Below are 71,455 nucleotides of genomic sequence, written 5' to 3' on the forward strand. Positions count from 1 at the left end.
GTTGGTGGTTCTTCACTCCCCACTCAGGAAGACTCCTAGAATGTTAATAACTATAAAATATTTACCGTACTTGTCAGGGTCCCCTCCACACATTGAACTCTAGGGTACAGATGTGGGGACCCACATGAAAGACTCCCTAAGCTTATATTCTACTAGCTTAGGTTAAAAACTTCCCTAAGGCACAAATTCCTTTTCTTGTCCTTGAACGGTATTGCTGCCATCACCAAGTGACTTACACAAAAATTTAAGGGAGGGTCACTTGGAATCCCTATCCCCCCAAAATATCCCCTAAGCCCCTTCACCCCCTTTCCTGTTTAGGCTTGAGAATAATATACAAACTAATTTCCTTAGCAATGTGAGTAGAGACCAGGCCCTTATCATTAGGACACTAAAATCAAACAGGTTCTTAAAAGAAGAACTTTATTATAAAGAAACAAGTAAAAGAATCACACCTTCAAAATCAGGATGGAAGGTAACTTCACAAGGTAAACAAAAGATTTAAAACACAGAGGACTCCCCTCTAGACTCAGCTTCACAGTTACAAAACCAGAAATCAAACGACCTCTTTAGCATAGGGAAAATTCACAAGTCAAAGCAAAAGATAACCTAATGCATTTCCTTGCCTTACTTACAATTTTTGTAATTTTATATAGGACATTTCAGGTATGTTTTCAGGAGATGTTGTACCTGCCTGGTCTCTCTCTCCATCCAGAGAGGGAACAAACAAAGAGAGCCACAAACAAAACCTCTCCCTCCACAGTCCTGATTTGAAAGTATCTTCTTTCCTCATTGGCCTTTCTGATCAGGTGCCAACTAGGTTATTTGAGCTTCTTAACCCCTTACAGGTTAAGCGATTCAGTACAGCTGCCCAGGAGGAATTTTTTGCTACCCTTATCTCTATGTTTATGATAATACTATTTGTTATAAAGCATGTAAACCCCATCACTATGCTTCTCTCCCTTCACAGGCACCTTGAGCATTTCTGAATCATATCGATACATTGACCACTTCATGGCAGATTTCAACCTCACCTATTCTGACCCTTCAACATTCACCCTAACAGGCATCCCTGGCTTGGAAGCTGCTCATGTCTGGATTTCCATCCCTTTCTCTACATTCTACATTATCGGTCTGTTGGGAAATGTCACGCTTCTGTCTGTTGTAGGTAAGGAGCAGACCCTGCACAAGCCGATGTACCTGCTGCTCTGCATGCTGGCGCTCACAGACATCGCTACACCTACCTTCGTCGTGCCAAAGGCACTGGGCATATTTTGGTTCAATTTGAAAGGCATTACTCTGGCTGGCTGCCTCACCCAGATGTTCTTTCTTCACACGGTTTCTGCTATGCACTCAGCCACCCTCGTGACAATGGCCTTCGATCGCTACGTTGCCATATGTAACCCTCTGAGATATGCCACCATCCTCAGCAATGCACGAATAGCTAAGCTCGGGCTAGTGGGTATGATAAGAGCTGTTCTCTTCATTCTGCCCCTACCCCTGCTCCTGAGCAGGCAGCCATTCTGTGCCAACCGCATTATCCCACACACACAATGTGAGCACATAGCTGTGGCGAAGATGGTGTGTGGAGACATCACAGTCACCAGGATATATGGCTTGGTGCTAATGTTTGTAGTTATGGGGTTTGACCTGGCACTCATTGCCCTGTCCTACATTCTGATCATCAGGGCCATCCTCAAAATCCCCTCTAAGGACGCCCACCAAAAAGCCCTCAACACCTGCACAGCCCACATCTGTGTGATGCTGATATATTATACCCCTAGCCTCTTCTCCAACCTGACACATCGGTTCGGTCAAGGCATTGCTCCCCACGTTCACATCATCTTGGCCGACCTCTATCTCCTCATTCCTCCCATGCTCAACCCAATCATTTATGGGGTCAAAACTAAAGAGCTTCGTGACAAAGTGGGCAAATACACCTGCTGCAGAAGGTGATCGCCTGGGACCACTGACTTGAAACCTGTGTGACAAGAGGGGGAATGAATATCTCCTTGTTAATCAAGGGTGCTCTGTCCCAGTTTGGTTGAGCTTAGCATGGTGGAAGTTCAAAGTCAGAGAAGTTCGTCCTACCCAATATCTGATAATTCCATCACCAAGGACTGCTCTCTACGGTGCTGAGTTTCCTCTTTCTGACCATCACCTGATCTCTTTCATTGTCACCCATCATCCTCCAATCCCCACACACCCTGTTACTCAGCCTTTCTGTGACTCTAAGGCTATGTCTACACTACTGCAGTAAATCAACCTACTCCACGCAACTCCAGTTGCATGAATAAGGTAGCTGGAGTCAATGTACCGTAAGGTCGAGTTACTGCGGGGTCTACACTGGAGGGAGGTCGATGGGAGAAAATCTCCCATCGACTTACCTTACTCTTCTCGTTGTGGGTAGAGTACAAGGGTTAGGCCCACTAAATCGACCACCGGTAGATCGATCTCAGAGCATCAATCCTGGCTGCAGTGTAGATGTACCCTAAGACTACCATAAAATTCTGTACCATTTTCATGGAAATTGGTTTTCCATGAGTCTTTGTGTGGTCAGGGGTCTTGTTCAGTTTTACAGATAGAAGCTACACTTTCAGATAGCCAAAGAGAAAATGAAAGAAACGGCAACAATGAACTTCTTTATCATATGTACAGTGGTCCGGTGAGTAAAATTTACCTGATTTTTCTATGTTGAATCCATCAGGAAACCTGGAGGAAAATCCTAACATTTCATTTGGAAAGTCCTACTACAGGAGAACCGCAGTAGGATTTAAGGATATTCTACTAACACTTGTTTGTGAGTGTTTCCTGTGTGGTTTTATTATGGGGTTAGAGCAGTAAACCTGACATTGTCTAGTTGGCCTCTTGAACCTATTTCATAACAAATGAAAGCTTGGTCAAGTAATTGACTACACAATTGATCAACAACCAGTATGAATCACTCCTTCCTCTCAGATTCAGTATTCAGACACAATGAAGGCACCCACAGAAATAATTCTCCTGAGCTAAAATGCTGATGAAGTGTATGAGACTCCAGCATTAAAGAAATTAATGGAAAATTTTAGTGTTGTGTTTCTCATTGTTCTCCAAAGAAAGATTCCGGAAATAGTAAATGCTGGTTCCAAACCTCTACAATTCAAAGATCTGCAATTATACAAAGCAGTAGGGTTACTGCCCAAATGCACTGAACTTCTAGCAACATTTCAAATAGAGTTAAAAGAAGCCAAACATTCAGCAAGTAAATTATCAGGAAAATGGGGCAGTGGAATCAAGTCTGAAAAGACGTGCTTGAGAAAGGCTAAAAGGCATGGGAGTAGCTCATTTTGTGGCAGACCAGGGAGGAGAGCAGACCTGCTACTAGCAGTTCCAGGGGAGATGATCTGAGGGAAGGTAGAATCTCCCCATGAACAACTGCCCTGAAGTCCCTCCCTGGGGAGGGGAGGGAGGGCCTGCTGCTGGGACAGCCTGAGAGGGAAGCATTAATCTCCCATATCAATGCTGGTCTTGATTTATCCACTTTATTTCCTGTTTGGACTTCTCCAGCAGGGAAGAGCTCTGGGACTGAGCTGGCCCTACCACAGGAAGAGGCAGTTGCTGCCCAAGAAGACAGGGGGGAGTGATAGCTCAGTGGTTTGAGCATTGGCCTGCTAAACCCAGGGTTGTGAGTTCAATCCTTGAGGAGGCCATTTAGGGATCCAGGGCAAAAATCTGTCAGGGGATTAGTCCTGCTTTGAGCAGGGGGTTGGACTAGATGACCTCCTGAGGTCCCTTCCAACCCTTGATATTCTATGAATACAAGAGAAAGACCTTGTGACATGCAACCACTGTTACCTTGGTAACTTGTACTCAATCACCTGAAATTTCCTTGTAGGGAGGGAAATCTCACCCCAGAACGAAATCTGCTTTCTGACAGTTTATCATTGGAAGGTAGCTAATGTGATGCCAATTTTTCAAAATGGCTCCAGAGGTGACCCCGGCACTTACAGGCCAATAAGCCTAACTTCAGTACCGGGCAAACTGGTTGAAACTATAGAAAAGAACAAAATTGTCAGACACCTAGATAAATGCAAGTATTTGGGGAACAGTTAACATGGTTTTTGTAAAGGGAAATCATGCCTCACCAATCTACTAGAATTCTTTGGGTCAGACCTCAAAAAATCATAAGATTGGCTTAAAAGCCTCAAAAATAGGTATGTTGATGTTTATTGTGCCTTCTGGTTTCTAGGCCATTAAATTACACCTGGGTCATGTTTTCAAGGTTTCCTCCATAACCAGAAGGCTGAGAACTGCTGTGTTCTTTACAGCTGAGATTCTCACTTAATCCCAGGACTCCATGAATTGGCGTATTGAGAAAAACATCAAATATCATGAGACTTGAGATCAAATCATGAGAGATAGCAACACTGTTACATCGGCAGAGTTGCTCACTGGCTGTAGTGTAGGTAAACATACACACAGCAATGACTTACTAATCTATTAGAGTTCTTTGAAGAGGTCAACAAACATGTGGACAAGGGGGATCCGGTAGACATAGTGTACTTAGATTTCCAGAAAGCCTTTGACAAGGTCCCTCACCAAAGGCTCTTACGTAAATTAAGCTGTCATGGGATAAAAGGGAAGGTCCTTTCATGGATTGAGAACTGGTTAAAGGACAGGGAACAAAGGGTAGGAATTAATGGTAAATTCTCAGAATGGAGAGGGGTAACTAGTGGTGTTCCCCAAGGGTCAGTCCTAGGACAAATCCTATTCAATTTATTCATAAATGATCTGGAGAAAGGGGTAAACAGTGAGGTGGCAAAGTTTGCAGATGACACTAAACTACTCAAGATAGTTAAGACCCAAGCAGATTGTGAAGAACTTCAAAAAGATCTCACAAAACTAAGTGATTGGGCAACAAAATGGCAAATGAAATTTAATGTGGATAAATGTAAAGTAATGCACATTGGAAAAAATAACCCCAACTATACATACAACATGATGGGGGCTAATTTAGCTACAACGAGTCAGGAAAAAGATCTTGGAGTTATCGTGGATAGTTCTCTGAAGATGTCCATGCAGTGTGCAGAGGCGGTCAAAAAAGCAAACAGGATGTTAGGAATAATTAAAAAGGGGATAGAGAATAAGACTGAGAATATATTATTGCCCTTATATAAATCCATGGTACGCCCACATCTCGAATACTGTGTACAGATGTGGTCTCCTCACCTCAAAAAAGATATTCTAGCACTAGAAAAGGTTCAGAAAAGAGCAACTAAAATGATTAGGGGTTTAGAGAGGGTCCCATATGAGGAAAGATTAAAGAGGCTAGGACTCTTCAGTTTGGAAAAGAGAAGACTAAGGGGGGACATGATAGAGGTATATAAAATCATGAGTGATGTTGAGAAAGTGGATAAGGAAAAGTTATTTACTTATTCCCATAATACAAGAACTAGGGGTCACCAAATGAAATTAATAGGCAGCAGGTTTAAAACAAATAAAAGGAAGTTCTTCTTCACGCAGCGCACAGTCAACTTGTGGAACTCCTTACCTGAGGAGGTTGTGAAGGCTAGGACTATAACAATGTTTAAAAGGGGACTGGATAAATTCATGGTGGCTAAGTCCATAAATGGCTATTAGCCAGGATGGGTAAGAATGGTGTCCCTAGCCTCTGTTCGTCAGAGGATGGAGATGGATAGCAGGAGAGAGATCACTTGATCATTGCCTGTTAGGTTCACTCCCTCAGGGGCACCTGGCGTTGGCCACTGTCGGTAGACAGATACTGGGCTAGATGGACCTTTGGTCTGACCCGGTACGGCCGTTCTTATGTTCTTATGTTCTTATGACTGACAGTCTTAGTTTCCAAAAGGAGATAGAAGCTGCTGTAATATGCAATCTCTGTGTGTCCATTAAGCCTAACCCAGGCTAAGCATCTCGGGATTCCTTGCTTATGCTTAGAAATCTTTGCCCCCTCAGAATCCGAGCAGCACAAAGAAAGACAGTTCCTTCTCAGCAGAGATTTTTAGTCCTTTCCCCCTCAGTTCAAGCTGTTGGGACGAGGCCAACTGCTTGTCTCCTCTTCATGTGCGTGGGGGAAACAATGAACAAAGTTTTTTATCCTCTGATGTTTCACTGGGGCTTGTCTGGTATCTAGAGGCCTTCTCTTGTTGGGCAGGAGATGACACCTCTTGGGGATAGCTAGGATCTCACACTTAGGAAAGCTTCTTCCCTAACTGTGGGGGTTTCCAGTTTCATAGCAAACAATTTTATAGTAAAAGAGCACTTAAATATTATCTTTAACATGGGATACAGATGTCGCCATTAATGCAGGAAGCAACTTAAAAGCATTTCATAAAGTGTGAACACTAAACACATTTTTATAAATCTAATCCCTATTTTAACAATACCAACACACAGGTGAGCCAGACGGGTTTCCAGCTATGTGTTTTTCAGTGCTCAGTGAGGCTAGGGACCCTGGCGTGAGCTGGCACCTGATTTGCCAACGTCACAGCATGCTTGGACTGAATGAGTTTATTGGGGCAGCCATGAGGATACTTCCCCCTGGTGTTTCCATCAGAAGCTGGTTTGCTGAGCTGTTTTTATATGTAAACCATAAGGCAGTATCTCCAAGTCATCTTAGCATATGCAGTGGGGCCCAGAGAGTTGGAGGATTCCAGGCAGGAGAGGAGATAGGTCCACTGTCTGCTTTCGGGTGGCTTGTGTGGAGGATTAAAACCCCTCTGCTGTCCCTACTAAATTGCTTTTATAAACTGAAAAATAAATGAACAGTACATACCTCAGTGGCTATTAGTCATTTTCTGATTTTACATGCAGCGTTAACAGTCAACCCAGTAGATTGATGCGACTGGTGTGTATTTATGCAAGGATGCAATTTCAGCTGCAGGGGGCAGGGCGGTCGCAGGGGATTAGTGGTGTGTTAATAGCACTCTTTGCCCTTTCATTCAGCACAACCGATTACAAAGCACAGAGTGAATGCTGAGCCGGTTACCACTCAAGTAAGCTGATGTAATTCCATTAGTTTCATCTTGAGTACAAAGCTGATTTGACCAGCGTTCTTATTTTTTAATCCCCCCTGTATAAAGTTTAATGTCATGAAACTAGTTTTGGAATGAGCCCTCCCACCCGGATGCTGAACTATCGTGTGGCCATTAATATTGCGGCATTGGTAAAGACAGTGCCTGTCCTTATACCCACACAAAATCCATCCAAAATGTGGCCACATTTTGTCCTGTCCTGTCAATCTGACCCCATCCTTTGTCTTTGAGTTGCTTCACCAGCTCCCCTTCCTCCACATTGCCACATGTAAACCTCTGCTCCCTTGCCTTCAGAGTCCCCACTTATCTCCCATCACATTGCTTTGCCTCCTGGCCCCATCATCTACGTGTTCTGCACCAGAGTTAGCCGCATTCTAGTGGTGAGTGAAATCATATGATTTTAAGTGTTTGTCTAAAGCCCCAGCCCCAGGAGCCAGCTGACTACACCAGAGTCTCAGCTTTCATTAAAAAAAAAGTTCCTTATAATTGCAGAGATGAGCTTCCAACGTGACCCTTAAAGGTGCAAAGCCAGGAGCCAGACAGCGCTCCACATGGCTTCCTTTTTAAAATCTCATGGTTTGGGGGGGCAGCTGACTCATAATCTTTGGTAACCTCGGTTTGACAGTGCTGAACATATTGGGCCCTTCTGCACCCAGGCGCTGTAGCAATCCCAGTTTGGGTTCCATGCAGCTTAGATGCATCCGTTTTGGTTTTTTTTGTCCTAACCTGGCTGCTGACTGTAGTTCCTGAAGGCCCGTCTGCTGCTGACTGTGAACGATGTCAGCATTAACAGCAGTCACATCAACCTCTCCCCATTCATCCTGTTGGGTGGGTCAGGCCTGGAAGCTGCATGTTCCTGGCTCACCATCCCTCTGTCCTCAACATACATTGTGACTCTCTGGGGGCACTGCACCATCCTTATCGCTATCCAGACACAGTCAAACCTCCATCAGCCTCTGGCTATTTTCCTGTGCATGCTGGCTGTGATTAGTCTACCGCTGTGCAGCCCCGGCTTGCCCAAAATGCTGTGCATACTGTGCTTCAGACCTGGGGAAATTAATTCCTATGCCTGCTTGGTCCAGACATTTTTCTTTCACTCTTTCTCCACCATGGACTCAATGACCTTTCAGGGTCCCTTCCAGTTCTAGGAGATTGGTATATCTCCAATATTTTTTTAAATATTGCTTGCTTCTTATTTACAATGTCACCTCAAAATGAGAACAGGGGTTCACATGGCAGTGCTGTGACTGGCATTGCAAGGTATTTATGTGCCAGATATGCTAAATATTTATATGCCCTTTCATGCTTCGGCCACCATTCAGAGGACATAATTCCATGCGGATGATGCTAGTTAAAAAAAACCAATGCACTAATTACATTTGTCACTGAACTCCTTGGGGAAGTATTGTATGGGTATGTCTACACTACGGGATTATTCCGATTTTACAGAAACTGTTTTTTTTAAAACAGATTGTATAAAGTCGAGTGCACGCGGCCACACTAAGCACATTAATTTGGCGGTGTGCGTCCATGTACGGAGGCTAGTGTCGATTTGCGGAGCATTGCACTGTGGGTAGCTATCCCATAGCTATCCCATAGTTCCCGCAGTCTCCCCAGCCCATTGGAATTCTGGGTTGAGATCCCAGTGCCTGATGGAGCAAAAAACATTGTCACGGATGGTTCTGGGTACAGCCTCACCTCTCCCTCCGTGAAAGCAGCAGACAACCGTTTCGCACCTTTTTTCCTGAGTGAACTGTGCAGACGCCATAGCACTGCGAGCATGGACCCTGCTGAGCTCAAGACAGCAATCATGGACGTTGTAAACACCTCGCGCATTCTCGTGCAGTCTATGCTGAACCAGGACTTGCAAAACCAGGCGAGGAGGAGGCAGCTATGGCAGCGCAGCGACGAGAGTGAGGAGGACATGGACACAGAATTCTCTCAAACCGCGGGCCCCTGCGCTTTGGAGATCCTGCTGGTAATGGGGCAGGTTCTAGCCATAGAACGCCAATTTTGGGCCCGTGAAACAAGCACAGACTGGTGGGACCGCATAGTGTTGCAGGTGTGGGACGATTCCCAGTGGCTGCGAAACTTTCGCATGCGTAAGGGCACTTTCATGGAACTTTGTGACTTGCTTTCCCCTGCCCTGAAACACCAGAATACCAAGATAAGAGCAGCCCTCACAGTTGAGAAGCGAGTGGCAATAGCCCTCTGGAAGCTTGCAACGCCAGACAGCTACCGGTCAGTCGGGAATCAATTTGGAGTGGGCAAATCTACCGTGGGGGCTGCTGTGATGCAAGTAGCCAAAGCAATCACTAAGCTGCTGCTACAAAAGGATGTGACTCTGGGAAATGTGCAGGTCATAGTGGATGGCTTTGCTGCAATGGGATTCCCTAACTGTGGTGGAGTGATAGATGGAACCCATATCCCTATCTTGGCACCGGAGCACCAGGGCACCCAGTACATAAACCGCAAGGGGTACTTTTCAATGGTGCTGCAAGCACTGGTGGATCACAAGAGACGTTTCACCAACATCCACGTGGGATGGCCGGGAAGAGTTCATGATGCTTGCGTCTTTAGGAACACTACTCTGTTTAAATGGCTGCAGCAAGGGAATTACTTCCCAGACCAGAAAATAACAGTTGGGGATATTGAAATGCCTATAGTTATCCTGGGGAACCCAGCCTACCCCTTGATGCCATGGCTCATGAAGCCATACACAGGCAGCCTGGACAGTAGTCAGGAATTGTTCAACTACAGGCTGAGCAAGTGCAGAATGGTGGTAGAATGTGCATTTGGCCGTTTAAAGGCGCGCTGGCGCACATTACTGACTCGCTCAGACCTTAGCCAAACCAATGTCCCCTTTGTTATTGCAGCTTGCTGTGTGCTCCACAATCTCTGTGAGAGTAAGGGGGAGACCTTTATGGCGGGGTGGGAGGCTGAGGCAAATCACCTGGCTGCTGATTACGCACAGCCAGACACCAGGGCGATTAGAAGAGCAGACCAGGAAGCGGTGCACATCAGAGAAGCTTTGAAAACCAGTTTCATCACGGGCCAGGGTACCGTGTGACTATTGTGTTTGTTTCTCCTTGATGACCCCCACCCCCGATTGACTCATTCCCTGTAAGCCACCCACCTTCCCCCTTCAATTACCGCTTGCTTCCTAAAGAAATAAAGTCACTCTTGTTTAAAAATCATGTATTGTTTATTAATTAATTATAAAAAGAGGAAGAGACCTGACAAGGTAGCCCGGGTGGGGTTTGGGAGGAGGATAGGAAGGAAGGAAAAGGCCACTTAAAAAATTTCAAAATAATGACAGCCTTTTGGTTGGGCTGTCCACTGGGGTGGAATGGGCGGGTGCACGGAGCCTCCCCCCATGCGTTCTTAGTCGTCTGGTGGGTGAGGAGGCTAAGGAACATGGTGAGGGGGGAGGGTGGTTATACAGGGGCTGCAGCGGCACTCTGTGATCCTGCTGCCATTCCTGAAGCTCCACCAGATGCCAGAGCATGTCAGTTTGATCACGCAGCAGACCCAGAGATGCATCCCGACACCTCAGATCTTCCTGCCTCCTCCTCTCATCTCGAGCATCTCTCCTCTCCTCATGTTCGTCCCTCCTGTCCTCACGTTGGTCCCTCCTGTCCTCACGGTCACTGGTATCTTTCCTGTACTTTGATACTACGTCCTTCCACTCATTCAGATGAGCTCTTTCATTGCGGGTCACTTCCATGATTTCCGAGAACATTTTGTCTCGCGTCTTTTTTTTCACCGCCTTATCTGAGATAGCCTTCGGGAAGGAGGAGGGAGACTTGAAAAATTTGCAGCTTCAGAAGGGAGGGAAAAAAGGGAGAGAAGTATTTAAAAAGATACATTTTACAGAACAATGGTTATACTCTTTCACGGTGAACAACACTATTCACCTTACATAGCACATGTGATTTCACTACAAGATCGCATTTTGCATCTTAATATTGAGTGCCTGCAGCTTTGGTGTTAGAGATCTCACAGACACAGGTCCAGGCAGCAGAATTCAGCTTGCATGCGGCCATGGTTAGCCATTGTCTTTCGGCTTCTGCAGCCTTCATATATCCAGCGCCCTCCTTTCCCAAATAGCAAGCAAAGCCCGTTGAGTGCTGCTTCTTTCCTGATAACATGCAGCAGCAGAAACCACCCCCCCATCCAATTCTCTGGGATGATCGCTTTACCCCTCCCGCCACCGCGTGGCTGGTATCATGGAAGATCACTTCTATCCAAACGCGAAAAAGCTCAGCGCCAATCACCCCCCTCCTCTTCCCCCCGCTTGGCTACCTGCAAGGAAGGATTTCTTTTAAGCCACAGGCAAACAGCCCAGTAGGAATGGCCATCTCTGTCCCCTTAATTAAATTCCGGAATTTCAACCAGGTTACCATGAACGATATCACTCTCCTGAGGATAACCCAGCGAGATAAAGAACAGATGTTGCTTGAATGCCAGCAATCACCGGGACCATACGCAGCTAGGCTTTGTCATGCAATGATACCAGATTACTTGCTACATGCATGGCGTGGTCAAGTGTCCTACCATGGAGGACGGAATAAGGCTGCACTGCCCAGAAACCTTCTGCAAAGGCTTTTGGAGTACCTCCAGGAGAGCTTCATGGAGATGTCCCTGGAGGATTTCCGCTCCATCCCCAGATATGTTAACAAACATTTCCAGTAACTGTACTGGCCGCGAATGCATCCCAAGTCTTCAGGGCAAATTACTCATTAAAAAACACTTACTTTTAAACCATGTCTTATATTTACAAAGGTACACTCACCAGAGGTCCCTTCCATGGCTTCATTGTCTGGGATAGTGGCTTGGGAGGGCTGGGAGGGTAATTCCGTGAGGGTGAGAAAAAGCTCCTGGCTGTTGGGGAGAACGGAGTGCTGTGTGCTCTCTGCAAGCTCGTCCTCCTCTTCCTCCTCCTCCTCATCTTCCCCCTCCGCAGAATCCTCAGCAATGGCTGAGATTACCACCCCCACCTCGGAATCCACAGACAGGGGTGGGATAGTGGTGGCGGACCCCCCTAGAATTGCCTGCAGCTCAGCATAGAAGCGGCATATTTCGGTCCTGCCCCGGACCTTCCGTTCGCTTCTTTGGTTTTCTGGTAGGCTTGTCTGAGCTCCTTAACGTTCACACAGCACTGTAATGAGTCCCTGGTGTGGCCTCTCACCATCATGGCCTTGGAAAATTTTTCAAATTTTTTTTTCATTTCGTCTTTTGGAACAAAGTTCTGTTAGCACAGAATCGTCTCCCCACACAGCGATCAGATCCAGTACCTGTCGTGCGGTCCATGCTGGAGCTCTTTTTCAATTCTCAGGGGACTGCATAGTTACCTGTGCTGATGAGCTCTGCGTGGTCACCTGTGTTGGTGAGCTCTCCGTGCTGGGCAAACAGGAAATGAAATTCAAAAGTTTGCGGGGCTTTTCCTGTCTACCTGGCCAGTGCATCCAAGTTCAGATTGCTGTCCAGAGCGGTCACAATGGTGCACTGTGGGATAGCTCCTGGAGGCCAATACCGTCAAATTGCAGCCACATTAACCCTAATCCGAAATGGCAATACTGATGTCAGCGCTACTCCCCTCGTCGGGGAGGAGTACAGAAATCGGTATTAAGAGCCCTTTATATCGAAATAAAGGTCTTCATTGTGTGGACGGGTGCAGGGTTAATTCGGTTTAATGCTGCTAAATTTGGTATAAACTCGTAGTGTAGACCAGGCCTATGTCTCCTGCTCCATGGTTTTACCACATAATGCCATATATTTCATGTTATGGTAGTCTCAGATGATGTACCGCAATATATTGTTCGATTTAAGAACACTTTTATAGCAGATTTGACAAAACACAAAGAAGATACCTATATGAGATTTCTAAAGTTAGCTGAAGCACTCGACACAAGGTTTAAGAGTCTGAAGTGCCTTCCAAAATCTGAGAGGGACAAGGTGAGGAACAGCACTGAAAGAGCAAACAAATCAAGTTCACTAAAGTCTTTGTCCCCAGCGGCAGCCATGTGTTTGAGATCTTCAACCCAAAACTGCCCTACTTGATTGTTCGTAGTATCAGGCCACTGAACCATAGGCAAAACTGTCCAGTGCTGCTCCAACTGTCCAAGGTCTCCACAAAACAATGGCAAGAATGAGATATCACCCAATCTGGGTCGTGAAGCACTTAGTACTGCAAGCAATTCAATCACCTGGACCTTTAGTGGCACTCTGTTTCCTCTGTTTCACAAACTCCAAGATGAAATCTCAACACCTAAATTTAATGTCTTGGACAAGAGGAATGGCTAGTGCAGGGGTAGACAACCTATGGCATGAGTGCCGAAGGCGGCGCACATGTTAATTTTCAGTGGCACTCACACTGCCTGGGTCCTGGCCACCAGTCAGGGGGCTCTGCATTTTAATTTAATTTTAAATGAAGCTTCTTACACATTTTAAAAACCTTATTTACTTTAAATACAACAATAGTTTAGTTTTATATTATAGACTTATGGAAAGAGACCTACAAATGTTAACATGTATTACCGGCACGCGAAACCTTAAATTAGAGTGAATAAATGAAGACTCGGCACAGCACTTCTGAAAGGTTGCTGACCCCTGGGCTAGTGTGTATTTTGAAATTTCCATCTGTAAGTGACTCCAAAATCAATTGCACAAAACCATAAATTGTTGGACTCCATGATGGTGTCGTAGTTTAACACAGCAGTCCATTACCTGGGGTTTTCAGAACCAACAGCAGGGGCAACTTCACTATTTCACTCCAGGTATTGTCAGGAATAAATCAATGGGAAGACTGAAATTCTGTCTGATCAAGGATTAAATGCAAGTCAGCATGGTCTTGTCTAACACTGCAGTTTATTAGATTTAAGCAAACACAGACATAAGTAATAGGTTTAAAACATCCCAGATATTTACCTAAGAGCTGGAATGGTATTGAGTATTTAACAGCAGTTTCACTGTGTCCAGTTCCTCACCTGCTGGGGAGAAAGGGTGTCAGGAAAAAGGTCTCTCAAGATGGATTCAGACTCTTCCAAACTACACAGTATGAGCTAATCTTTCATCATTTCTACAACACACATAGGTCATAGTGACCCCTACTGGATCATCACTTTTCCTAGCTTACAATAAACTTCTAATATCGGAGGCATCTAGACTCAAGGTTTTCATCCATTTATGTTCTTTCATTCTCACTTGTTTACTTGTCTGTCTGTCCACTCCTCCCATTCTGATTAGCATAGACTGCCAGTTAGATTTTGACTTTGCACCTAAAAGCCTGCTCTCCAATTAACTTGAAACTCTATTTTATTAATTCGTAGTGGCTGAATTAACATCATATGGTTGCAATTGGCTTGATCCCACTCTGTGGTACACTCCCTTGAATCCAGGTTAACCCCGTCCATTTCTCAAAAACACACAGTTCCACAACTCTCACCAATAAAGTTTAGTAGAATGATCTCAGTTTCTGCAGCAGCTTTCCAGAATTAGCACTTTCCAACTGAAACATTTAGTTTATCTGTCAGGCTTCCTGAACGATTGGATGTAAAAAAATCAGGTACATTTTGCTCACAGAATCACTGTACTTAAGATAAAGAAATCCGCAGTCTTGTTACTTTCTATATTTTTTGGCTATCAGAAATTGTGGCTTCAGTTTGTCAAACTGATCAATAACGGTGTTCACATAGGCTCTAATGGAAAGCCACCTTGCTTCAGAAAGCTGCAGTATCTTCTGTGTTCTGTAAATCATGGAACGGCTGAGTGACAGAGTGTGTGGATCTGGGCGCCGATGGGTGATGCTGAAAGAGATTAGGTGATGGTCAGAGAGAAGGACCTTAGCAACAGAAAGAGCAGTGCTTGGTGATGGAGTGATAAGATCTTAGGTATGAGGAGCTTTTAAGACTGTGAACTTCCACAATGCTGAGCTCAGCCGAACTGGAACAGAGCACCCTGGATTAATGTGGAGATCTCCTTGCCACCTCTTTTCACACAGGGTTAAAGTCAGTGGCCCCAGGTGATCACCTTCTGCAGGTGTACTTGCCGACTTTGTCACGAAGCTCTTTGGTTTTGACACCATAAATGACAGGGTCAAGCACAGGGGGAAGAAGCAAATAGAGGTTGGCCAAGATGATGTGAATGTGGGGAGCGATGCCCTGACCAAACCGGTATGTCAGAGTGGAGAAGAAGAAGGAAGGATATGACATCAGCATCACACCGATGTGGGCAGTGCAGGTGTTCAGGGCTTTCTGGTGGGCTTCCTTGGAGTTGATTCTGAGGACGGCCCTGATGATCAGACCATAGGACAGGGCAACCAGCATCAGATCTAACCCAATGACTATAAATGCCATCACCAAGCCATATGTCCTGTTGACTGTGATGTCCCCACACGACATCTTTGCCACAGCCATGTGGTCGCAGTACGTGTGGGGGATATTGCGGTTGGCACAGAATGGCTGCCTGCTCGGGAGAAGGGGAAGAGGCAGAATGAAGAGAATGGTTCTTATCAAACCCACTAGCCCTAGTTTAGCTATTCGTGCGTTGGTGAGGATGGTGTCATATCTCAGAAGGGTACATATGGCAACATAGTGATCGAAGGCCATTGTCACAAGGACAGCTGAGTGCATCATAGAACCCGTGTGAAGGAAGAACATCTGAGTGAGGCAGCCAGCCACAGTAATTCCTTTCAAATTGAACCAAAATATAAACAGTGCCTTCGGCACAACGGAGGTAGATGTAGTGATTTCTGTGAACGCTAACATGCAGAGAAGGAGGTACATCGGCTTGTGTAGGGTCTTCTCTTTCCCTACAACAAACAGAACTGTGAAATTTCCCAACAGGCCAATAATGTAGAACATAGAGAAAGGGGTGGAGATCCAGATATGGGCAGCTTCCAGGCCAGGAATGCCCATTAGGATGAATGTTGAAGAGTCAGAGGGGGTGAGGTTGAAAACTAACATGAGGTTGTTGATGCATCGATTGAGCTCAGAAATCTCAAGCTCCCTGTGAAGGGAAAGAAGCACCGTGAGGGGGGTAACACTCTTTATAAGAAATAGTACGGTAAATATTTTATACTTATTAACAATCTAGAAAGGGGGGGTGAGGAGTGAGGTGGCAATATTTGCTGATTGCACCTGTTTATTTTAGTCGTAGTCAAGTCCAGAGAAGTCCTTAGAGGGAGCTCAGCAGGACAGGTGAATGGGCTGCATGATGGCAGATGCATTTTGATGGTAATAACTGCAAGATGAATGCCCATTGGAGGGAAAATTTGAAGTCCTCAAACACCTAACAAGCTTCTAATTCAACTGTATGAACTCAGGAAAGAGACCTGTGCATCTTGGTACACAGCTCTGTGTAATCCTGCTCAAAGTGCAAGCACAGACAGAAATTAAGCAAAACATTAGGATCCAGGAGTACTGCGTTGGGAAATCATACAGAAAATGAAATGCCATGAGATCACTCAGGCAATGTTTCACCCTCCTCTGTACACCTCTGTGTAGTACTGCGCTCCCTTCTCACACAGGATGTTGCAGAACTAGAGGAGCTCATGAAAGGGGAAAGATCAATGATCTGGGAAAATTCTTATACGGAGAGAGATTGAAAAGACTGGGATTGTTCCCTTACAAAAGAAAAGAATTAGAGAGGATATGAGAAAAGTCTATAAAACACTGACTGGTAGAGGGTAGCACAGATTGAGAATGTGGTCTCTCTGACTGATAACACACGATCAAGAAGACATTCAATTAAACTGCAATGTGGCAAATTCAAAAAAGATAAAAAAGGAATGCTTTCTTCACTGAATGCCTAATTAGATTGAGGAACTCGTTGCCACAAGCGGTAGTTGAGACCATGAACTATTTAAGAATCAGGAATTGTTTGGATATTTACATGGACAGTAAGACTATCCAGTTACAATAGTTACAGTGAAACAAATATTTGGGAAAGCCGATATGCCCACATGTTTTAGGGAAAAGGCCAATCTCTAGCTGTAAGGCATTAGGGTGATGCCCTCAGGATGGTAGGGTCATCCTTCCATCCACTTACAGGTAGGTTTCTAACACCTTCTTCTGGAGCACCTGGGACTGTCACTGTCAGAGAGAGGACACTGGACAAGATGGACCATAGCTGGTCTACGGTGCAATTCCTATGTTGGAAAGGAGCCAAGTTTCCCCCATGAAAACAGACTTTATTATGCTGGGCTGTGGAAGGGCACAAGGGTCTTGATATCTGGGGCTACGGGACTGCACTTCTGTTACTTCCCCTGTTTCTTTTAGTGAGACAATTCTTGCAGGTAACCAGTTTTGTTTGAGACATAAGATATAGTCGTTCACTGACAAGTATAAGCAGATACATGTGTCAGCAACTCAGCTACTACCACTTCTTACACCTGAAATTTGCAGATGACATAACATTTGTGGATTGTAAATAACGAAGTGGACAGGTCACTAATTCAGAGCCACCTGGATTGGTTGATAAACTGGGTCGAAGCAAACGATATGTCTTCTAATATAGCTATGTAGATATCTACACCTAGGAACAAAGAATTAAGGTGATGCTTGCACGATGGGAGGCTATTGTGGGAAGCACAATGACTCTGTACAAAAATTGGGGGCATGAAGGGATAATTAGATTAACGAGCTCCCAGCATAACCATGTGTCCAAAAGAGCAAATATGATCCTGGGATGATAACCAGGGGAATGTCAAGGGGATTTAGAGACGTTATTTTACCTTTATATTTGGCAATTATTAACCTAATTAAAAGGTTATTTTACCTTTATATTTGGCAATCGTTCAACTGCTGCTGGAATCCTTTGTCCAATTTTGGTGTCCATGATTAGAGATGAAGAGTGTTCAGAGAAGAATCACAAGAATTATTATAAGATTAGAAAACTTGCCATATAGTGATACACTCAAAGATCTCAGATTATTTAGTTTAATAAAGATGGTTAAGGAGTGACTTAATAAGAGTCTGTAAGTACCTACATAGGCAACAAATATTAAATAATAGGCTTTTCAGCCTAGCATACAGGTGTGTAACAGTATCCAATGGCTGGAAGTTGAAGTTAAAGAAATTCTGACTGGAGATGTGGCAAACATTTTTTAAATGGTGAGAGTATTTAACCATTGGAACAATTTGCCAAGAGACATGGCAGATTCTTCCTCACTGATATTTTTTAGATCAGGGTTGGTTGTTTCTCTAAAAGATCTGCTCTAGGAATAATTTTGGGGAAATTCTCAGGCCTCTGTTATACAGACTAGATTATCACAATGGTCTCTTCCAGCATTGGAATCTGCAAACATGTCCCCAGGAGTCATCTGGAGACATTTTGCCTGTAAGCTCGTGCCTGAGCTTACTGAAGGCATTTTTTATATTCGTGACCATGTTGAATTAGCAGTTTCTCACCATGACTGATTATAAAAGCAACCGGGAAGATTTTCAAGGCACAACCTGCACCTCTTTTGCAGTTTGGGTTTCTGAGGTTTCCATACACAAGCCAGAAAACCCTTTAGCCTGGGTCCAGCACTTTCCCCAATTCAGTCTTTTTTCCCCAGGTGTTTCCACAAGTCCTGTTGGGTGGGGAGTGAAGAACCATGGATGATGTCACTTCCCGTCTTACATAGTGTTAGCATGTGGTGGGAACCATTTATTTAAAAACTTGGTTCCCAGACTAATTTGTGGGAAAAGTAAAGACATCCCAAGACAGAGTCTAGAGTTATGTGGCCTGGTCACATGCCCTGGTAGAGTCATAGCGTACATTATTTATAGGCTGTCTGGAGCGCTCTCATTAAGGCTCACCAGGTGGAAGATAAGTTTCTCCTAAGGTCTATTGTTTCCCCTAGTGGCTCATTGCTCAGAATAGGACCTTCCCAACCAGCTATCTAAACTGAAAGTATCTTGTCTAGTGAGCTTTATCTAGGTCTAACTACATTTGAATTACAGATATGTAGTCAATATTCATAACTTCAGATACAAAAATGATACTTGCCTATATGTTTCTTCTTTCTCATTGGGAATTTCAATCACCCTGGCATCTGCTGGGAGAGCAATACAGTAGAGAGTGTTGGTTACAACTTCCTGGTGCAAGTACTGGAGGAACCAACTAAGGGTTGTGCTCCTCTTGACCTCACAAACAGGGAAGAATTGGTATGGGAAGTAGAATTGGGTGGCAACCTGGGAGGCAATGACCATGAGATGGTTGAGTTCAGGATCCTGACAGGAAGAAAGGAAAGCAGAAGAATATGGAACCTGGACTTCAGAATAGCAGACTTTGGCTCCCTCATGGAATTGATGGGCAGGATCCCTTGGGAGGGTAATATGAGGGGGAAAGGAGTCAAGGAGAGCTGGCTGTATTTTAAAGAAGCCTTATTGTGGGCATAGGAAAAAACCATCCTGATGTGCAGAAAGAATAGCTTGGCTTAACAGAGAAATCTTCGGTGACCTTAAACCATGCACTGCTACAGGCTGGGGACTGATTGGCTATGCAGCAGTTCTCCAGAAAAGGACCTGGGGATTACAGTGGACAAGAAGCTGGATATGATGTTTGTACACCAATGCGAGGAGCCTAGGTAAGAAAATGGAGAAACTAGAGTTACTGGTGCAGGAAGTGAGACCAGATATTATAGGAATAACAGAAACACGGTGGAATAGTAGTCATGACTGGAGTATGGGAATTGAAGGGTACGTGCTGTTTAGGAAAGACAGGAATAAAGGCAAAGGTGGTGGAGTAGCATTGTATATCAATTATGAGGTAGACTGTAAAGAAATAAGAAGTGATGGAATGGATAACACAGAGTCTGTCTGGGCAAAAATCACATTGGGGAAGAAAGCTACTAGAGCCTCCCCTGGGATAGTGCTTGGGGTGTGCTATAGACCACCGGGATCTGATTTGGATATGGATAGATAATTCTTTAATGTTTTCAATGAAGTAAATATCAATGGGAATTGTGTGATCATGGGAGACTTCAGCTTCCCAGATATAGACTGGAGGACAAGTGCTAGTAATAATAATAGGGCTCAGATTTTTCTGGATGCGATAGCTGATGGATTCCTTCACCAAATAGTTGCCTAACCAACAAGAGGGGATCCCATTTTAGATTTGGTTTTGGTGAGTAGTGAAGACCTCATAGACAAAATGGTTGTAGGGAAATACCTTGGTTCAAGGGACCATAAGCTAATTCAGTTCAAACAAAATGAAAGGATAGACAAAAATAGATATGTGACTAGGGTTTTTTATTTCAAAAGAGCTAACTTAAAAAAAATTAAGGCAATTAGTTAGGGAAGTGGATTGGACTGAAGAACTTGTGGATCTAAAGGCAGAGGAGGCCTGGAATTACTTCAAGTCAAAGTTGCAGAAATTATCAGAAGCCTGCATCCCAAGAAAGGGGAAAAAAATCATGGGCAGGAGTTGTAGACCAAGCTGGATGAGCAAGCATCTCAGAGAGGTGATTAAGTAAAAGCTGAAAGCCTACAAGGAGTGGAAGATGGGAGGGATCAGCAAGGATGAAGGTTTCTAACCATTAGAGGAGTGAAGTTCTGGAACAGCCATCCAAGGAGAGTAGTGGGGGCAAAAGACATATCTGGCTTCAAGACTAAGCTTGATAAGTTTATGGAGGGGATGGCCTAATTTTGGCAATTAATTTGGCAATTGATCTTTGATTATCAGCAGGTAAGTATGCCCAGCGGTCTGTGATGGGATGTTAGATGGGGTGGGATGTGAGTTACTACAGAAAATTCTTTCCTGGGTGCTGGCTGGTGAGTCTTGCCCACATGCTCAGAGTTTAACTGATCGCCATATTTGGGGTCGTGAAGGAATTTTCCTCCAGGGCAGATTGGCAGAGGCCCTGGAGGTTTTTCATCTTCCTCTGCAACATGGGGCACGGGTCACTTGCTGGAGGATTCTCTGCAGCTTGAGGTCTTCAAACCACAATTTGAGGACTTAAATAACTCAGATATAGGTTAGGGGTTTGTTACAAGAGTGGGTGGGTGAGATTCTGTGGCCTGCATTGTGCAGGAGGTCAGACTAGATGATCATAATGGTCCCTTCTGACCTTAAAGTCTATGAGTTTATGAAAGCTACCTTGTTGAGGTCAGAACATGTAGGGATAAAGTGAGAAAGTTCAAAAGCCATCTAGAGTTGGACCTTGCAAAGGGAATTAAAACCAATAGTAAGAGGTTCTATAGCCATATAAATAAGAAGAAAACAAAGAAAGTAGAAGTAGGAACGCTAAACACTGAGGATGGAGTGGAGGTTAAGGATTATCTAGGCATGGTCCAATATCTAAACAAATACTTTGCCTCAGTCTTTAACTGAGGCTAATGAGGAGCTTAGGGATAATGGGAGAATGATAAATGAGAATATGGAGGTAGATAGTACCACATCTGAAGTAGAAGCCAAACTTGAACAGCTTAATGGGACTAAATTGGGGGACTCAGATAAACTTCATCCAAGAATATTAAAGGAACTGGCACATGAAATTGCAAGCCCATTAGCAAGAATTTTTAATGAATCTGTAAACTCAGTGGTTGTACCGTATGACTGGAGAATTGCTACCATAGTTCCTATTTTTAGTCTTGGGGGAAAATTTGAAGGAGAAAGTAGTTAAGGACATCGAGGACAATGGTAATTGGGACAAAATACAACATGGTATTACAAAAGGTAGATTGTGCCAAATCAACCTGATTTCCTTCTTTGATAAGGTAACAGATTTTTTTAGATAAAGGAAACCCAGCAATTTCAGTAAGTCATTTGATATAGTTCCACATGGGGAATTATTAGTTAAATTGGAAAAGATGGGGATCAATATGAAAATTGAAAGGTGGATAAGGAACTGGTTAAAGGGTGTCAGGGACTCAAACCCCGACAGCAAAGTTCGTTGTCTGACCGCACAGAGACAGGCAACACCAACAAGGTCCGATCAAAAGCTCTTTATTGACAAGTGCATGGATCAATAGAGAGCAGCTCGTCTCCAGAGAGAACCAGCCCCCTCTTTACATCTCAGTATCAGCCTATATAGACAGTTTTATTACGTCATAGATCATTCACTTGAGCAACCCCCCCCCCTTTCTAACAACTAGAAACTAGGCACCTTTAATATACATGCATGCCTAGTTCCCTATGTCTACAGCATTAGATTGTTAATAATATCTTAACAAGCACCAAAAGTTAGGAATGTAAGGGAGTTAAAAACAGAAAGAAAACTGAACCAGGGAGTGAGTAAGGACGCTGGGAGGCTGGGGTTTTTTATCAGTTCTTCAAACGAACTGTTCCTAACACAGCACAGCTGGTACTATGACAGGAATGCAGCCCCTCACTTATCTCACTTTTTCCCAGGGCTTTGTGAAACATGCTGCTTCTCAGTATTTTCCACTCCAGGATTACCCAGAAGCCCTTGTTAGCCTGACTTCGGTCAGGCTGGCATACCTCTTTTGTCTGCTATATCTTTATTCAGGCCTAACAAGGGGAGACTACAAGGGGCATACTGAAAGGTGAACTGTCAGGCTGGAAGGAGGTTACCAGTGGAGTTCCTCAGGGATCGATTTGGGGGGCAATCTTATTTAATCTTTTTATTATTGATCTTGGCACAAAAAGTGGGAGAGTGCTAATAAAGTTTGTGGATGACTGTGGCAAATTGCCGGTACTGTTATGCTGGGTCTCGTGCTTTCTCTTCTTTGGGGAAGGTTCAGGGCGCCATTGCTTGCCTCTGAACCAGTATTTTTAATTACCCCACTAGTGTCCTTGAGGAGTGGAGTGGAGAGGGAGGGACCTGGGCCCGCCCTCTTCTCCAGGTCCCAACCCAGGGGCCCTGAGGTTAGTGGTGAACCACTTGTACTGGTGGTTCCTTCCCCTGGGCTACTTCCCTCTCCTGCCCTTCAGCTTGTGGAGGGGCTTCTTGCCTTCCTTCTACACAAGCCAGGTGCCCCTTACCTAGGGTTTTTGGACTTCTCAGCCCACCGCAGCACTCTTCCAAATTTTCCTTTTGTCTCTATTCAAAACTGTTCTCTGCTTCAACTCCTTCAAACCGCTCTCTGCTCCAACCAAACCTTCCTGCTCCAACCCCCACACTGTCTGACTGAAGCAGGGGGGTTATATCATGTGACTCACTGCTGGTACTCTAATTGGCTTCAGGTGCTCTAGTTAATTTATAGCAAACCTTCCTTCCCTTGCAGGGAATAAGGCTCCCTGCTAACACTCTCCTGCTGCACTCTGGCCATGCTGTATCACATATCCCCGCCCCCTGCTCAACACCATGGGGTTGGGCTACGTGGGACGAGAGGCAGTGTCGTCACGATAGGCCATCAGCGTTGCCATGTTGGCTTCCAGCCCTATGCTGGACCCAGAAATGGAAAGGCTGCAGAGAGAGAGGAACCACCTCGTCACTCTGGCGTTCTTCTCCTTGTTCCTGTGCATCCACTGGAGCGGGGCGCGGTCTGTCATGAGGGTAATTCGCCGCCCCAGGAGATAGTAGCGGGAAGTCTCCATAGCCCATTTTATCGCCAGACATTCCTTTTCAACAACAGCGTACTTTTGTTCCCTGGGGAGGAGCATCCGCCTGAGGTACAAGATGGGGTGCTCCTCCTCCCCTACCATCTGGGAAAGGACTTCTTGGTTTTTATTCTCAGCTCTGCCACAGACTCATTCTGTGGCTTTGAGTAAATCACTTTACCTCTGTGTGGCTCAGCCCATCCATGACACGGAGAGAACCCTGCCTGGCAGCCTAGCTAAAGAACTTCTAGACGCAGTGATCAAAAGCATCATGCAGAGCATATGTTTGACTTAGCTTCACAGTTCAGCTTCAGCCCCTGGGCAGTGGGTGCTCTGTCGTTCCAGATATGGTGCCGTGTAAATTGCCGGCTCATGGAAGCCGTGGCATTTATCTCCCTCTGTATGAGCTACCGCAGCCACCCGGCCACTGCCCAGCATCCTGCCTTCCCAGCAAACACAGGGCTTAGCTTTCCGCCTCTCCAGACTGCTACAGACTAGGGACCGAATGGCTGGGCAGCAGTTGTGCAGAAAAGGACCTAGGGGTTACGGTGGACCAAAAGCTGAATATGAGTCAACAGTGTGCCCTTGTTGCCAAGAAGGCATCCGAAGAAGTGGGTATTCACCCACGAAAGCTCATGCTGCAAAAAGTCTGTTAGTCTATAAGGTGCCACAGGATTCTTTGCTGCTTTTACAGAACCAGACTAACACGGCTACTCCTCTGATAAAAGAAGGCTAATGGCATTTTGGGTTAACATAAGAACATAAGAACATAAGAAAGGCCGTACCGGGTCAGACCAAAGGTCCATCTAGCCCCTAACAGGCGACACTATGTACATCGGCAATTTCCATCACAAGAGTCTATAAGTAGGGGCATTTCCAGCAGATCGAGGGATGTGATCATTCCCCTCTATTCAGCACTGGTGAGGCCTCATTTGGAGTACTGTGTCCAGTTTTGGTCCCCACACTACAAGAAGGATGTGGATCAATTGGAAAGAGTCCAGCGGAGGGCAACAAAAATGATTAGGGGGCTGGAGCACATGACTTATGAGGAGAGGCTGAGGGAACTGGGATTGTTTAGCCTGCAGAAGAGAAGAATGAGGGGGGATTCGATAGCTGCTTTCAACTACCTGAAAGGGGGTTCCAAAGAGGATGGATCTAGACTGTTCTCAGTGGTAGAAGATGACAGAACAAGGAGTAATGGTCTCAAGTTGCAGAGGGGGAGGTTTAGGTTGGACATTAGGAAAAACTTTTTCACTAGTAGGGTGGTGAAGTACTGGAATGGGTTACCTAGGGAGGTAGTGGAATCTCCTTCCTAAGAGGTTTTTAAGGTCAGGCTTGACAAAGCCCTGGCTGGGATGATTTAGTTGGGTTTGGTCCTGCTTTGAGCAGGGGGTTGGACTAGATACCTCCTGAGGTCCCTTCCAACCCTGAGATTTTATGATTCTATGATTCTCTGTGAGCTGTTGTCCACCTAGCTTCAAAGCTGATCCCTTGCCCTGCCCCTGAAGCCTGGATCAGGGCAAAGGGCTCCCAGCCCATCCCCTCTGCAGGGACCCTGCCAGCTACAGGCCCCCCGTTGGGAGGAACAAATCATAGAAGATTAGTGTTGGAAGACACCTCAGAAGGTCATCTAGTCCTATCCCTGATCAAAGCAGGACCAACCCCAACTTGATCATCCAGCCAGGGTTTTGTCAAGCCGGGCCTTAAATACTCCTAAAGATGGAGATTCCACCACCTCCCTAGGAAACCCATTCCAGTGCTTCACCACCCTCCTACTGAAATAGTGTTTCCTAATATCCAACCTAGACCTCTCCCATTGCAACTTGAGACCATCGCTGAAAGCTAAGGAAACAAGCCACACAAGGGTCTCTCCCCTCAGGACTTTGCAGCTGAGCTTTAGGGCCCACAAGTCGTATAATGCACAATCTCAGCTGACTGCATCACTGCCCTGCTCCCAACCCTCAGCTGATTTTATACAGTTTCCTGGCTTCCCTCTCTGCTCCGGACTGACCTGCCAGCCCCAGCTCTGCGGCCTCAATGCAGGTTCCTTGCCAGGCTGCAGCAGATCCCAGCCCAGCCCCAGAGGAGAGGGAGCCCAGATTGTGGGAGAGGAAAGTGCAGATGCTCCAGCAAGCAGATGGGGATGGAGAGGAGGGAAGTGAGTAATGTGTTGGGCTCTGAGGTAAGAGGTGGGGAATGGAGCAGGGCCTTGGGTGAACAGGTGGGACAGTGGAAGCGGCCTTGTGGAAGGAGGTAGGTCAGGGGTCAGGGCCTTGGGGAATAGGCAGGACAGGGCGTGGGGCCTCAGAGGTCTAGTTAAAAGCAATTAGAAAGGTGGCCATCCTATGAGAGAATGAGTTGTACGCAGACAGAGCGCAGCAAGGGCAGGAAAGGATTTAATGTCACTTTGACTGTCCAGTAAGTGATTGTGGGAAGGGGGCCCAGCCAGCCAGCTCTGCACAAAGCTCGATCTAAGAGCCAGAGCAGCAGGAGAAAACTTTATGCCCTTTTATGTGTAAAGAGCCGGAGCAGCCTGTCCCGGATCTGTTTGGTCCTCACCCCGTAGATGACGGGGTTTAGCATGGGGGGCAGTAGGAGGTACACGTTGGCAATGAGAACGTGGAAATGCAGGGGCACATTTTGGGCAAATCTGTTCAAGAGGGAGATGATGATACCTGGGAGGTAAAAGGCTAAAATGACAAAAAGGTGGGAGCCGCAGGTCCCAAAAGTCTTGAGACGCGCGTCTTTTGTGGGGAGGCTGAAGATGGCCCTGAGGATCTGTGTGTAGGACACTCCGATAAAAATCACATCCAGACCCATCAAACAGAATTGCACAAAGAGGCCATAGTAACTACTGACATGGGTGTCAGCGCAGGCCAGGTTCACCACAGCTATGTGCAGGCAGTAAGGCTGGGGGATGACGTTGGTTCTGCAATAAGGCCACTGCCTCGCTAGGAGGGGAAAGGGCAGTATGACTATGCAGCCACGCAGCACCACGGCCAGGCCAATCTTGGCCACCATGGGGTTCGTCAGGGTGGTAGAATGTCTCAGGGGATGGCAGATGGCCACGTAGCGATCTAAAGCCATGGCCACAAGGATTCCAGACTCCATCGCTAAGAAGCAATGAGCGAAGTACATCTGGGTGAGGCAGGCACTGAAATTGATCTCCCTGGAATTGAACCAGAAAATTGCCAGCATGTTGGGCAGGGTGGATGTATATACGACCAGGTCGGTGACAGCCAGCATGCAGAGGAAATAGTACATGGGCTCGTGGAGGCTCAGCTCCATCTTCACAGTGAACAGGATGGTGAAGTTCCCGAAGATGGCTATGACGTACATGATGCAGAAGGGGATAGAGATCCAGACATGGGCCGCCTCCAGGCCAGGAATGCCCAGCAGGATGAAGGTGGAGGGGTTGGTGAAGTCGGTTGTGTTGGAATCTGACATGGAGTAGGGGAGAAGGTGTCCAACTCTGAGGCAGAACCGTGTCTCCTGCATGCACAGTACGTTCCCCTGACTTCCTGAAGTGCCCAGGATCTAGGGTGATGGTTGCAGTACAAATACCTGGATGGAGAGAAAACATGAATATGAGCTAATTACCGTCACCTTCAGCCCCCCACTAAAACCTTTCCAGCACATCATCAAGGATTTACAACCTTTCCTGAAGGACGATCCCTCACTCTCACAGACCTTGGGAGACAGGCCAGTCCTTGCTTACAGGCAGCCCCCCCAACATGAAGCAAATACTCACCAGCAACCACACACCACACAATGAAAACATGAACCCAGGAACCTATCCTTGCAACAAAGTCCATTGCCCACTCTGTCCACATATCTATTCAAGGGACACCATCATAGGACCTAATCACATCAGCCACAGTATCAGATGCTCGTTCACCTGCACATCTACCAATGTGCTATATGCCATCATGTGCCAGCAATGCCCCTCTGCCATGTACATTGGCCAAAATGGACAGTCTCTATGCAAAAGAATAAATTGGCACAAATCAGACGTCAAGAATTATAACATTCAAAAACCAGTCGGAGAACACTTCAACCTCCCTGGCCACTCAATTACAGACCTAAAAGTTGCAATACTCCAACAAAAAACCTTCAAAAACTGACTCCAATGAGAAACTGCAGAATTGGAATTAATTTGTGAAGTGGACACCATTAAATTAGGCTGGAATAAAGACTGGGAGTGGATGGGTCATTACACAAAGTGAAAACTATTTCCCCATGCTATTTTTCCCCTACTGTTACTCACACCTTCCTGTCAACTGTTGGAAATGGGCCATCCTGATTATCACTACAAAAGTTTTTTTTCCCTCCTGCTGATAATAGCCCACCTTAATTGATTAATCTCGTTACAGTTTGTATGGCAACACCCATTTTTCATGTTCTCTGTTTGTATATATATCTTCCTACTGCATTTTCCACTGCATGCATCCGATGAAGTTGGTTTTAGCCCATGAATGCTTATACCCATATAAATGTGTTAGTCTCTAAGATGCCACAAGTACTCTTCATTTTTTTGAGGATACAGACTAACACAGCTACCACTCTGAAATGTGAATATGAGACACTACATGCACTACTGGAGGCTGTTCTCATGGGCGAAGCAGATTGATCGCTCTTTGCACACTGAAAAATGATATTTTCATTATTCAGATAAATAAATTATGAAGAACTGACCCTACTAATGTCAATTCCATATTTTATGGTGCTCCCTTCTCAATAATTCCTGCACATCATGGTATGGGAAACCTTACTAGGCACCAGCAGGAAACACAGTTGTGGACACTGGTTATCCATCATTGTTCCTTAGGCTTTTTCTACATTGCTGTGTTTTTTCACAAATAGGCAGCTTTTGCCAAAGAAACAGCAGCTGTCTACATACTGCAAAGTGACTTTCAATGACAGAACTCCTCAGTTTCAGTGACATCATGTAACCACCTTGACAAGAGTTTTATGCAAAAGTTTTGTTTTCAAAGTGCCAGTGTATACACTTGTGCTTGTTTTTATCACTATAATTGGCCTCTGGAAGGCGTCCCCCATTGCTCAACTCCTCTCCCCTGCATCAAGGTAAATGCTTTCTGTCCCTCCCCCTTTAAAGGCTCTGGAATTTTGAAATTCCTCTTCCTGTTTGCTTGGTGTGGAGTGCTCACATCACACCTCCCCTGGTAGCCATGGCAGCTCTGCGCCTGGGACACTGCTGATCTTCTGGATCCACTCAGTATTTGGGGAGAGGAGGCTGTGGAGTCCCAGCTGCACTCCAGCCATAGGAATGTCAATACCTAGGGGCAAATTTTCTGCAGCATGTGGGAAAAGAGCTACGATTGAGACACACTGCAGTACACAGCAAAGGTGAAGGAACTATGGCACATGTACCAGAAGACAAAGGAGGCAAACAGTGTCTCTGGTGTGGTGCCACAGAACTGCCGTTTTTATATGAAGTTTGATGGTATCCTCAACAGTGACTCCATTTCAACCACCAACAGCCCCGTGGGTACTTTGGTGGGGGTACTCCTGTCAGCGTACGTAATCTACCTCTCTGAGAGGTGGTAGCTAGGTCAATGAAGAATTCTTTGGTAGACCTCATGCTGTATATACCAAGGTTAGGTTGACATAGCTACATCTACATAAGAACATAAGAACGGCTGTACCAGGTCAGAGCAAAGGTCCATCTAGCCCAGTATCTGTCTACTGACAGTGGCGAATGCCAGGTGCCCCAGAGGGATTGAAGGATTGCTAGGCAGAGACGGGCTCCACCTCACGAAGAGAGGGAAGAGCATCTTTGAAAGCAGGCTGGCTAACCTAGTGAGGAGGACTTTAAACTAGGTTCACCGGGGGAAGGAGACCAAAGCCCCGAGGTAAGTGGGGAAGTGGGATACAGGGAGGAAGCACAAGCAGGAGACTGCAAGAGGGGAGGACTCCTGTCTCAGACCAAGAAAGCGGGACAATCAGCGGGTTACCTTAAGTGCCTATACACAAATGCAAGAAGCCTGGGGAACAAGCAGGGAGAACTAGAAGTCCTGGCACAGTCAGGGAATTATGATGTAATTGGAATAACAGAGACTTGGTGGGATAACTCACATGATTGGAGTACTGTCATGGATGGATATAAACTGTTCAGGAAGGACAGGCAGGGCAGAAAAGGTGGGGGAGTTGCGTTGTACGTAAGAGAGCAGTATGACTGCTCAGAGCTTCAGTATGAAACTGCAGAAAAACCTGAGTGTCTCTGGATTAAATTTAGAAGTATGAACAACAAGGGTAATGTTGTGGTGGGAGTCTGCTACAGACCACCGGACCAGGGGGATGAGGTGGACGAGGCTTTCTTCCAGCAACTAACAGAAGTTGCTAGATCACAGGCCCTGGTTCTCATGGGTGACTTTAATCACCCTCATATCTGCTGGGAGAGCAATACAGCAGTGCACAGGCAATCCAGGAAGTTTCTGGAAAGTGTAGGGGACAATTTCCTGGTGCAAGTGCTGGAGGAACCAACTAGGGGAAAAGCTCTTCTTGACCTGCTGCTCACAAGCAGGGAAGAAATAGTAGAGGAAGCAATAGTGGATGGGAACCTGGGAGGCAGTGACCATGAGATGGTCGAGTTCAGGATCCTGACACAAAGAAAAAGGAAAGCAGTAGAACAGAGACCCTGGACTTCAGAAAAGCAGACTTTGACTCCCTCAGTGAACTGATGGGCAAGGTCCCCTGGGAGGATAACATGGCGGGGAAAGGAGTTGAGGAAAGCTGGCTGTATTTTAAAGAAACCTTATTGAGGTTGCAGGAACAAACCATCCCGATGTGTAGGAAGAAAAGTAAATATGGCAGGCGACCAGCTTGGCTTAACAGTGAAATCCTTGCTCGTCTTAAACACAAAAGAACAGCTTACAAGAAGTGGCAGATTGGACAAATAACCAGGGAGGAATATAAAAGTATTGCTCAGGCATGCAGGTGTGAAATCAGGAAGGCCAAATCACACTTGGAGTTGCAGCTAGCCGGAGATGTTAGGAGTAACAAGAAGGGTTTCTTTAGGTATGCTAGCAACAGGAAGAAAGTCAAGGAAAGTGTGGGCCCCTTGCTGAATGAGGGAGGGAAACTAGTGACAGAGGATGTGGAGAAAACTAGTGTACTCAATGCTTTTTTTGCCTCTGTCCTCACAGACAAGGTCAGCTCCCAGACAGCTGCACTCTGCAGCACGGTATGGGGAGGAGGTGACCAGCTCTCTGTGGAGAAAGAAGTAGTTTGGGACTATTTAGGAAAGCTGGACGAGCACAAGTCCATGGGACCAGATACGCTGCATCCGAGGGTGCTAAAGGAGCTGGCCGATGAGATTGCAGAGCCATTGGCCATTATCTTTGAAAAATCATGGCGATCGGGGGAGGTCCCGAATGACTGGAAAAAAGCTAATGTAGTGCCCATCTTTAAAAAAGGGAAGAAGGAAGATCCAGGGAACTACAGGCCAGTAAGTCTCACCTCAGTCCCTGGAAAAATCATGGAACAGGTCCTCAAGGAATCAATCCTGAACCACTTAAAGGAGGGGAAAGTGATCAGGAACAGTCAGCATGGATTCACCAAGGGCAAGTCATGCCTGACTAACCCAATTGCCTTCTATGACGAGATAACTGGCTCTGTAGATGAGGGGAAAGCAGTGGATGTACTATTTCTGGACTTTAGCAAAGCTTTTGATACAGTCTCCCACAGTATTCTTGCCAGCAAGTTAAAGAAGTAAGGGCTGGATGAATGGACGGTAAGGTGGATAGAAAACTGGCTAGATGGTCGGGCTCAACGGGTAGTGATCAATGGTTCCATGTCTAGTTGGCAGCCGGTATCAAGTGCAGTGCCCCAAGGGTCAGTGCTGCGGCCGGTTTTATTCAATATCTTCATTAACGATCTGGAGGATGGTGTGGACTGCACCCTTAGCAAGTTTGCAGATGACACTAAACTGGGAGGAGTGGTTGATACGCTGGAGGGTAGGGCTAGGATACAGAGGGACCTAGACAAATTAGAGAATTGGGCCAAAAGAAATGTGATGAGGTTCAACAAGGACAAGTGCAGAGTCCTGCACTTAGGACGGAAGAATCCCATGCACTGCTACAGACTAGGGACCGAATGGCTGGGCAGCAGTTCTGCAGAAAAGGACCTAGGGGTTACGGTGGACGAAAAGCTGAATATGAGTCAACAGTGTGCCCTTGTTGCCAAGAAGGCTAATGGCATTTTGGGTTGTATAAGTAGGGGCATTTCCAGCAGATCAAGGGATGTGATCATTCCCCTCTACTCAGCACTGGTGAAGCCTCATTTGGAGTACTGAGTCCAGTTTTGGGCTTCACACTACAAGAAGGATTTGGATAAATTGGAGAGAGTCCAGCGGAGGGAAACAAAAATGATTAGGGGGCTGGAGCATATGACTTATGAGGAGAGGCTGAGGGAACTGGGATTGTTTAGTCTGCAGAAGAGAAGGATGAGGGGGGATTTGATAGCTGCTTTCAACTACCTGAAAGGGGGTTCCAAAGAGGATGGATCTAGACTGTTCTCAGTGGTAGCAGATGACAGAACAAGCAGTAATGGTCTCAAGTTGCAGAGGGGGAGGTTTAGGTTGGATATTAGGAAAAACTTTTTCACTAGTAGGGTGGTGAAGAACTGGAATGGGTTACCTAGGGAGGTAGTGTAATCTCATTCCTTAGAGGTTTTTAAGGTCAGACTTGACAAAGCCCTGGCTGGGATGATTTAGTTGGGTTTGGTCCTACTTTGAGCAGGGGGTTGGACTAGATGACCTCCTGAGGTCCCTTCCAACCCTGAGATTCTATGATTCTATGTACCTAACAGGCAATGATCAAGTGATCTCTCTCCTGCCATCCATCTCCATCCTCTGATGAACAGAGGCGAGGAACACCATTCTTACCCATCCTGGCTAATAGCCATTTATGGACTTAGCCACCATGAATTTATCCAGTTCCCTTTTAAACATTGTTATAGTCCTAGCCTTCATAACCTCCTCAGGTAAGGAGTTCCACAAGTTGACTGTGCTCTGCGTGAAGAAGAACTTCCTTTTATTTGTTTTAAACCTGCTGCCTATTAATTTCATTTGGTGACCTCTAGTTCCTGTATTATGGGAACAAGTAAATAACTTTTCCTTATCCACTTTCTCAACATCACTCATGATTTTATATACCTCTATCATATCCCCCCTTAGTCTTCTCTTTTCCAAGCTGAAGAATCCTAGCCTCTCTCATGGGTGTGGGGTTTTTTTACTGTTGAAAAAAAGAGCAAATGTAATTTTCATTTGCATTAGCAGAGGCAGAGCATGCAAGTCACAGGAAGGGATAATAGCACTTTTCTTGGCACTGATTAGACCGCGGTTGGAGTATTGTCTCCAGTTTGGGTCTCCAATATATAGGAAGGATATAATCCAGATGAGAGTGACAAAGACGCTACATGGGATGGAATGCAAGCCATACAAGCAAAGGCTGAAGGAAATGGGTTTGTTTACTTTGGAAAAGGGAAGATTAAGGGGGGACATGACAGCAGTCTTGTGATACTTGAAAGGCTGCCATTAAAACTATGGAGGAGCATTGCCACATAGATCAAGAGGCAATGCGTTCAAACTACAGCACAGCAGATTTAGATTTAATCTCCGATAAACTTCTCAAGTTTAAGAAGAGGAGGACAATGGAACAGATGCCCAGGCAGGTTGTGGAAGTCCTTCATTGGACGTTTCAACAGGAGACTGGATAGTCATCTGTCTTGGATAGTTTAGACACAAAAAGTCCTGCATCTTTGCAGGGGGTTATACTAGCTGATCATTGCAGCCCCCTTCTAACTCTGTCGCTCTTTGATTCCATGGTATAAAATCCTAGTGCAGACCAGGTCTTACCGAAACACAAGTTATGGAGCTCAGTACTGGGGTAAGTGTGTGAAATTTAATGTCCTCTGTTATACAGGAGGTCAGACTGGATGATCTAATGAACCCTATGAATCTATCTATATAGAAAGTAGTTCAGGCATTTAAATTTATTCTGTCCCGTAACACACTGACAAGAGAACATTCATTTACATTGAAAATCTGAACATATAAAATTGATCAAAGAAAAGTGCTTACATAATCGATATTTGGCCTGTGGAACTCCTTGCCACAGATATTATTGGAGCAAAGAGCTTAGCTGAATGGGAGTCACAAATGGATTGGCCATAGTTGGTATTGATGGTGGCACCAACCATAGTTAAGTCTGTCTGACACCTTCAACTACAAAACTTCCTTTTCAGTTGCGTATAAGTTTGCCAAATATTAACCTGAAATTTCCCACTCTGGGTGTCTGCTTCCGGCTGAATTGCATTTTGAAAGTTGTAGGAATAACAGTTCAGCCAATTTCTAGAATGAAGCTAGGGGAGAAGATGTCTTGACCATATTGAAAAAAGCACCTCAATGCTTTTCAGCAGATAAAGTCTGGTAACATCTCCCAACCCAACCCACTAACAGCCAAAGCCCTAAATTGCAAGAGGCGGAGGTGACAATGTCTGTACAGTAACACACAGCTGGCTCCTGAGGCTTAACTCAGTTCTTGCTCCAGACGGGATGTTTTTTTGGACGACCTGCTTGAGGGCCTCTCTACACTTAAAACACGACAGGGGGGCTGCCATAGCACTTCTTGGGGGCCTGAGCAAACTGCGGCCCACAGCCTCTGCTTCTGGCCTTGTCCTGGACGTCTACTAACAACTTTCATCCAGAAGGATCCACTGTGCCACTGAAATGCAGCCACCTTAGGGCTGCAGCCCATCACCAAGGGACACAGCAAAGATACTAGAGCAAATTCAGTATACTAAATCCAGGATACTAGAGCAAATTCAGCACCTGTGGCAAGGGCCCTGGGATGTTTGGTGGCTGTGTGGAGCGGAAATGAAAACAGATCTATTCTCTACCCCATCATGCAAATGTTACACTTGGTTTGTCAAACACAAAAAGGATGGTACCTGTGATTTTTTAGATGGAAGCCTCTTTGCTGGGAATATCCCTCAGGTAGCTGTGTCCCACATCTCTCTCAGCCCAATATCTGCAGCAGCATCCCACGCTGAGAGCTGACACAGGGATGTGCACCATTTATAGTATAGCTCTGTGCAATCCCAGGGGGGTTCGCTCACCCCCTAGGGGAGAAGTGGCATCTGGATGCAGACAGGCTGGAGACCAGACACACCTCTAGCTTGTGTCTCTGTTACCATGGCTGCACTTCTGGGCTTGTTATCCAACTTTAGCAGTAAACAGTCATTATGGGACATTCCCAAAGGGAGATGAGAACTCTTGGGGTCTCCACTGAGTCAGAGAGGAATTGGCTGCTCTGTGTATTTGTGTATATTTAAAAAAATCATAGTTGATTACTAAGAAAACTAGGGATAATGCCTTTGTCTTATAGGGTCGGATGCTGTGTAAATGCCCAGGATGGATGGGCAGATAGTAGACAGACAGATCTAGAGAAAGATGACTGAGGGGACACACGAACACTTTCTGGAGGCACAAGGGATTTTCACTAAGGGATCAGAGATCAGTAATTCTCATCAGAAGCTATTATCATATCACGTAGAACCTTTCACTGAAGGATCTTCAAAAGACCTACCAAAGGAAAGTCACTATGAACATATCCCCATTATATCCATAGGTAAACTGAGGTACAGGGAGACATGACTTGGTCAAAATCAAACAGAGAATGACAGACAGAACCCAGGAGTTCTTAGTTCCCTGCCATAAAAATGGTCTCTCCTTCAGTAACTGAGTGCATGATAAGCAGGAAATGGAGTCATTCTGTTGTAAGGCCTCTTCATTGGGTAGGAGTGACGGATTTCCGCAGGATGCAACCTGAAAGAGGGGTTCCTGTGAGCCCTCTCACATACCAACCTGGGCCCCCTCTAACACTATGAGACTGAAAAGCTGCAAGCCCCTCCAGGTCTTGCACTTACACAGCCATACACAGAGACACACCCACCTGCAGTTACGTGAAAGCTTTCACTAGCCACTCATGAACCAGCAATAGCGAGACTCAAGCCTGTTCCCCCATTGCCCAGCCTAGGACGTCAGAGCTGCACTGTCCTGCCCTTGTCAGAAGACTGACCAGTGTACGTTTATTGTCCTGCCCCCTTCCCTCAATGTGGAGAGGACAATGCACCAGACGTTGTTCCTGAGCAGATTTTCCTTTATACATCAAATAACACATGGTTACATAAATAAATAGAAAGCAGATGTACTAAGTACAGAAAAAATGATTTTGAGCGTTTATAAGTTATAGAAAACAGGTCAAAGTTGGTTACTTAAGGAATAAACAAAATCACAATCTAAGTTCTATACCAGGGGTTGGCAACCTTTCAGAAGTGGTCTTCATTTATTCGCTATAATTTAAGGTTTTGCGTACGAGTAATACATTTTAAAGTTTTTAGATAGTCTCTTTCTATAAGTCTATAATATATTACATACAACAATAGTTTAGTTAAGTAAATAAGGTTTTTAAAATGTTTAAGAAGCTTCATTTAAAATTAAATTAAAATGCAGAGCCCCCCGGACAAGTGGCCAGGACCCAGGCACTGTGAGTGCCACTGAAAACCAGCTCATGTGCCGCCTTCGGCACCCGCGCCAGAGATTGCCTACCCCTGTTCTGTACACTAGACAGGATTTGAATCAAGGAGTGTCTCACCTGATGGGACAAACGGGTCCACCCATCTTTCATACACAGGCTAGAAATCCCTTCAGCTTGGGACAACATCCCTTGTTCAGTCATTATTCTTAAGGTGGTTCTGGGTGTTGAGTTGTGGGGAGAGTGAGGCCAAGTGACAATATCTCTTTCCCCTATTACAGCTTCTGCCATGTGGAAGGAACTTCATTTTTTCCAAGCAAAAGCCCCCAGTGCAGTTAGTGGAAAAGTTCAGGCACAAGATGGAGTCCAGTGTCACATGAGATGGTCACATGCCCTTGCATCAATCAATGAGTCATAGCAGGGGCCATTACCCATACTTTGGCTACAAATTGGGACAAGTTTCTTGCATGGCCCATTGTGTTCATTGATGAACCATCAAGTTGAATATCCATTTGCAATGTGCTGGCTAGACTGGATGTAAACTACATTGTGGGAGTCACCACAGGAGGAAATGCATTTGAAATACAGGTAGATAGTCAATATTTGTTACTTCAAAGGCAAAAGTGATACAGACACACAAATAGGATAATCACATTCAGCAAACCACAGCTTTTCCATAGATACCTCACATGACATAGTTTGTACAAGTTTTGTTGCAACTATATAACAGTGGTGAATGTGGGGTGCCAGGGTTTTGCTTTCGGGCTACAGGGTGTCACGGCAACATAGCTATAGAAATAGAGCTCTCTGGAATCTAATTTTTATTTTATATAAGACATACTTTATTGCCCTGAAAGAGACTGCAAACTATTCTGTACCATAGGAAAAAAGCCTGCCGAGGTACAGAGCAAAGGAAACTATCCTCAGGGCCTTGGTGCTTGGTGTTCAGCTCCCCACTCCCAGAGGGAGGCGCTAGAGTGGAAGCTGCACCCCAAGAATGGGCCTAGAAACCCAGAGATAAAAACCCAAAGCCAGGGACAGGGCCTGAACACTGCTCTGACTCCAAAGCACATGAGTCCAGTGTGTGGAACCCAAACACACCCTTCTGGCGGGCGTTGAGCCACGGGATCTTGAGCAAGGCTGCAACAGCAAACCTGGAGCTGCCACATGGATGCTAGAATACTGTGAGTGGAAAGGGAGTGGGGCTGGGTGATCCCAAACCTGTGTGATGAGATCCTCAAGCTGTTCCCTTCACCCTAACATGGTTCAGCTCCCCCAGACACTCCAATTGGTTCAGCACACCCTTGCCAGAGCTTCCCCTCGGGTGCACTCTGTTTCCACTTTCTCTCTTTCAGAGCACATGATTGTTGCAAAGCAAACAGACCCAGGCCCTGCAAACGGGGTTTCTAAAACCTTTCCTTTACTTTAGACAGCACAAGAGATATTGAATACATACAATACTATACCCACACACCATTCCCTGCCTCAGTGGACATTAGATAATAAGAACAGCCATACTGGGCCAGCCCATGGGTCCATCGAGCCCAGTATCCTGTCTTCCGACAGTGACCAATGCCAAGTGCTCCAGAGGGAATCCATACCCTGTCGACCATTCCTAGCTTTTGGCAACAGAGGCTGGGGGTGGCGGGAGTCGGCGGCAGCCGCGAGTTCGACCGCCCGCCGCGCCCTGGGGAGTAGTTCGACTAGGGTAACTTGAATTCAGCACGCAGCTTTTATTAGCTGAATTTTGCGCGCCCTAATTCGAACCCCCTTCTTAGTGTAGACCAGGCCTGGGACACAATCCTTCCCCATCCTGCTTAACAGTCATTGATGGACCTATCCTCCATGATTTTATCTAGTTCTTTTTTGAATCCTGTTATACTCTTGGCCTTCACAACATCCTCTGGCAAGGAGGTTGCATGTGCATTGTGTGAAAAAATACTTCTTTTTGTTTGTTTTTTAAACCTGCTGCCTATTAATTTTATTTAATAACCCCTAGTTTTTTTGTTTTGAGAAGGAGTAAATAACACACCCTTATTTATTTGTGCCGCACCGGTCATTAATTTATAGACCCCTAACATAGTTCCACTTAGTGGTCTTTTTTCCAAACTGGAAAGTCCCAGTCTTTTAAATTTCTCCTCCTTCAGAAACTGCTCCATACCCCTAATCATTTTTGTTGCCCCTTTCCAAACCCTTTCCAATTTGAATGTATCTTTTTTTTGAGATGGGCTGACCACCGCTTGTTAGAGTGCTTATTCCTTCACTCTCCCACTTCCAGGGTCCTTCTTGCATGAACAGAGAGCAACAATACCTAAATTAATTAATGGAGATATGCTATCTCCTAGAACTGGAAGAGACCTTGAAAGGTCATGGAGTCCAGCCCCCTGCCTTCATTATCAGGACCAAGTACTGATTTTGCCCCAAATCCCTAAGTGGTCCCCTCAAGGATTAAGCTCACAACCCTGGGTTTTTAAGCAGGCCAATGCTCAAACCACTAAGCTATCCCTCCACCTGAAGATACAAACAATTCAATGTTTATTGGGGTGAACTTCCAGCAAGCTGAAATCCAAGTTCCTTGTGCCTTATTTTTGAATCCCAACTTACTTCCTCTTTGCCCCTAATTTATATAGTAATAGTCACAGCTAGACCTTAACCAATCATTCTGCTAAAATTTACCTAACCAATCCTAACATATTGTAACATGATTAGCTAACCAATTATATCCCACCACCTTAATTAGTTTACACTCAGCAACATTAATTATACAGCAGACAGAAAGAATTACAGAACCAGACAGAGACCATGCAAATAAACATACAAAACAATACAGAAGTGAGGATTTCACAACTACATCTATACAGACATAAGGGTTTCCCAGCTGTGTCTATTGAAAAGCGAGTTCTTACCAGACAGAAAACTATCAAACTAAATTACTAAACTAAAACTAAAACTAAACTACATCTATACAGACATAAGGGTTTCCCAGCTGTGTCTATTGAAAAGTGAGTTCTTACCAGACAGAAAACTATCAAACTAAATTTCCTTTTACATCTTCCCTTTCTCTGGAGGTGATAGATCGGATCACCTTCCTAACAGCCCCAGATAGTCTTATTTCAATGTGATTAGTTTGGAATGTGAGGATGTGACCACACGCTTCTCAGTTTATGGCTGCCTCTTAGCCAAAGGCATTGGCCTAAGAACAGGGCCTCAGACTGTCACAGTGAGAGAAGGCCCTTACACAGATTCTTTCTTTTATACCCCCTAGATCATTTCCATATGCAACCTAAATTCTTAAAGTATAGGCCTTTACAGACAGGCTTGAATATCTATATCCTAAGACATCTGCATGCAGTATACAAGGTGTGGGCATACAATGGATTTATAGAGAGGCAATATGATATTTTCCATCACATTGTCTATCCCTTTCTTAATGATTCCCAACACTCTGCTTCTTTATCACTGCCGGTGCACTGTCTGTTCCAACCCTAATCTTCTATGACTCTACAATTCAATTAGTGGTTCTGCAATTTCACATCTGAATTCCTTCAGAACTCTTGGATGAAACCATCTGGTCCTGGTGACTTTTAATACGTTAAACAATAATAACATGCCTGACTAATCTAATTGCCTTCTGGATCTATGGATATGGGGAAAGCAGTGGATGTGTTATTCCTTGACTTTAGCAAAGCCTTTGTTACGATCTCCCACAGTATTCTTGCCAGCAAGTTAAAGAAGTATGGGCTGGATGAATGGACTATAAGGTGGATAGAAAGCTGGATAGATCAGACGGTTTCAAGCGGAGTTCCACAAGGCTTGGTCCTGGGGCCATTTTTGTTCAATATCTTCTTAAATGATCTGGATGATGGGATGGACTGCACCCTCAGCAAGTTTGCAGAGGACACTAAACTACGAGGAGTGGTAGATATGCTGGAGGGTAGGGATAGGATACAGAGGGACCTAGACAAATTAGAGGATTGGGCCAAAAGAAACCTGATGAGGTTCAACAAGGACAAGTGCAGAGTCCTGCACTTAGGACGGAAGAATCCCATTCACTGTTACAGACCAGGGACCGAATGACTAGGCAGTAATTCTGCAGAAAAGGACCTAGGGGTTACAGAGGACGATTAGCTGGATATGAGTCAGCAGTGTGCCCTTGTTGCCAAGAAGGCTAACGGCATTTTGGGCTGTATAAATAGGAGAATTGCTAGCAGATCGAGGGACATGATCATTCCCCTCTATTCGACATTGGTGAGGCCTCATCTGGAATACTGTGTCCAGTTTTGGGCCTCACACTACAAGAAGCATGTGGAAAAATTGGAAAGAGTCTGGCGGAGGGCAACAAAAATGCTTAGGGGGCTGGAGCACATGACTTAGGAGGAGAGGCTGAGGGAACTGGGATTATTTAGTCTGTAGAAGAGAAGAATGAGGGGGAATTTGATAGCTGCTTTCAACTACCTGAAAGGGGGTTCCAAAGAGGATGGATCTAGACTGTTCTCAGTGGTAGCAGATGACAGAACAAGGAGTAATGGTCTCAAGTTGCAGTGCAGGAGGTTTAGGATGGATATTAGGAAAAACTTTTTCACTAGGAGGGTGGAGAAGAACTGGAATGGGTTCCCTAGGGAGGTGGTGGAATCTCCTTCCTTAGAGGTTTTTAAGGTCTGGCTTGACAAAGCCCTGGCTGGGATGATTTAGTTGGGAATTGGTCCTGCTTTGAGCAGGGGGTTAGACTAGATACCTCCTGAGGTCCCTTCCAACCCTGATATTCTATGATTCTATGAAAACCTCCTCTAAAGACATCTCAATCTGGGACAGTTCCTCAGATCTGTCACCGGAAAAGAATGTCTCAACTTTGTGAATCTCCCTCAAATCCTCAGTCATTAAGACTGATGCAAATAATTCATTTAATTTCTCCACAATGGCCATATTGTCCTTGAGTGCTCCTTTAGCATCTAGTTCGTTCAGTGGCCCCACCGGTTGTTTAGCAAGTTTCCTGCTTCTGATGTACTTAAACATTTATGCTTTTACTTTTTGAGTCTGTTCGAAGAAGAAGGAACAGTTTGACCCAGAATTGGATTTGAGTGCGGGCTTCATTATTGCGATACTTGTTCCACTCAAACCAATTGTCAAGTAAGCACTGGATTAGTTACAACAAACTCTTTCTATCTAAGTTAGTATATAAATGCCTACATGCATTACAACACCCCCAAAACCCTTATTAAGAAATAGAAGCACCCATGCAATTAGTATACCCACTCCTATCTATTCTTTTCACAGCATTACACATATTATACAGGCATTTTTACCTTGAACATGCATTTCTTTGCAATAATCTGTTGCTACAAATTTCACTAACCAGCGGTGCTCAGGGGAGGGAGGAAGGGGCCATGAGCCAGGGCTCTCTTGTGTAGCTTGTGTGGAAGCAGGGAAAGAAAGAGAGGGTTTAAGTGCAGCCATTTAAGTGTCAGAGACAGAGCAACTGTTCTGTCAAGTCTTATCCTAATATCGTGAGATCTGTAGAAGCAGGGCTCACGTGAGAAGCGAGTGGAAAACAGCAGAATAGTCAGTGTGACCTAGCCTTGGGATAATGATGTTTTGAGAAGAGAAAGTGAGAAAATACTGAAATAGATAGTAAATAGTCTATATAAAAAGCAGACGTTTTTAATTCATTCATGTCACAATGAGGAATAAATGCTTGTGTGATTTTGCTTGTACTTTGGAGAAACTGAGGCAGAGATGCTCTTTGCCAGCTGTGTTCTGGCAATTGCTTGAATAAAGCTGTCTCTGATTTTGTTGCTTCCAACCTGAGAGTGGAGTTTTGTTTCTTCCACAATATTTGATGCCGTGACTCGGATTAGCTTATTCTGTTACCTTCATGACATATTACTTTGGCTCATTGGCCCAGTCTGAATCCTGCTTTGCTGTTACCAGAGCCCCTTGATGGAGATCCTCATGATTGTGTGTCTGTTACTTCTCTTCTTACCTGCCCAAGGGAAAATCTTACTGATGGGCCTTTGCAGAATCCTGATCTTATTTATTTTGTAGATGGTTCTTGTGTGTGAAACTCGGTGGGAAAATGGGTTGCTGGTTATGCTGGTTGCTGGTTATACTGTCTGTTCTGTTGTTGAAAGTGCTGTCCTTCCCTCTGTCTCTTCAGCTCAGGTTGCTGAGCTCGTGGCTTTGACATGGGCATGTATTCTGGCACAGGATCAAACTGTTACTATTTACACTGAGTCTCACTATGCTTTTGGAGTGGCTCGTGCTCATGGTGTACTTTGGAAACACAGAGGTTTTCTTACTTCCTCCGGTTCCCCCATCAAGAATAGTCAGTATGTATCTGCTCTTTTGGATGCTCTTTGGTTGCCCAAAGCTGTTGCTATTGTAAAATGCATCGCTCATCCAACCCCTCGTGATAAAGTTATTTGTAGAAATGCTTTGGCTGATTCAGCAGCCAAGGATGTGGCCCTTTCAGGCCCTCAGGCTGCTTTTATTTTTGCCTTAGTTGAGCAGCCTCCACTGGCTTCCCTCGATGACCTTGCTAAGATCCAGGAGACGGTGCCAGAGACTGAGGAACATTCTTGGAAGGTTGCTGAGTGCACCTTGTAGCCTGCTCACTTTTGGCGCTGCCAGGACGGCTGCCCGATTGCGCCGAGGGTGCTTCTGCCCTATCTTGCTCATGTGCACCACAGGGTGGCGCATGAGAGCAAAGGGGGGATGCTTGCTGCAGTTGGAGGCGACTGGTATACCACAGGTTTTCCTTGTGTGGCCCAGAACTACCACCAACAATGTTCAATCTGCCAGCAACACAATGTGGTAAAACCGGACAAGCAGCCCATCCCCCTCCGTGGGGACCATTTGTAAATATTGAAATTGATTTTATTCAAATGTCTAAATGTTGTAATTATGAATATGTATTAGTATTAGTTGATGTTTTTTTCAAGATGAGTTGAGGCCTTCCCCTGCAAGATGGCAGATACCAAGTCCATTGTGAAAATTTTGCTCAAAGACATTGTACCAAGATTTGGTATACGTGGCTGTATCAACAGTGACCGTGGCATTCATTTTACTGGACAGATTGTAAGAGAATTATGTACAGCCTTGCAGATACTACACAACCTCCACTGCCCTCACCATCCACAATCTGCTGGGACAGTGGAACATCACAGTGGGATTCTGAAAAAAACAAACTAGCTAAAATTTGTGCAGAAACAAACCTCAGATGGCCAGATGCTTTGCCATTAACATTGATAAGCAGGAGGGACACTCCCAACTGAAAGACTGGACTGAGCTCACGTGAGATTTTGACAGGGCACCTGATGTGACTTCCAGTAGTGCCCCCACTGGCCCTTGCTCAGATGGACATTCATTTGATGGATGATATGATGCTTAATTACTGCCAGGCACTAACGAAATGTGTTAAGTCTTTTTACTCACAGGTGAAAGAAGCATTACTCAAGGACCCTGAACAGCCCTGCCACTCCTTGGAACCAGGAGATTGGGTCTATATAAAGGTCCACCAGCGAGAGACAGCTTTGGCTCCATGCTGGAAAGGCCCTTACCAAGTCCTGCTGACTACCAACACCGCTGTGAAGTGCCAAGGACTGACCACCTTGACCCATGTTTGGCATTGCAAAAAAACACACAATGGTCTCTGCCCTCAGGATTTTGCACCTCACAAGCTGTTTGATGCACAATTTCAGCTTACTACATCAGTCCTACTCCGGACCCTCAGATGATTTTATACAGTTTCCTGGCTTCCCTCCTGGCTCTGGATTGGCCTGTTGGCCCCAGCGCTGTGTCCTCACTGCAGCTTCCTTGCCAGGCTGCAGCAGATACCGTCCCGGCCCAGGAACAGAGGGAGCCCAGGCTGGGTTGAAGGAAGGTGGAGATGAACTTGCAAGTGGCTGGGGTTGGAGAGGAGGGGAGCGGGTAACAGGGGTGAAGCTTTGTGGGAAGATGTTGAGAATGGAGCGGGGCCTTGGGAGAATAGGTGGGATGGGGGAAGGGGCTTTGTGGAAAGAGGTGGGTCAGGGGGCAGGGCCTTGGGGAATAGGCAGGTCAGGGCATGGGGCCTCAGAGACCAAGTTAACAGCAATTAGAGAGGAGGCATCTTAGGGGAGAATGAGTTGTACACCAAAAGACTCCTCAGTTTGTCACGCAGAAAGCACAGCAAGGGCAGCAAGGGCAGGAAAGGATTTAATGTCACTTTGACTGTCCCGTAAGTGTTTCAGGGAAGGGGGCCCAGCACCATGTCACCAGCCAGCTCTGCACGGAGCTCGGTCTGAGAGCCAGAGCACCAGGAGAAAACATTAGTCCCCTGTATGAGTAAAGAGCCGGAGCAGCCTGCCCCGGATCTGTTTGGTCCTCACCCCGTAGATGATGGGGTTTAGCAAGGGGGGCAGCAAGAGATACATGTTGGCAATGAGAACATGGAAATGCAGGGGTATATTTTGGGCAAATCTGTATATGAGGGACATGATGAGACCTGGGATGTAAAAGGCTAAAATGACAAAAAGGTGGGAACCGCAGGTCCCCAAAGTCTTGAGACGGGCATCCTTAGTGGGGAGGCTGAAAATGACCCTGAGAATCTGGATATACGACAGGGCAATAAAAATCCCATCCAGACCCATCACACAGAAAAGCACAAAGAGCCCATAGTAACTACTGACATGGGTGTCGGCGCAGGCCAGGTTCACCATAGCTATGTGTGCACAGTACGGCTGGGGGATGATGTTGGTTCTGCAATAAGGCCACTGCCTCGCTAAGAGGGGAAAAGGCAGCATGACTATGCTGCCACGCAGCACCACGGCCAGGCCGATCTTGGCCACAAAGGAGTCTGTCAGGATAGTGGAATATCTCAGGGGATTGCAAATGGCCACGTAGCGATCAAAAGCCATGGCCACGACGATCCCAGACTCCATCACTGAGAAGATGAGAATGAAGTACATCTGGGTGAGGCAGGCACTGAAATCGATCTCCCTGGCATGGAACCAAAAGATGCTCAGCATTTTGGGCAGGGTGGACATATACAAGATCAGGTCGGTGACAGCCAGCATGCAGAGGAAATAGTACATGGGCTCATGGAGGCTCGGCTCCATCTTCACAATGAACAGGATGGTGAAGTTCCCCAAGATGGCTATAGCGTACATGGTGCAGAAGGGGATGGAGATCCAGACATGGGCTGACTCCAGGCCAGGAATTCCCAGCAGGATGAAGGTGGAGGGGTTGGTAAAGTTGGTTGTGTTGGAACCTGACATGGAGTAGGGGAGAACGTGTCCAACTCTGAAGTAGAACGGTGTGTCTTGCATCTACCATACGTTCCCCTGACTTCCGGTATATGCCAAAGGTGATGGTTGCAGTACAAATGCCTGGATGGAGAGACAATGTAAATAAGAGACACTGCATGCAATACTGGAGGCTGTTCTTATGGGTGAAGCAGATTGGTCGCTCTTCACACACTGAAAATGACATTTTCATTATTCAGATAAATGAATTATGAAGAACTGACCCAACTAAGGCCAATTTCATATTTTATGGTGTTCCCTGCTCAATAATTCGTGCACATCATGGTATGAGAAACCTTACTAGGCACCAGTAGGAAACACAAGTGTGGATACTGGTTATCCATCATTGTTCCTTAGGGTTTTCCTACACCTCACAAATAAGCAGCTTTTCCCAAAGAAACAGTGTACTGCAAAGCAACTTTCAACGATGGAACGCTTCAGCTTCAATGACACCATGTAACCACCTTGACAAGAGTTTTATGCAAAAGATTTGTTGGCAAAGTGCCAGGGTAGACACTTGTGCTTGTTTTTATCGAGGTAGTTGACCTCTAGAAGGCATCCCACATTGCTCATCCTGAGTAAACAGTTTTAACACATCTCCCCTGCATCGAAGTAAACACTTTCTGCCCGTCCCCCTTTAAAGGCCTGGGAACTTAGAAATTCCCCTTCCTATTTGCTCAGTGGGGACTGCTCACATCACATCTTCCCAGGCACTCATGGTGGCTCCACGCTTGGGACACTGTGGAGCTGCTGGAGCTGCTCAGTATTTCGGGAGAGGAGGCCGTGCAGTCCCAGCTGCGCTCCAGCCATAGGAATGTCAATACTTAAGGGCAGATTTCGTGTAGCTTGTGGGAAAAGAGCTACGATCAGGACACACTGCAGTACACAGCAAAGGTGAAGGAACTGAGGCAAATGTACCAAAAGGCAAGGGAGGCTGTGCCATACACCTGCCATTTTTATAAGAAGTTGGCTGCTATCCTCACCGGTGACCCCATTTCCACCTCCAGCAGACCTGTGGGTACTTTTGTGGGGGTTCTCCTGTCAGCGTATGTAATCTACCTCTCTGATAATCTCTGGGTCGATAAAGAATTCTTCAGTAGACCTCATGCTTTATATACCAGGGTTAGGTTGATATAGCTATATCCCTCAGGTGTGTGATTTTTTTTTTTTTTTGCTATTGCAAAAAAGAGCCAATGCAATTTTAATTTGCATTAGCAGAGGCAGAGCATGCAAGTCACGGGAGGGGACAGTAGCACTTTTCTTGGTGCTGGTTAGGCCTCAGCTGGAGTACTGTGTCCAGTTTGGGTCTCCAAAATATAGGAAGGATGTAGGGAAACTGGAAAGGACCCAGATGATCCAGTCTCTTATATGATGGAATCAAAGAGTGCCAGGGTGAGAAGGTGCTGCAAAGATCAGCTAGTCTAGCCCCCTGCCAAGATACAGGATTTGTTGTGCCTTAACCACGCCAGACAAATGACTGTCCAGCCTCCTGTTGAAAACGTCCAGTGAAGGACTTTCCACAACTTGCCTGGGCGTCTGTTCCATTGTTCTCCTGTTCTTACAGTTGGGAAGTTTATCTGAGATTAAATCTAAATCTGCTGTGCTGTATTTGAACCCATTGCCTCTTGATCTATGTGGCAATGTTCCTCCATTTTTTAATGGCTTAGTTAAGTCTGTCTGACACCTTCAATTACAAGACTGCATTTTCAGTTGCATATAAGTTTGCCAAACATTAACCTGAAATTTCCCATCCTGGGTGTCTGCGTATGGCTGAATTTAATTTTGAAATTTTCAGGCATAACAGTTCAGCTAATTTCTAGAATGAAGCTAGGGGAGAAGAAGTCTCACCCATGTTGAAAAAATGTCATATTTCTGCTAGTGGGGAGCCCTAGCACCTCCATGCTTTTCAGCACATAAAGTCTGGTAACACCCCACCCGCACCCTGCCCCCTAACAGCCAAAGCCCTAAATTGCAAGAGGCGGAGGTGACAATGTCTGTACAGTAACACACAGCTGGCTCCTGAGGTTTCACTCAGTTCTTGCTCCAGACGGGATGTTTTTCTGGACGACCTGCTTGAGGGCCTCTCTACACTTAAAACACGACAGGGGGGCTGCCATAGCTCTTCATGGGGGCCTGAGCAAACTGCAGCCCACAGCCTCCGAATCTGGCCTTGTCCTGGATGTCTACTAACAACTTTCATCCAGAAGGGTCCACTGTGCCACTGAAATGCAGCCACCTCAGGGCTGCAGCCCGTCACCGAAGGGCACAGCAAAGAGGGGCATTTTGGCCCAGGATACTAGAGCAAATTCAGTATCTGTGGCAAGGGCCCTGGGATTTTTGGTGGCTGTGCGGAGCGGAAATGAAAACAGACCTATTCTCTGCCCCATCATGCATATGTTACACTTAGTTTGTCGAACAGAAAGAGATGGTACCTGTGATTTCTGAAATGGAAGCCACGTCACTGGGAATATCCCTCAGGTCGCCGTGTCCCACACCCCTCTCAGCCGAATATCTGCAGCAGCATCCCACTCTGAGAGCTGACACAGGGATGTGCACCATTTATAGTATAGCTCTGTGCAAACCCAGGGCGGGTCGCTCACCCCCTATGGGAGAAGCGGCATCTGGATGCAGACAGTCTGGAGACCAGACACACCTCTAACTTATGTCTCTGTTACCATGGCTGCACTTCTGGGCTTGTTATCCAACTTTAGCAGTAAACAGTAATTATGGGACCTTCCCAAAGGGAGACGAGAACTCTTGGGGTCTCCACTGAGTCAGAGAGGAATTGGCTGCTCTGTGTATTTATGTATATTTAAAAAAATATATAGTTGATTATTAAGAAAACTAGGGATAATATCTTTGTCTTAATTGGTCAGATGCTGTGTACATGTCCAGGATGGATGAGTAGATAGTAGACAGACAAATCTGGAGACAGATGACTGAGGGGAGACATGATCACTTTCTGGAGGCACAAGGGATTTTCGCTAAGGGATCATAGATCAGTCATTCTCATCAGTAAATATTATCATACCATGTAGAACCTTTCATTGGAGGATCTTCAAAAGACCTAGCAAAGGAAAGTCATAACTTTTCCATTGATACCTTACAAGACAAACTTTATATAAAACACATCAAATCATATCACCACGGTAAATATGGGGACAAGAGGACGTTGCTTTGGGGAACATAATGTCAGACCTCGCCCCTTAGTTTACTGCAGCAAAGTTAGTCGCTGACTAATGCAGAAGCAGTGCGCCCAAGGGCTTAATTAGGTTTTGACTGTACAATTCCCAAGTGTTGCACACATTGTGGTGTTACCCACAGGTGTTTCTTGCACAGTTCTCTGTACCTTTCAACACTTTGTAGGTCAGTCTCAAAAGTCAGCAAGTGCCTTCTTTGGGTCACTAGACAAACTCTATTAGTGTCTGCGCAACATTGTTTACCATTGTGCTTTTTCAGCTGGTGATATTCAACACATGAGGTGGTGTGACTCAGTTTCCTCTATCACAAAGAAGACCAGGTTTATTATGGTTTCCCTGCTGAGAGAAGCTTTAAACCTTTTTACAGATGTTAGCTCAGAAGTACTATCCCCATAGGGCTTCTTGGCTAAAAGCTTTTCCATAAAATCTTGTATGTTCCATTTTTTCATAGGATTTAACACCAGTACCAAATTCTTTGTTGTTTTTCATTAGCAACAAACTTTGCATCATCAGATTTAACACCATCACCAAATATAGGTGTTTCTGTGTATTTTTATTGTACCTGCTGTTTGCTTGAACAATTTGGTTTGTTCAGCATCAGTTGGGTCGTTCAGTTCCTCCATGATCCTTGGTGTGTATTTAGTTACTTTTTTTCCTTTCCCCTTCAGTTGTGATCTCAGTCTAAGGCAGGGGTGGCCAACCTGTGGCCCCGGAGCCACATGCAGCTCTTCAAAAGTTAATATGCAGCTCCTTGTATAGAAACCGACTCTGGGGCTGGAGCTACAGGGGCCAACTTTCCAATGTGCTGGGGGGTGCTCACTGCTCAACCCCTGGCTGTGCCACAGGCCCTGCCCCCACTCCCCCCCTTCCTGCCTCCTCCCCTGAGCCTGCCAGGCCCTTGATCCTCCCCTCCAGAGCCTCCTGCATGCCACAAAACATCTGATCAGGAGGGAGGGGGAGGCGGTGATCAGCCGGTGGGTTGGAGGCACAGAGAGCGGGGCAGGGGGGAGCTGATGGGGGGCTGCTGATGTATTACAGTGGCACTTTGACAATGTACACTGGTAAATTCTGGCTCCTTCTCAGGCTCAGGTTGGCCATTCCTGGTCTAAGGTTATCTCTGGTGTCTTGGTATGCCAGGGTCTGGTGAAGTGAGGATGTAACAGGACTTTGCATGTTCGCTTGCCCTCTGCAGAGCTTAGAGGGCTTCCCGCCAAGTGTAAACCCCTCTATCTGTGGTTTATTCACAATAGATGCTTGTGTCTGCTTAAAATCATCAGCTAGAGAACCCATGTCATCCACGGTTTTCACCCTTTTGTCCCACAGACACTGTTTTATATCATCTTAACATATACTTAAGAAATGTTCCTGAGCAAAAACATCAAACATTCCTTCAAAGTTTACAATATCTTTGCCCCTTGGCCACTTTCCCATCAAACCTTTCATTTTATTTACATATTCCACATTACTTGTACCAGCACCCCTCTTAGAATTTGTAAATTTCACTCTATATGTTTCCGGGGTAATCTGAAATTGTTTCTAAATCATTTCTTTGAATTTAGAATCATCTAAAAGATTCTCAATTATCATTTTATTTAATATATCCAGAGCTTTACCAGTTAAGTTTCCAACTAAAGTGGGCATCTTCTAGTTATCAGGAATCATATGAATCATATACAGCCTCTCAAAGATAATGAAATATTCAGTAATATCATCTGCCTCGTTGTATGCAGGACACAATTGTTCCCATTTGTGGATTTTTGGAGAGGTCAATGCATTTCTCCTTTCCAACCACTGACCATCTCTCCAATGTTTTTTTCTTCTAACTGTGTTTTAAAGTGTTGAGTTGTGGTGGGAGTGAGACCAAGTGGTGATGTCAATTCCCCTTGTATTGCTTCTGCCATGTGGAGGGAACTTCATTGTCCCAAACAGAGATACCAGCACAGTTACTGGAAACGTACAGGCACAAGATCGAGTCCAGTGTCACATGAGCTGGTCACATGCCCTTGCCTGCTTCAATGAGTCATAGCCAGGACCATTACCCATATTTTGGCTATAGATGGGGACAAGCTTCTACCATGGCCCATTGTCTCAATTGATGAGCCATGAAGTTGAATATCCATTTGCTATGTGCTGGCTAGACTGGATGTTAACTACTTTGTGGGAGTTACCAAAGGAGGAAATGCATTTGAAATACAGGTAGATAGTCAATATTTGTTAGTTCAGAGGCAAAAATGATACAGACACACAAATAGAATAATCACATTCAGCAAACCACAGCTTTTCCATAGTTACCTCACATGACATAGTTTGTACAAGATTTGTTGCAACTATATAACAGTGGTGAATGTGGGGTGCCAGGGTTTTGCTTTGGGGGTACACAGTGTCACAGCAATATAGCTCTAGAACTAGAGCTTTCTGAATCTAATTTTGTATTTTTATATAAGATTTACTTCCATATCTTGAAAGAGACTGCAAACTACTCTGTACTGTAGGAGAAAAGCCTGACGAGGTACAGATCATAGGACACTAGCTTCAGGGCCTTGGTGCTTGGTGTGCAGCTCCCCACTCCCAGAGGGAGGCACTGAAATGGAAGCTGTACCGCGAGAGTGGACCTAGAATCCCAGAGCCAGTGGCAGGGCCTGAACGCTGCTCTGACTCCAGAACACATGGGTCCAGCGCGTGGGACCCAAACACACCCTTCTGGCGGGCGTTGAGCCACGGGAGCTTGAGCGGGGCTGTGACAGCAAACCTGGAGCTGCTCCATGGACACTAGAGCACTGTGAGTGGAAAGGGAGTAGGGCTGGGTGATCCCAAACCTTTGTGAAGTGGTTCACAATCTGTTCTCCCTAAAGTGATTCAGCTCCCCCAGACACTCCAGTTGGTTCAGCACCCCCTTGCCAGCACCCCCTTGGGTGCACTCTGCTTTTAGTTTCTCTCCTTCAGGGCACAGGATCGTTAAAGCAAACAGACCCAGGCCTTGCAAATAGGGTTTCTAAAACAATTCCTCTATGTCATACAGAACAAGCGATACCAAATACACACAGTACAATACCTGCACACCATTCCCTGTCTCAGTGAACATTAGATCATAAGAATGGCCATACTGGGCCAGACCATGGGTCCATCTATCCCAGTATCCTGTCTTCTGACAGTGACCAATGCCAAGTGCACCAGAGGGAATCCATACCCTGTCGACCATTCCCAGCTTCTGGCAAACAGAGGCCAGGGACAACATCCTGGTTAAAAGCCATTGATGGGCCTATCCTCTATGATTTTATGTTGTTCTCTTTTTCACCCTCTTATAGTCATGACCTTCCCAACATCCTCTGGCAAGTTCCACAGGTTGAGTGTGCATTGTGTGTAGAAATGCTCCCTTTTATTTGTCATCTACACTCTAAGGGAGGGGCAGACCATGGCTAGTGAAAGCATTCACGTAACTGCAGCTGGGTATCTCCCTGCATGTGTATGGTTTTGTAAGTGCAAGACCTACAGAAGATTGCATCTTATCACATCCTCTGTGTCTGAGAGTGGGCCCATATTGGTATGCCAGAGGGCTCAGTGGTACCCCAATTCCAGGCTGCACCCAGGGGAAGTCTGTCACACCCACCCAATGAACAGGCCCTGCTAGAGCTGAGTTTATTTCCTTCTTGTCATGTGTTCAGCTACACACGGAGAGACCGTGATAACATCAGGGAAGACAGGACCCAAGGTCATCTCTCCCCATGTCTCAGTTTACCTATCAGTATAATGGGGATATATTCATTGAGACTTTCCTTTGCTAGGTGTTTTGAAGATCCTTCAATGAAAAGAGGGTAGACAATTTATCAGTTTACCCTGTATAAGCTTTATACAGAGTAAAACGGATTTATTTGGGGTTTGGATCTCATTGGAAACTGGGTGTCTGAGTGCTGGAGACAGGTAACCTGCTGAGCAGTTTTCAACTAAAGCCTTCAAGTTTGGGAGCCCGGCCCAGACCCTGGGTCTGTGTTGCAACAGGCTAGCATGTCTGGCTCAACAAGACAGGGTTCTGGAAATCCCAGGCTGGCAGGGAAGACTGGCTCAGAGGTAATTTCAGTACATCAGGTGACAGTCCCAAGGGGATCTCTGTGACCAAACCCATCACACTGATCTCTGATCTGCTAGCAACAGCCCCATGTGTCTGCAGATAGTGTTCATTTCTCCAGTCAGGCATCTTTCTGTAGATCAGTCTGTGTGCTATCTACCTAGACATCCTGGGCATTTACAGTCTATCAGACCCTATGGAGGCCAAGACATTATCTCTATTTTTCTTAATAATCAACTATAATATTAAATATACACAAATACACAGAACAGAGAGCCTGAGAGTTTTCATCTCCTTTTGGGAAGTTCCATTAATTACTCTTTACTCCTAAAGGTGGATATAGAACACAGAAGTGCAGACACCCTGGTCTGCAGCCTATTCACATTCAGATGATCGATTCACCACTAGAGGCTGAACCAAACCCCACTGGGATTGCACAGAGCTATTTACAAATCATATACCCCTGTGTTGGCTTTTGGGTTCGGATGTTGCTGCAGAAGTGAAGTGAGAGAGGAGTGGGAGACGACTACCTCATGGTGATTCCCAGGGAAGAGGCTTCCATCTTAGAATTCACAGGTACCATCTCTTGTTGAGAAACTCACCTGCTCAACAAACTGAGTGCAGCCTGGCTGTGATGCAATAGAGAATCAGAATCTGTGGTTCTTTCCACTCTGCGGAGCCATTAAACATCCCAGGGCCCTTGCCACTGGTGAGGAGTTTGCTTCATTATCACTGGCCAAACTCTCTTTTCTCTGAATCCCTGTTGACCTCTCACCCCAAGATGGCTGCATTTGAGTGGCACAGTGGATCTTTCAGGATGAAATTTGTTCGTGGATGAACAACACAAAGCCAAATTCGGAGGCCATGGCCCAAAGTTTGCTCAGGATCCAGTAAGGCAAAACTGAGTAAAGACGTCAGGAACCACCTGTGTGTGAATGAGCAGAGACTGGCAACTCCTCGTCTTGCATTTCAGGGCTCTGGCTGATAATGCAGGGGCACTTACCTGACTTTTATCTGCTGGAAAGCATGGAGCTGGAAGGGCTCCTCACTAGAATAATTATAAGAATGTTTCAGCAATGGCAAGACCTCTTCTCTCCTAGCTTCATTTGAGAAGTCAGCTGAAATGTTATGCATGAAACATTCAAATAGGGCCTTAAAAACCCCTAGGAAAGGAGATTCCACCACCTCCCTAGAGAACCCATTCCAGTGCTTCACCACCCTCCTAGTGAAATAGTGTTTCCTAATATCCAACCTAGACCTCTCCCACTGCAACTTGAGACCTTTGCTGAAAGATAAGGAAATAAGCCACACGATGGTCTCTGCCCTCAGGACTTTGCAGCTGAGCTTTTGGGGCCCACAATCTGTTGGATGCACAATCTCAGCTGACTGCCTCGCCTCCCTGCTCCCAACCCTCAGCTGATTTTACACGGTTTCCTGGATTCCCTCTCTGCTTTGGATTGGCCTGTCTGCCCCAGCGCTGCGTCCTCACTGCACTCACTGCAGGTTGCTTGCCAGGCGGCATCAGATCCTGTCCCAAGCCGACAGCAGAGGGAGCCCAGATTGGCGGTGGGTAGGGTAGGAAGGTGAAGACGATCCAGCAAGTGGATGGGGTTGGAGAGGAGGGGAGCGAGCTACAGGGTGGGGTTTTGGGGGAAAAGGTAGAGCTGAGGCGGGGCATTGGAGGAAGAGGGGGAGAAGGGAGTGGAGCCTTGTGGGAGACGGATCAGCGGAAGCAGCCTTGTGGAAAAAGGTGGGGCAGGGGGCAGGACCTTGGCAAATAGACAGGGCAAGGCATGGGGCCTCAGAGATCCAGTTAACAGCAATTAGAAAGGTGGCCATCCTATGAATAGTACACAGACCGATTCCTCAGTTTGTCACACTGACACAGCACAGCAAGGGCAGGAAAGGATTTAATGTCACTTTGACAGTCCAGTAAGTGATTCAGGGAAGAGGGCCCAGCACCATGTCACCAGCCAGCTCTGCATGGAGCTCGGTCTGAGAGCCAGAGCACCAGGAGAAAACCTTAGGCCCCTTTATGAGTAAAGAGCCGGAGCAGCCTTCCCCGGATCTCTCTGGTCCTCACCCCGTAGATGATGGGGTGCAGCATGGGGGGCAGCAAGTGGTACACGTTGGCAATGAGGACATGGAAATGCAGGGGCACATTCTGGGCAAATCTGTACAGGAGGGAGATGAAAAGACTTGGGATGTAAAAGGCTAAGATGACAAAGAGGTGGGAGCCGCAGGTCCCAAAAGTCTTGAGCCGGGCGTCCTTTGTGGGGAGGCTGAAGATGGCCCTGAGGATCTGGGTATAGGACACAGCGATAAAAAACCCATCCAGACCCATCACAAAGAATATCACAAAGAGGCCATAGTAACTACTAACACGGGTGTCGGCGCAGGCCAGTGTCACCATGGCTATGTGTACACAGTACGGCTGGGGGATGATGTTGGTTCTGCAATATGGCCACTGTCTTACCAAGAAAGGATAGGGCAGTACAACCATTCCACTGCGCAGCACCACAGCCACTCCAATCTTGGCCACCGCAGGGTTTGTCAGAATGGTGGAATGTCTCAGGGGATCACAGATTGACACGTAGCGATCCACAGCCATGGCCACAAAGATCCCAGACTCCATCACTGTGAAACAGTGAATGAAGTACATCTGGGTGAGGCAGGCACTGAAATTGATCTCCCCAGAATTGAACCAGAAGATGCTCAGCATTTTGGGCAGGGTGGATCTGCACAGGACCAGGTCGCTGATGGCCAGCATGCAGAGGAAATAGTACATGGGACCATGGAGGCTCAGCTCTGTTATCACGATGAACAGGATGGTGAAGTTCCCCAAGATGGCTATGGCGTATATGGTGCAGAAGGGGATGGAGATCCAGACATGGGCCCTCTCCAGGCCAGGAATGCCCAGCAGGATGAAGGTGGAGGGGTTGGTAAATTCAGTTATGTTGGAATCTGACATGGAGTAGGGGAATATGTGTCTCCTGCTTGTACCGTACTTTTTCCTGACCTCCTGGTTGCAGTGCAATTACCTGGATGGAGAGACAATGTTCATATGAGACACTGCATGCACGAATGGGGCTGTTCTCATGGGTGAAGCAGATTGGTTGCTCAAACGAGTTTACTAATCTCAACTCCTTATTTTATGGTATTCCCTGTCTGAATAATTCCCACGCGTTGTGGTGTAGGAAACTTTACAGGGCACCAGCAGGAAACACAAGTGTGGACACTGAATATCCATCGTTATTCCTTAAGCCTTGTCTACACTGCCAAGTTTTTTCACACAAAAAAAGCATCTTTTGACGAAGAAACAGTGGAAGTGTACACACAACCAAAGCCACTTTCAACGATGGAACTCCTCAGTTTCAGTGACATAATAAAATCACCTTAACAAGAGATTTAATGCCTTTTACACAAAAGTTTGCTCATCAAAGTGCTACTGTAGACACTTGCACTTGTTTTTATTACTAATATTGGCCTCTGGTAGGCATCCCACATTGCCCATCATGACTGCTCTGGTGAACAGTTTCAACTCCTCTCCCCTGCACCGAGGTGAACACCTTTTGTCCATCCCCCTTTAAAGGCCCAGGAAGTTAGAAATTCTCCTTCCTGTTTGCTCGGTGGGGACTGCTCACATCACACCTTCCCAGGTGGCCGCGGTGGCTCAATGCTGGGGACACTGCTGATCTTCTGGGTGCGCTCAGTGTTTGGGGAGGAGGCTGTGCAGTCCCAGCTGCGTTCCAGCCATAGGGATGTCAAAACCTACGGGCAGATTTTGTGCAGCTTGTGGGAAAAGAGCTGTGATCAGGACACACTGCAGTAAACAGGAAAGTAGAAGGAGCTGAGGCACATGTACCAGAAGGCCGGGGAGGAGAGAGTATCTCCAGTGCTTTGCCCCAGACCTGCCATTTTTATAAGGAGTTGGATGCTATCCTCAAGGGTTACCCGATTTCCTCCACCAAGAGCCCTGTGGGTATTTTGATGGGGTACTCCTGTCAGCATAGTTAATCCACCTCTCCGAGAGGAGGTAGCTAGTTCGATGAAAAATTCTTCAGTAGACCTCATGCTGTATATACCAGGGTTAGGTTGATATAGCTATATCCCTCAGGGGCATGATTTTTTTTTTTTGCTATTGCAAAAAAGAGCCAATACAATTTTCATTTGCATTAGCAGAGGCAGAGCATGCCAGTCATGGGAGGGGATAGTAGCACTTTTCTTGGTGCTGGTTAGACCTCAGCTAGAGTATTGTGTCCAGTTTGGGTTTCCAATTATAGGAAGGATGTAGAGAAACTGGAATGGATCCAGATGAGAGTGGCAAAGATGAGCCACAGGATGGAATACAAGCCATATGAGCAAAAGCTGAAGGAAACGGGTATGTTTAATTTGCAAAAGGGAGGACTGAGCGGGGACACCACAGGGGTCTTGAGATACTTGAAAGGCTGCCATAAAAAAGATGAAGGAAAGTTGTTCTCTCTTGCCACATAGGGCAGGAGAAGATACAGGGGTCAAATGACAGCACAGCAGATTTAGATTTAATCTCAGACAAACTTCCCTACTGTAAGAACAGGAGAAAAATGGAACAGACGCCCAGGCAGGTTGTGGAAAGTCCTTCACTGGAGGTTTTCAACAGGAGGCTCGATAGTCATCTGTCTGGCATGATTAAGGCACAACAAATCCTGCATCCTGGCAGTGGGTTAGACTAGCTGATACTTGCAGCACCTTCTAACCCAGTAACTCTTTGATTCCATCATATAAAATCCTAGTGTAGACCAGGTCTTACTCAAACACAACTTATGGAGCTCAATACTGGGGTAACTGGGTGAAATTTACACAGGAGGTCAGACTGAATGATCTAATGGTCCCTTCTGACTTTAAACCCTATGAATCTTTCGATACAGAGAGTAGTTCAGGCATTTACATTTATTTCATAACAGACGAACAAGGGGACATTCCGTTACATTGAAACTCTGAACATATAAAATTGATAAAAGAAAACTGTTTACGTAATCCATATTTGGCCTGAGGAACTCCTTGCAACAGATATTATTGGAACAAAGAGCTTAGCTGAATGGGATTCACAAATGAATTGGCCATAGTTGGTGTTGCTGGTGGCACCACCCATTGTTAAGTCTGTCTGACACCTTCAATTACAAGACTTAATTTTCAGTTGTGTATACGTTGGACAAATATGAACCTGAATTTTCCTATGGTGGGTGTCTACTTCCGGCTGAATTGCATTTTGAAAGTTGTAAGCACAACAGTTCAGCCAATTTCTAGAATGAAGATAGGAGAGAAGATGTCTCGCCCATGTTGAAAAATTGTTATATTTCTGCTAGTGAGGCGCCCTAGCACCTCCATGCCTTTCAACAGATAAAGTCTGGTAACAGCTCTTCCATACCCCCCCTCCCCCCCCCGTTAACAGCCAAAGCCCTACATTGCAAGAGGAGGAGGTGACAGTGTCTGTACATTAACACACAGCTGGTTCCTGAGGTTTCATCCAGTTCTTACTCCAGACGGGATGTTTTTCTGGACGACCTGCTTGAGGACTTAAAACACAGCAAGGGGGCTGCCATAGCGCTTCATCGGGGCCTGAGCAAACTGCAGCCCACAGCCTCCGAATCTGGCCTTGTCCTGGACGTCTACTAACAACTTTCATCCTGGAGGATCCACTGTGCCACTGAAATGCAGCCCCCGTAGGGCTGGAGCCCATCACTGAGCAGCACAGGAAAGAGGGACATTTTGGCCCATGATAATAGAGCAAATTCAGCACCTGTGGCAAGGGCCCTGGGATGTTTAATGGCTGCGTTAAGTGGAAAGGAATACAGACCTCTCCTCTATCCCATCATGCTTATGTTGCACTCGGTTTGTCGAACAGAAAGAGATGGTACCTGTGATTTCTGAGACGGAAGCGTCTTCTCTGGGAATATCCCTCAGGTAACTGTGTCCCAGATATCTCAGCCCAATATCTGTAGCAGCATCCCACGCTGAGAGCTGACAGGGGTGTGCACTGTTTATAATATAGCTCTGTGCAGTCCCAGGGGGGTTCGCTCAGGCTCTTGGGGAGAAGCGACATATGGATGCAAACAGGCTGGAGACCAGAGACACCCTAGCCAGTCTCTCTCTTTCCATTTCTGTGCTTCTGTGTTTGTTACCCAGCTTTAGCAGTAAACAATAATTAAGGGAACTTCCCAATGGGAGATGAGAACTCTTGGGCTCTCCACTGCGCCGCTGTTTGGTGTACATTGTTTTTTGGTTTTTTTTGAAATTATAGTTCATTACTAAAAAGCTAAGGATAGTGTCTAGGTCTCATAGTATCTGATGCTGTCTAAATGCCCAGGATGGATGGACAGACACTAGACAGACAGATCTGGAGAAACATGACTGAGGGGAGGCACAAACACTTTCTGGAGGCACAAGGTTGCTAAGGGATCAGAGAACTGTAATTCTCATCAGTCACTATTCTCATACCATGTAGAACCTTTCACTGAAGGATCTTTGAAAGACTTAGGAAAGGAAGTCACTATGAATGTATCCCCATTATATCCATGGGTAAACTGAGGAACAGGGAGACATGACTCGGCCAAAATCACACAGAGAATGACACACAGATCCCTGGAGTCCTGACTTCCCTGCCATAAAAACAGCCTCTCCATCAGTAATTGAGTGCATGATAAGCGGGAAATGGACTTATACTGTCGCAGGGCCTGTTCTTGGATGTGTGTGACAGACTTCTGCAGGGTTCAACATGGAACGGGGTACCCATGAGCCCTCTCACATACCAAGCTGGGCCCCCTCTCACACAGTGATGCTGTGAAATGCTGCAAGCCCCTCCAGGTCTTGCACTTACACAATCATACACAGACAGAGACACACCCAGCTGCAGTTACGTGAATGCTTTCACTAGCCACTCATGAACCAGCAATAGAGAGGCTCCAGCCAGTTCCCCTCAGCTCCCCAGCCTAGGATCTCAGAGCTGCGCTGTCTTGCCCTTGTAAGAAGATTGACCAGTGTAAGTTTCTTGCCCTGCCCCTTTCCTCAATGTGGAGAGGACAATTCACCAGCCCCAGATTTCCCTTTATATTTTATATAACACACTGTTTTAGCAGAAAGTACAGAAAATGGATTTTAAGTTGTTATAGGTTGTAGAGAACAGATCAAAGTTGGTTACGTAAGAAATAAACAAAATCACAATCTCAGTTCTATACGCTAGACAGGATTTGAATCAAGGAGTGTCTCACCTGATGGGACGAACAGTCCGTCTATCTTTCATACACAGGCTACAAATCCCTTCAGCTTGGGACAACATCCCCAATTCAGTAATTATGTGTAAGGTGGTTCCGGATGTTGAGTTGTGGGGGGAGTTAGGCCAAGTGACAATGTCACTTTCCCCTATTACAGCTTCTGCCATGTGGAGGGAACTGCATTTTTTCCAAGCAAAAGCACCCAGCGCAGTTAGTGGAAAAGTTCAGGCACAGGATGGAGTCCAGACACACATGAGCTGGTCACGTGCCCTTGCCTGCTTCGATGAGTCATAGCAGGGGCCATTTCCCATATCCTTGCTAGAATATTGACAGGAAAGTCCATCAGGTCGGGATAACTTTGAAAGGCCTATCATGTTTCTTAATGCACCATTACTGTGAGGCCTCATCTGGAGTACTGTGTCCCGTTTTGGGCCCCACACTACAAGAAGGATGTGGAAAAACTGGAAAAAGTCCAGTGGAGGGTAACAAAAATGATTAGGGGGCTGGAGCACATGACTTATGAGGATAGGCTGATGGAACTGGGATTGTTTAGTCTGCAGAAGAGAAGAAGGAGGAGGAATTTGATAGCTGCTTTCAACTACCTGAAAGGAGGTTCCAAAGAGGATGGATCTAGACTGTTTTCAGTGGTGGCAGATGACAGAACAAGGAGTAATGGTCTCAAGCTGTAGTGGAGGAGGTTTAGGTTGGATTTTAGGGAAAAAATTTTCATTAGGAGGGTCGTGAAGCACTGGAATGGGTTACCGAGAGAGGTGGCGGAATCTCCTTCCTTAGAGGTTTTTAAGGTCAGGCTTGACAGAGTCCTGGCTGGGATGATTTAGTTGGGTTTGGTCCTGCTTTGAGCAGGGGGTTGGACTAGAACCTCCCGAGGTCTCTTCCAACCCTGACATTCTATGATTCTATGTTACCGAGGGGCAAACACATTTGAAATAATGGTACATAGTCAATATTTCTAACTTTAGGTACAAAAATAACACATGCACACAACTAGGGTAATCGTATTCAACAAATCATAACTTTTCCATTGATATATTCCATGACAAACTTTATATAAAACACATCATAATCATAGCACAACAATAAATATGGGGATGTGATAGTGTTGCTTTGGGGCACATAATGTCAGGATTGTTTGTCAATGAGTAATGCAGTGGCTATGTGCCCAAGGCTTTAATTAGGTTTTGCCCATGCAACTCCCAAGTGTTGCAAACATTGTGGTGTTACCCACAGGTGTTCTTGCACAGTTCTCTGTACCTTTCAACACTTTGTAGCTCAGTCTAGTGATCTCAAAAGTCATCAAGTGCCTTCTCTGGGTCACGTGAAATGTCTGTGCACCATTGTTTTCCATTTTGGTTTTCCAGTTGGTGATATCCCAACAGAGATAGAGCAGCAAAGAGTCCTGTGGCACCTTATAGACCGTATTGGAGCATGAGCTTTTGTGGATGAATTCCCACTGCGTCGGATACGGTTGTCACCCTTCCCTTACTAGTTATAACGGGGGGTGAGAACATGGTGTGGTGCTGTATGATTGAATATGACCATTTTTATCATTCTTTCTACCACGGTTATATAATTGCAACAAATGTTGTACAAAGTATGTCCTGTCAGGTGTCAATGGAAAAGTTATGATTTGTAAGTATGATTATCCTGTGTATATGCATGTATCATCTTTGTATCTGAAGTTATTAATATTGGCAATGTACTGGAACAGGCTTTGTTTTGGGACAGTACAATTCCAAGCAGAGGGCAGAGGATATTTATGCACTGGGTTTCTAACAAAGGAAGCTGTGAGTAAGGACTAATGACCCTCAACCTGCTCTGGTTATTTCCAGAGACACTTTTGCAAGCTAGCAATTTATTCCATTACTGCTGTGATGCTGATCTCTGAACACTGAAAAACCACTTGGATGTATCTGATTTATTAACCATTTATAACTCTTCTTGTTTTCTTTTATTATTAAACCTTTAGTTTTTAATTGCTAAAGGGATGGCAGAGTGGGATTATTGGGTAAGATCTGAGTTATATATGGACTTGAATAAGTGGCTGGTGTCTTCAGATTGGAAGGACTTGATATGTGGTGGAAATTGGTTTTCACTGACTGCTCATCATGGAGTCCAGTGTCCGGGTGGTGAGCCCAGGGCTGGGATGTGTCTAGTTAACCAGTGCGGTGAGACAGAAGTTTATATTTATTACTGGCTTGGTATAATGTAACCATAGAAAAACCACCAGCCTGGGGTGAGTCTACCCTCTTTCTCAGCAGCTTGTCCTGAGTTTGGCATCCTCAACCATGTCCCACTGAAGCACAGTCACACATGGACAGAATTTACTGTTAATAGGTTCTACACACAGTATTGCTCACTCCTCCCAGGAGGTATCCTCCTTTTACAGATGAGGAATCTGAGGCAGCAGGAAGGAAAATGTCTTGAGCCAGGAAAATAGCCCAGAGTCCCTTGCTTCCAATCCCTTGTTTAGTGTCTCAGACCTGGCTTGTATGGTCCATGCAGCCGCACAGATTCATGGTGCTTTCTCTCCATTGGTTTCTTTATTGCTGGGGATCACCCCTGATTTCAGTGAGGCTGCAACCCCTTACACCACCTGAGGATTTGGCCCAAGATCAGCGAGCTGGGAATGAAGAGTCCCAGCTGTCCCACGGATTTGCTGGATGAGCTTGGGCACATATTCTCCCTGCATTAAATGTAGATAATTATTTATTATTTCTAGTGTGCTGCTACCAAAAGCCCCTAATCAGGGCTGCAGAGTCACACCCTGCACTGATGTGGTTCCTTACAGCACATCCTTGTCCATTCTGTACTCTGTAGAGTTCGAGGCAGCGTGTGGTCCCTGGTAAACAAGCAAGACAAGGCTGAAGACTGAACTGTGCGGAAACCTGTTTTTGTGGCTGTAGTTTTTAGCTGTTCCTTTATTAAATCTCTCCTGTTTAAGAAGGACGTCAACTCCACTGATCATGACACACAAACAGCCTCAGTGTATCTAACACAACGCAGAGGAGCAATGCGAGTTCATGGCCAGAGCAGTTGTGCGGGGGGGTGGAGTGGGTGTCAGGGCTCCCAGATTCTATTCTCAGCTCTGTCACTGACTCATTGTGTGGCCTTGAGTAAATCACTTTAGCTCTGTGTGCTCTGCCCACCCATGACATGGGGATAATGCTGCCTAGGAGCCTAGCTACAGAGCTTCTAGATGTAGTGATCAAAAGCGTCATGAAGAACGAATGTTAGACTCAGCTTCACGGTTCAGCTTCAGACCCTGGGCAGTGGGTGCCCTGTTGTTCCGTATAAATTGATGGGTAACAGTAGCTGTGCCATTAGTCTCCCTCCCTGTGAGCTACCACAGCCACCCAGCCTCTGCCCAGCATCCCGCCTTCCCAGCTAATGCAGGGGCTTATCCTGTCACCGCTCTCAGCTGTTGTCCTCCTAGCTTCAAAACTGATCCCTTGCCCTGCCCCCGAGGCCTGGCTCAGGACAAAGGGCTCCCAGCCCACACCCATTGCAGGGACCCTGCCAGCTACAGGCCCCCAGCTGGGAGGAACAAATCGCAGAATATCAGGGTTGGAAGGGACCTCCGGAGGTATCTAGTCCAACCCCCTGCTCAAAGCAGGACCAAACCCAACTAAATCATCCCAGCCAGGGCTTTGTCAAGCCGGGCCTTAAATGCTTCTAAAGATGGAGATTCCACCACCTCCCTAGGTAACCCATTCCAGTGCTTCACCACCCTCCTAGTGAAATAGTGTTTCCTAATATCCAACCTAGACCTCCCCCACTGCAATTTGAGACAATCACTGAAATCTATAGAAATAAGCCACACAATGGTCTCTGCCCTCAGAACTTTGAAGCTGAGCTTTAGGGTGACAAGCTGTATGATGCACAATCTCAGGATATGTCTACACTACGAAATTAGGTCGAATTTATAGAAGTTGGTTTTTCAGAAATAGTTTTTATACAGTCGATTGTGTGTGTCCCCACACAAAATGCTCTAAGTGCATTAAATTGGCGGACTGCATCCACAGTATCGAGGCTAGCATCAACTTCTGGAGTGTTGAACTGTGGGTAGCTGTGAGTATCTATCTCACAGTTCCCGCAGTCTCCGCTGCCCATTGGGATTCTGGGTTGAGATCCCAATGCCTAATTGGGCAAAAACAGTGTCGCGGGTGGTTCTGGGTGCATGTCATCAGGCCTCCCTCTCCCTCCCTCCCTCCCTCTCTCCCTCCGTGAAAGCAACGGCAGACAATGGTTTTGCACCATTTTTCCTGGGTTACCAGAGCAAACACCATACCACGGCAAGCATGGAGCCCGCTCAGCTCACCATCACCGTACGTCTCCTGGGTGCTGGCAGATGTGGGACTGCATTGCTACACAGCAGCAGTTCATTGCCTTTTGGCAGCAGACAGTGCATTACGACTGGTAGCCATCGTCGTCGTACTCCTGGGTGCTCTTTTAACTGACCTCAGTGAGGTCAGTCAGGGGCGCCTGGGCAGACATGGGAGTGACTCAGCCAGGTCATTCCCATCTTCTGCCAAGCACCCAGGAGATGACGATGGGTAGCAGTCGTAATGCAGCATCTTCTGGTGAGCACCCAGGAGATGACGATGGCTAGCAGTCGTACTGCACCGTCTGCTGCCAGCCTAAGATGTAAAAGATAGATGGATCAAAACAAGAAATTGACCCGATTTGTTTTGTTAAATCAACAGCCTGCTAAACCCAGGGTTTTGAGTTCAATCCTTGAGGGGGCCATTCTGTGTGACAGTTCTTTGTGTTTCTCCTTGATGCAAAGCCTTCCCTGTTGTTGATTTTAATTCCCTGTAAGCCATATCATCAGTCGCACCTCCCTCCGTCTGAGCAATGGCAGGCAATTGTTTCGCACCTTTTTTCAGCGCAGAACCGGAAGCTGCAAAAGCAAAACCAGGCGAGGCGGCGACGGCAGCGCGGTGACAAGAGTGATGAGGACATAGACATGGACATAGACTTCTCACAAAGTACGGGCCGGGCAATGTGCCCGGCAATGTGCACATCATGCTGATGAGCTCTGCGTGGTAACCTGGCCAAACAAGAAATGAAATTCAAAAGTTCGTGGGCCTTTTCCTGTCTACCTGGCCAGTGCATCTGAGTTGAGAGCGCTGTCCAGAGCGGTCACAATGGAGCACTCTGGAATAGCTCCTGGAGGCCAATATCATCGAATTGCATCCACACTACCCCAAATTCGACCCGACATGGCCGATTTCAGCACGAATCCCCTTGTCAGAGGTGGAGTAGAGAAATCGATTTAAAGAGCCCTTTAAGTCGAAAAAAAGGGCTTTGTCATGTGGACGGGTCCTGGCTTAAATCGAGGTAATGCTGCTAAATTCGAACTAAAATCGTAGTGTAGACCAGGCCTCAGCTGACTACGTCACAGCCCTTCTCCCAACCCTCAGCTGATTTTATATGGTTTCCTGGCTTCCCTCTCTGCTACAGACTGGCCTGCCAGCCCCAACGCTGCGCCCTCACTGCAGGTTCCTTGCCAGGCTGCAGCAGATCCTGTCCCAGACCCAAAGCAGAGGGAGCCCAGGCTCGGGGGGAGGAAGATGATCCAGCAAGTGGATGGGTTTGGAGAGGAGGGGAGCGAGTAACAGGGGTGGGACTTTGGCGGAAAATGTTGAGAATGGAGCAGGGCCTTGGGGGAATAGGTGGGATGGGGGAAGTGGCCTTGTGGAAAGAGGTGGGTCAGGGGGCAGGGCCTTGGGGAATAGGTAGCACAGGGCGTGGGGCCTCAGAGATCCAGTTAACAGCAATTAGAAAGGTGGCACCTATGGAAGAATGGTTGTACACAAACAAAATTTCCTCAGTTTGTCACTCAGACACAGCACAGAACAGCCAGGAAAGGATTTAATGTCACTTTGACTGTCCTGTAGGTGATTGAGGGAAGGGGGCCCAGCACCATGTCACCAGCCAGCTCTGCACAGAGCTCGGTCTGAGAGCCAGAGCACCAGGAGAAAATGTTAGGCCCCTTTATGAGTAAAGAGCCAGAGCAGCCTGTCCCGGATCTGTTTGGTCCTCACCCCGTAGATGATGGGGTTTAGCACGGGGGGCAGCAAGAGATACAGGTTGGCAATGAGAACGTGGAAATGCAGGGGCACATTTTGGGCAAATCTGTTCATGAGGGAGATGATGAGACCTGGGATGTAAAAGGCTAAAAGGACAAAAAGGTGGGAGCCACAGGTTTCAAAAGTCTTGACCCGGGCGTCCTTTGTGGGGAGGCTGAAGATGGCCCTGAGGATCTGGACATAGGACACAGCAATAAAAATCCCATCCACACCAATCACACACAATTGCACAAAGAGGCCGTAGTAATTACTAACACGGGTGTCGGCGCAGGCCAGGTTCACCACAGCTATGTTTGTGCAGTATGGCTGGGGGATGACGATGGTTCTGCAATAAGGCCATTGTCTTGCCAGTAAGGGATAGGGAAATACAACTATGCAACCACGCAGCACCACAGCCAGGCCAATCTTGGCCACCAGGGGGTTTGTCAGGGTGGTGGAATGTCTAAGGGGATGGCAGATGGCCACGTAGCGATCCAAAGCCATGGCTACGAGGATCCCAGACTCCATCACAGAGAAGCAGTGAATGAAGTACATCTGGGTGAGGCATGCACTGAAATTGATCTCCCTGGAATTGAAACAGAAGATTGCCAGTATTTTGGGCACGGTGGATGTATAAACAACCAGGTCGGTGACAGCCAGCATGCAGAGGAAATAGTACATGGGCTTATGGAGGCTCGGCTCCATCTTCACAATGAACAGGATGGTGAAGTTCCCCAAGATGGCTATGATGTACATGGTGCAGAAGGGGATGGAGATCCAGACATGGGCTGCCTCCAGGCCAGGAATGCCCAGCAGGATGAAGGTGGAGGGGTTGGTGAAGTCAGTTATGTTGGAATCTGACATGGAGTAGGAGAGAAGGTGTCCAACTCTGAGGCAGAGCGGTGTCTCCTGTATGTACCATACATTCCCCTGACTTCCTGTATGTGCCCAGGGTCTAGGGTGATGGTCGCAGTACAAATACCTGGATGGAGAGAAAATGTGAATCTGAGACACTACATCCTCTACTGGAGGCTGGTCTCATGGAGGGAGCAGATTGGTCTCTCTTTTCTCTCTGACAAATGACATTTTCATTATTCAGAGAAATGAATTATGAAGAACTGACCCTACTAATTCCAATTCCATATTTTATGGTGCTCCCTGCTTAATAATTCCTGCACATCGTGGGGTGGGAAACCTTACTAGGCACCAGTAGGAAACACAAGTGTGGATACTGATTATCCACCATTGTTCCTGAGGCTTTTCCTACACTGACATGTTGTTGTTGTTTTTGTAAATAATCAGCTTTTGCGAAAGATACAGTGGTGGTTTACACACTGCAAAGCCACTTTCAACGACAGAACTCCTCAGTGTCAGTGACATCATAGAACCATCTTGACAAGACTTTTACATAAACTTTTTCTGGCAAAGTGCCAGTGTAGACACTGGTGCTTGTTTTTATCATTGTAATTGGCCTCTGGAAGGCGTCCCACATTGCCCATCCTCACTGCTCTGGGGAAGAGTTTCAACTCCTCTCTCCTGCAACAAGGTGAACACTTTCTGCCCCTCCCCCTTTAAAGGCTCTGGAATTTTGAAATTCCCCTTCCTGTTTGCTCGGTGTGGCGTGCTCACATCACACCTTCCCAGGTTGTCGTGGTGGCTCCATGCTGGGGACACTGCGGAGCTTCTGGAGCTGCTCAGTGTTTGGGGAGAGGAGTCTGTGCAGTCCCAGCTGCGCTCCAGCCATAGGAATGTCAATACCTAAGGGCAGATTTCATGCAGTGTGTGGGAAAAGTGCTGTGATCAGGACACACTGCAGTACATAGCAAGGTGAAGGAACTGAGGCAAATGTTCCAGAAGGCAAGGGAGGCAAACAGTATCTCTGATGCTGTGCCACAGACCTTCCGTTTTTATAAGAAGTTGGATGCTATCCTCACCGGTGACCCCATTTCAACTGCCAACAGCCCCGTGGGTACTTCAGTGGGGATTCTCCTGTCAGCGTACGTAAGCTACCTCTCTGAGAGGTGGTAGCTAGGTCAATTTAAATTCTTCGGTAGACCTGATACTTTATATATCAGGGTTAGGTTGATATAGCTACATTTGTCAGGGATGTGATTTTTTTTTTGCTATAGCGAAAAAGAGGAAATACAATTTTAATTTGCATTAACAGAGGCAGAGCATGCAAGTCACGGGAGGGGATAGTAGCACTTTTCTTGGTTCTGGTTAGACCTCAGCTGGAGTACTGTGTCCAGTTTGGGTCTCCAATATATAGGAAGGATGTAGAGAAACTGAAAAGGATCCAGATGAGAGTGACAAAGATGATCCACAGGATGGAGTGCAAGTCATATGAGCAAAGGCTGAAGGAAAAGGGTATGTTTAATTTGGAAAAGGGAGGATTAAGGGGGGACATGACAGCAGTCTTGAGATACTTGAAAGGCTGCCATTAAAAAGATGGAGGAATGGTGCCACATAGGGCAGGGAAGAGGCAATGGTTTTAAACTACAGCACAGCAGATTTAGATTTAATCTCAGATAAACTTCCCAAATGTAAGAACAAATGCCCAGGCAGGTTGTAGAAAGTCCTTCACTGGAGGTTTTCAACATGAGACTAGATAGTCATCTGTCTTGGATGGTTTCAACACAACAAATCCTGCAACTTGGCAGGGGTTAGACTGGCTGATCTTTGCAGCGCCCTTCCAACTCTGTCGCTCTTTGATTCCATGATATAAAATCCTAGTCCAGACCAGTTCTTACTAAAAGACAAGTTATGGAGCTCAGTACTGGGGTAACTGTGTGCAATTTAATGTCCTCTGTTATACAGGAGGTCAGACTGGATGATCTAATGAACCCTATGAATCTATCTATATAGAAAGTAGTTCAGGCATTTAAATTTATTCTGTCTCGTAACATGCTGACAAGAGAAGATTCATTTACATTGAAAATCTGAACATATACAATTGATAAAAGAAAAGTGCTTACATAATTGATATTTGGCCTGTGGAACTCCTTGCCACAGATATTATTGGAGCAAAGAGTTTAGCTGAATGGGAGTCACAAATGGATTGGCCATAGTTGGTACTGATGGTGGCACCAACCATAGTTAAGTCTGTCTGACACCTTCAACTACAAGACTTCATTTTCCGTTGTGTATAAGTTTGCTAAACATTAACACGTAGCTGACGTCTGAGGTTTTACTCAGTTCTTACTCCAGACTGGATGTTTTTCTGGACGACCTGATTGAGGGCCTCTCTACACTTAAAACACGACGGGGGGCTGCCATAGCTCTTCATGGGGGCCTGAGCAAACTGCAGCCCACAGCCTCTGCTTCTGGCCTTGTCCTGGATGTCTACTAACAACTTTCATCCTGAAGGATCCACTGTGCCACTGAAATGCAGCCACCTCAGCGCTGCAGCCCATCACTGAGAGGCACAGCAAAGAGGGGCATTTTGGCCCAGGATACTAGAGCAAATTCAGCCCCTGTGGCAAGGGCCCTGGGATGTTTGGTAGCTGTGCGGAGCGGAAATGAAAACAGCCCTATTCTCTGCCTCATCATGCTTACGTTACACTTGGTTTGTTGAATAGCAAGAGATGGTACCTGTGATTTCTGAGATGGAAGCATCTTCTCTGGGAATCCCTCTCAGGTAGCCGTGTCCCACACCCCTCTCAGCCCAATATCTGCAGCATCATCCCACGCTGAGAGCTGACACAGGGGTGTGCACTGTTTATAATATAGCTTTGTGCAACCCCAGAGGGGTTCGCTCAGCCTCTAGGGGAGAAGCAGAGTGATGCAACTTGATGCAAACAGGCTGGAAACCAGATACACTCTAGCTTATGTCTCTGTTATCATGGCTGAACTTCTGGGCTTGTTATCCATCTTGAGCAGCAAACAGTAATTATAGGACATTCCCAAAGTGAGATGAAATCTCTTGGGCTCTGTGCTGAGTCAGAGAGGAATTGGCTGCTCTGTGTATTTGTGTATATTTAAAAATTTTAGTTGATTACTTAGAAATTTGGGGATTTTGCCTTTGTCTTTTAGGATTGGATGCTGTGTAAATGCCTAGGATGGATGGGCAGATAGTAGACAGACAGATCTGGAGAAAGATGACTGATGGGAGACACAAACACTTTCTGGAGGCACAAGGGATTTTCGCTAATGGATCAGAGATCAATAATTCTCATCAGTAGCTATTATTATATCACATAGAACCTTTCACTGAAGGATCTTCCAAAAACCTAGCAAAGGAAAGTCACTATGAACATAACCCGATTATATCCATAGGTAAACTGAGGTACAGGGAGACATGACTTGGTCAAAACCAAACAGAGAATGACAGACAGAACCCAGGAGTTCTGAGGAGTCATACTGTTCTAGGGCCTCTTCATTGGGTAGGAGTGAGGGACTTCCGCAGGGTGCAACCTGAAAGAGGGGTTCTAGTGAGCCCTCTCACATACCAACCTGGGCCCCTTTCACACTGTGAGGCTGAGAAAAGCTGCAAGCCCCTCCAGGTCTTGCACTTACCCACCCATACACAGACAGAGACACACCCAGCTGCAGTTACGTGAAAGCTTTCAAAAGCCATCCATGAACCAGCAATAGAGACTCCAGCCAGTTCCCCTCAGCTCCCCAGCCTAGGACCTCCGAGCCGTGCTGTCTTGCCCTTGTCAGGAGACTGACCAGTGTACGTTTATTGCCCTGCCCCATTCCCTCAATGTGGAGAGGACAATGCACCAGCCCCCGTTCCTGAGCAGATTTCCCTTTATACGTCAAAGACACTGTTTTAGATAAATAAATAGAAAGCAGATGTACTAAGCACAGAAAAAAATATTGTAAGTCATTATAAGTTATAGAGAACAGATCAAAGTTGTTTACTTAAGAAATTTTAAAAAAATTGCAACATAAGTTCTATACCCTAGACAGGGTATCAATCAAGCAGTGTCTCACCCTGACGGGACAAACAGTCCACCCATCTTTCATACCCAGGCTAGAAATTCCTTCAGCTTGGGACAACATCTCTTGTTCAGTCCTTATTCCTAAGGTGGTTCTGGGTGTTGAGAGTGAGGCCAAGTGATGATGTCGCTTTCCGCTATTATAGCTTCTACCATGTGGGGGGAGCTTCATTTTTCCAAGCAAAAGCCCTAGCGCAGTTAGTGGAAAAGTTCAGGCACAAGATTGAGTCCACTGTCACATGAGCTGGTCAAGTGTCCTTGCCTGCTTCGATAATTCATAGCAGGGGCCATTACCCATAACCTGTCTAGAACATTCACAGGAAAGTCCATCAGGTGGGGATAATCTTCTTCTAAAGCCTATCATGTTTCTGAATGCACCATTTCCTTGAATGGTTCATTCATAATATGCTGGCTAGAGCAGCTGTAAACTACATTGTAGGTGTTACTGAGGAGAAAACACATTTGAAATAGGGGGAGGGATAGTTCAGTGGTTTAAGCATTAGCCTGCTAAACCCAGGATTGTGAGGTCAATCCTTGAAGAAGCTGT

The 71,455-nt window shown here is 46.1% G+C and overlaps 6 protein-coding genes across 6 annotated transcripts; 1 reads left to right on the plus strand and 5 right to left on the minus strand.

Annotated features, from left to right (window-relative positions):
* Positions 1 to 1,011: 1,011 nt before the first annotated feature.
* Positions 1,012 to 1,953, plus strand: LOC120386893 (olfactory receptor 52D1-like). The gene has a single exon (XM_039506899.1). The coding sequence runs from the start codon at positions 1,012 to 1,014 to the stop codon at positions 1,951 to 1,953; it is 942 nt and encodes a 313-aa protein (XP_039362833.1).
* A 13,105-nt stretch (positions 1,954 to 15,058) lies between these two features.
* On the minus strand, positions 15,059 to 15,997 carry LOC120387073 (olfactory receptor 52N4-like). Its single transcript, XM_039507235.1, has one exon. The coding sequence runs from the start codon at positions 15,995 to 15,997 to the stop codon at positions 15,059 to 15,061; it is 939 nt and encodes a 312-aa protein (XP_039363169.1).
* Positions 15,998 to 26,021: 10,024 nt separating this feature from the next.
* LOC120397534 (olfactory receptor 52R1-like) lies at positions 26,022 to 26,969 on the minus strand. The gene has a single exon (XM_039523507.1). It carries the CDS (start codon positions 26,967 to 26,969, stop codon positions 26,022 to 26,024), a length of 948 nt encoding a protein of 315 aa, XP_039379441.1.
* Positions 26,970 to 44,385: 17,416 nt separating this feature from the next.
* Positions 44,386 to 45,333, minus strand: LOC120387180 (olfactory receptor 52R1-like). Its single transcript, XM_039507509.1, has one exon. It carries the CDS (start codon positions 45,331 to 45,333, stop codon positions 44,386 to 44,388), a length of 948 nt encoding a protein of 315 aa, XP_039363443.1.
* A 9,313-nt stretch (positions 45,334 to 54,646) lies between these two features.
* LOC120398178 (olfactory receptor 52E4-like) lies at positions 54,647 to 55,594 on the minus strand. The gene has a single exon (XM_039525319.1). The coding sequence runs from the start codon at positions 55,592 to 55,594 to the stop codon at positions 54,647 to 54,649; it is 948 nt and encodes a 315-aa protein (XP_039381253.1).
* A 10,287-nt stretch (positions 55,595 to 65,881) lies between these two features.
* Positions 65,882 to 66,829, minus strand: LOC120399623 (olfactory receptor 52K2-like). The gene has a single exon (XM_039528070.1). The coding sequence runs from the start codon at positions 66,827 to 66,829 to the stop codon at positions 65,882 to 65,884; it is 948 nt and encodes a 315-aa protein (XP_039384004.1).
* Positions 66,830 to 71,455: the final 4,626 nt, after the last annotated feature.

The sequence above is a fragment of the Mauremys reevesii genome, linkage group 1 (assembly GCF_016161935.1).
Source record: "Mauremys reevesii isolate NIE-2019 linkage group 1, ASM1616193v1, whole genome shotgun sequence".
NCBI classification, from domain to species: domain Eukaryota; kingdom Metazoa; phylum Chordata; order Testudines; family Geoemydidae; genus Mauremys; species Mauremys reevesii.

Excerpts from the sequence above, each read along its gene's own strand:
- LOC120386893 (XM_039506899.1), top strand. The coding sequence starts at position 1,012 with ATGGCAGATTTCAACCTCACCTATTCTGACCCTTCAACATTCACCCTA.
- LOC120387073 (XM_039507235.1), bottom strand. The coding sequence starts at position 15,997 with ATGTTAGTTTTCAACCTCACCCCCTCTGACTCTTCAACATTCATCCTA.
- LOC120397534 (XM_039523507.1), bottom strand. The coding sequence starts at position 26,969 with ATGTCAGATTCCAACACAACCGACTTCACCAACCCCTCCACCTTCATC.
- LOC120387180 (XM_039507509.1), bottom strand. The coding sequence starts at position 45,333 with ATGTCAGGTTCCAACACAACCAACTTTACCAACCCCTCCACCTTCATC.
- LOC120398178 (XM_039525319.1), bottom strand. The coding sequence starts at position 55,594 with ATGTCAGATTCCAACATAACTGAATTTACCAACCCCTCCACCTTCATC.
- LOC120399623 (XM_039528070.1), bottom strand. The coding sequence starts at position 66,829 with ATGTCAGATTCCAACATAACTGACTTCACCAACCCCTCCACCTTCATC.